This window comes from Magnolia sinica, chromosome 18, assembly GCF_029962835.1.
Source record: "Magnolia sinica isolate HGM2019 chromosome 18, MsV1, whole genome shotgun sequence".
In the NCBI taxonomy this organism is placed as follows: domain Eukaryota; kingdom Viridiplantae; phylum Streptophyta; class Magnoliopsida; order Magnoliales; family Magnoliaceae; genus Magnolia; species Magnolia sinica.
Window position 1 is genome coordinate 27325623 of NC_080590.1, and position 62317 is coordinate 27387939.

Consider the following 62317-nt stretch of genomic DNA (forward strand, 5'->3'; position numbering starts at 1 on the left):
TTGAAGACGTTAGGAATTGATATAGGGTTGCAAAACTCACGGGTCGATTCGTAGAGATCCTGAGCCAAATGAACTTGCATGTTAGGATTACATGCATTTTCTAGCTCAAACCCAAAGATTACCAAAAATGATGGGTGCTTACCTCCCTATTCGGAAAAAAATGGCTTGTAGTTGTGCATATGGGAAAGGAAAGATATTTCTCTAAGGCCCCAAGCTTCCTTGGGCCTTACCTCCTACCACACACCCATTTCCTTTCTTCTTCCTCTCTCTTTCTCCTCCTTTCTCCTCTTCCTCTTCTCCCTTTCTCTCTTTTCTCTCTTCTCTCTTTCCTTTCTCTAGGGCAAATTCGTATGGTGAGAGGGGTGCCCCAAATGAGGCCTTTATATAGTGTCAGGTTTGGTGTAAATGGCCCTAAGGGATGAGTTTTCACTATACTAGATCTATGAGAGGGTCTTTCTAGCCTCTAGGGCCCACTATGGGGTGTACAAGTCAATATACACCGTAGGATAGCTAGTCCTAATGATGATCTACGTATGGATATGATCGGCCCGCCATTTGGATGCGCCGATCGAAAGATATAATAAGAAGTCTGTTCAACGGTCACCGATAGTCGATCAAGGCCGCGACTATATGAATATGAGCAGGGAAATATCCTTACTATATGGGTAAAGTTTGGTCGCAAACTGACGGTCCGAAATCCTCAACTTTGTATAGGAGTGGACGACTCAATTTACTTAAGTTCCAACTCCTTCCTTTAAGGTATTTGCACTTCTCATGCACTCGTCATTCAGCTCAAGTTGACCGGTTCTGGGCAGTACCCAGGTCCGATTCCCGCGATGGACGTCAAGCCCAATGAGACGAACATTATTCTATAGTTTTGGAACTAGTGGTCCACCAACGAGCGGTCTAGAGCTTGTTTAGATAATCGGGGCAGTTCTGGTAGCCCTCTGACCATAAAACTTATAGGATATGTGCTTCATGGCCCGATGAAGGGCCATGCAAAATTTGGGGTCGATCGGATATAGAGTTTGGTTGCACGGGTCCGATTTCCAATCAACGGTTACCGTTCCACGATCGAGTCCCAGAGTTTGTGGACGGTCGTAGAAAAATATATTAGACCCTCATCATAAATTATGAAGAAATTCGACGGTTGAAATGTCTTACATTTCGGTTTTATTTACACGTGCCAAATTTCAATTTTGGCATTGGTGGGGCAAGTGCCAGATTCCATTTCTGGGTGTCCACTGGGTCTGTGGTCCGCGTTGGTCCCTGAGCCCAGTGAGATCTATGTTTCCCTAAATTTTTATAATTTTCTGACCTTCCCATATCGTGGTATAGCCCGCACGGGCTGCTGCCAAGTGTAAATGGCCATTTGGCTTGACGGCCCACACTTGGCCTAATCATAACTCGACTGGTCTACTTTAATGGGCTAATCCTAACTTAATTTAGTTGTGAGACCAAACCATGAATAGTTTAAATGAACGGTCCTACAGCAAATCCTACGTGGACGCCTCAGTACACTGTTCTGGTTGGACGGGACGTTACATGATTAATCGGACTTGTGCGATTCTTCACTGGTACACTCTTGTATAAACTAACATTGAGTGCTAATGGTTATTAAGTAATATTTAAGTTAATTAAATAAAATTAAAAAAATAAAAAAATAAATATTGATGGATTTTTGAAAATCCAAAACAATAATAATCCAGGATGTTACAACAAATAGCAGTGGGAACATGATTCTCACTGTTAAAACATTCGTAGGGCCCACGATAACATATATTTTCCATCCAAACCGTTCACAAGGTCACAAAGAGCTGCACGTAGAGGAAAAAAATATATTATAGTGATCCAAAACATATGTGACCCCAAAAATGGTTTCAATGGTAGATGTTCAAATTCCCGCTACCTTTTGTAGTGTGGTCCACTTAATCTTTGGATATGTATTATTTTTAAGCTGAAGCCTTAAGACGAGCTTAATTACCAAATGGTAGGATAGTTTGGATATAACACATATCTCGTGATGGGATCCACAGAACTTGGTGACCTCAAACACATCAGCCATATTAGTGGTGCGTTGTACACCAGCCAATCCGCTTCCACAAACGTAGGGTTTCAAGTCCAACCGTCCACCTAATGTATACCATTCAATCCTTACCATAGGTTTTTCCTCATCACGTGAAGATTGTTTTGTTCAAAATCAGCCACTTAAACTCAATTGAGTGGACCATACTTGTATTTCGTTGTCTATCAATAATTAGATATTACATTTTATGCTGTGGCCTAGATATTACATTTTATGCTGTGGCCCACCTGATGAGTGAAAGGAGCTGATTTTTGTTAAAGGTGATCTCGTGTGGCCAATCTCTCGGAAGAGTTGGACGGCCGGCGGGCGTACGTGATAGGCTGGACGCAGTTATTCGCTGGGTTAGTCCGTAAGACTTGGGACCTTCTCAAACATATCTATATGAGAGCCATCAAAATCGTGGGTCTCACCATGGATGGGCACAATCGAAAAATTAGACTCGAGGTATGATGAGAAGTATCATCTTATTGGCAATCAATCAAATGGACGGTTAAAATAAAAAGTCTAGATCCAAGCGAACTATATCCCAAAAAGTCTCCCACCGCTAAAATTGATTTCGTGAATATGCTACATATGCAGTGGGGCCCACTACTTTCCAGTGTGAGCTGCGCGGACAGAATTGTAAAGCGGGTGAGTGAATGTATACGGATGTTTGTACTCTACCGGAATCCATGTTCTGTGGTTTGCTAAGGCCACGCGCAAGTCCAAAGCAGCTCATTACACGGACGCGGATTAGATGAGTAGCGAGTCGGCTACTGAAGTGACGTCACCAAGTTTTGTGGGTACCACTATGATGTATGTGTTGTATCCACACCGTCCATCCATTTTGATATATCATTTTAGGTCATTAGCCAAAGAATGAGCTAGATAAAAATCTATAGTGGACCCCACCACAGAATAATGGGGAGAGTGATTCTTACCGTTGAAACTATCCTAAGGCCCACCATAATTTTTATTTGAAATCCAACCTGTTCAAAAGTTAAAAAAGACATAAAATAAGGGAAAATACGAATATCAGCTTGATCTAAAACTTTTATGGCCTTTAGAAGTTTTTAATGGTGAGCCTCACTGTCCCCACTGTTTTCTGTGCTGGGGTCCATTGGAGCTTTGGATTTAACTCATTCTTTGGATATTGCCTTAAAATGATCTCTCCAAATGGATGGAAGGTGTGGATACAAAACATGCATCATGGTGGGGGCCAGGGAACTTGGTGACGTCACTGCCCCATTACACGCCACACATGTGGCCGCATGGCGCATTGGTAGGGATCCAATCCATTCATCAGAGACGTTCATTAGGGATGTAACGTCTGGATTCTCTCGTCCAGAATTAACTCCGACTATTCGTTAGGTGGGCTAAAGTTCCGGCTGAAATTACTCGGCTGATGTTTCTTGCCCGCCTAACTGTTTCTAACATCGTCGCCCACCTGCTGGATGGACCAGATTACTTTTGGAGAAAGTATATGTACGGTTAGAACCAGCTGATGAACCGTTTGGATACTGTACATTTTGGTCATGCTGGCACATACGGTGGCGTGTATATATGATCTGTCCTGTTAACGCGTGTGGGCTCAGCAAAGCACCGGAGCGGATTACGCGCAGTCCCCCGCCTCACCCAAGATGGTGCGGCCCTTAACGTGAGGCTCACCTTGATGTATTTATTCTATATCCACTCTGTCCATCCATTTTTCCGGATCATTTTAGGTTATGGGTACAACAATAAAAAGATAAAAATCTCGGGTGGACCATACTATAAGAAAAAGTGGTGAGTGACCTTTAAAATCTTTGTGTGGGCCGAAATTGTTATGAATCAAGCTGATATTTGTGTTTTCCCATCATCCAGTCATTTTTTATACCTTATCAACAGTTTGGATGGAAAATAAAATTTACAGAAACATTATGGTAGGCACTAGGAAATTTTTAATTGAGGGGAGTTCAATCACCACTATTTCCTACAGAATGGACTAACTGAGATTTAGATATGTTTCGATTTTAGATTACAATCGAAAATGATCTTTAAAAACGGATGGACGGAATAGATTCCGAATAAATAATCAAGGTGGGCCCTACGGTAAGGGCCGCACTATCTTGGGTATGGCCGGGGCCGCACCTAATTCGCTCCCGCAAAGCTCAACTTGTTAGCAGAAGGTGATTCGCGCGACGATCGATTGAAGAGGAAAGCCGCCCCACATGTGCCCACATGAAACACATGTGCGGGATCTAGAGACTCATGGCCCCACGTTGACCATGCCCTGTCTCAAATAGCAGGCTGGACGGCCCATCAAGCTGCTTGAACATGTCCCAAAAAACAAGTATTGCCGGCGAGAAGATGACGCAACATTCACAAAGCGGGGCCCACCTAACCGGTAGCTCCCACACACGTATGTTTAGCTGTAACGTGCACCGCGCACTGTCACTTCAATCTCTCCACGCGCGAATCGCTCTACGATTTTCTCTCTCAAAACATAAACACGCGTAACACGCCGCAGGCCCAGATTTCTCTTTGCCAGCAAAACGCGATGTCTCCTCCTGCGAAGAAAAAACCCCTCCTTTTCTCTCTCGCCTGCGGCTGCCGCGATTCCAAGAGCGTCTCCGTTACGATCCCCGACACCCCCCCTAAACCCCGAAACCCCAAACCCGTTACGCACTTCCCCAGCCTCTCATCGGTCGACACGCCAACAAGCTCTTCCTGGGAAGCCAAAGACGATGACTGCTCCTTCTCTGGCGAGAGCTCCTCCAGTTTCTCCGGCCTCCTCCGTCAGCTCAACGAGCTCGAGCAGAACGTCCTGGCGTGGGGGTGTCAGATTCCGGCGGGTCCCCGACACGCGCGGAGCCGGAGCGAGGGCGGTAAGGTGGGAGAGAGCGTGGCCGTAGTGAAAGACTCGGCCGATCCGTTTGCCGATTTCAGGCGATCAATGCTGCAAATGATCGTGCAGAAAGAGATCGTTGGAGCCGAGGATTTGAAGGAATTACTACGGAGGTTCCTTGCGTTGAATTCGCGGGAGCACCATGACGTCATAATCAGGGCGTTTACGGAGATCTGGAATGATGTGTTCAAAGGTTACCAGAATACCCCTGACTTTTTGGTGAATGCACAAGCGTGAAGGAAGGGGGTCTTCGTATGTGAGATAGAAAATACCAAGGATATTCGCGCGAGTAGAGGCTGAAGAGACGATTCGCGCCGGGCTGTGGTACACGTGTGGAGATTCCTACGATCCTCAGGTGGGCCCCGCCGGGAACATGATCTGGCCCAAATTCTAGCCGGTTACTCATCAGGTGCGGCTGGAATTGTACGTTGAATGTATAACATTGGTCATCGTTTTTTTTTTTTTTTTAACGGCTAGATTTTCTTATACGCGTGTGGCCGACCTGAATGGAGTGACCAGCGTAGACGTGTTCGTGACGATCCTACTTTCTGAATACGCACGTACACCAGTTTACCACGTGTGCTGCATAATATCTTTTCCAACCTCTCCTCGCGCGAAGAAGTTGGCACTTCTAATAAATGGGAATTGAATTTCCACCTTCCGTGTCGGAGAGGGGTAGTTTGGTCTCTCGAAGGCTGCTAGTAACTTCCTCTGGTATGACCACAATACCCTTCTATTTGTAACTATTAATTTCAGGGGTCCAGGTATCATTTCGCCTTTGTAATTTACTTGTGTTGTATTGCTATTTTTCTGCTTCTTCTTCTCACTTTTTTTTTTTTGGTTTGGAATGATAATTAAACCCCCATTTTTTAATACATACACCTTTTCTGTGAGTGATCTAAGGGTATTGTAGTGATTTGAAAATGTTTTTTTCTTTAAATCCAAAACTTTTGTGACCTCAAAAAGGGTTTCAATGGTAGACGTTCAATCCCCACTATACTTTACAGTGTGGTCCACTTGATCTTTGGATCTATCTTATTTTTCGTCTCGAGTGTTACAACGAGCTCGCCAAATGGATAGACGGTTTGGATATAACACATAGCTCATGGTGGGACCCACAGAACTTGGTAACGTCAACACACCAGCAAGATCGATGGTGTGTGGTACACCAGCCAATCCGCTTCCGTTGGTTTGGGGGAGAAAATGGTTAACATCCATTGAGTGAGTGAGTGAGTGGTTATGATTTTTTCGCCAACATACCATGCGTGACTGAGTGGTTAGGATCACCCACGTGATTAGATTTTTTGGCCATGGCTCTTGCGGGGCCGGACCTACCCGGCAAAGAGGTGTGGATATTGTACAAGTTTGCCACGTGTGATCTCAGGAAGTGCGATGAGCTTTCCGTAATTAGGATTGCATGATAACGTTACCATTAGGTAACATTGGTTGGGCACCGCCAGGTGCTGCTGTCGTATATGCGTTCGTCCTACTCGGCCTTCCAACTTTCTAGCATGCATTGCGTGAACCATCTTACAGTGAGACGTGGCTCAATTAAATCCAGATCCTCGGTGGCGCTCAATTAAATCCACATCCTTGGTGGCCCAACGTTGCGTCATTTGATTGAGCCACGTACGTGTCAGAAATGGTCAGGTGGAACACGTAAATGAACTTTGCATGTTGAGACAACGGTTGGGCACCATCGGCTGGCCTGAGCTCAGGCAAGTCTGGATTCAACGTGATGTATGGGTTTTATTTGAAAGGGCAGACTAAAAAATGAGGTAGATTCAAGGCTCAAATGTATTATATTTAAGAAGGTAGCAATTCTACCATTGGGGCCTTTTAGTACTTAAATTGATGTGTATTTGTCATCCAACTTTTGTATGGAACACGAATATCAATCTAATCCAATACTTATATGGCCCTCGAGAAAATTTTAACCACATTTAATCCTCATTTTATGGTCCACTTGAGTTTGGATTTGCCTTTTATTTGTTTTTTTTTCTTTTGGGTTAGCTTGTTAGTACACACCCATGCCAGTACACACACTACCTGAGTTTGGATTTGCCTTTTTTATATATATATATATATAGCTTTTTTTTTTCCTTTTGGAGTTAGCTTGTCAGTACACACACTCCATGTTAGCCACCCCCGCTAGGGATCGATACCAAGACTTCAAGTGTTGAAACGCAGTTATCTTCACTCTGTCAGCCAGTTGAGCTATGGATCTGGGTTTTTTTTTTTTTTTTTTCATATATAGCTTACGGTCTTAAATAATAAGGCAAAACAGATTGATGATGTGGATGAAACCCACACATTATTGTGGTCATCAAAGCCCTAACCTATGCTAGATTTGGTGGATCCAAAGTGGGTGGGACCCATCATGATGCACGTGACTGCATCCATGTTGTCTATCTATATTAAAAGCTCATTTTAGGGCATGATCTCTAAAAAATTAAGTAGATCCAAATTTCATATGGACCATAGTATAGGAAACAATAATGATTGTATCCTCATCATTAAAACTTTATGGATTCCACCAAATATTTATTTTCCATTCAAAAGGTCACAAGGTATATGAAGAGGCCGCACTAATATTGTCTTAATCCAAAGATTTTGTGCTCACAAGAAGCTTTTAATGATCTATTAATTACCATTGTTTCTCGTACTATGGTTCATTTGAAATGTAGATTTATTCCATTTTTGGAATCATGTCCTAAAATGAGCTTTCAATACAATTGAATGGCATGGATGTAGTCACGTACATCACAATAGGCCCCACAAGATCTAGAGATGGAAGAAGATGCACCCCTCCTCAGTGGCATGGCCGTCCTAGCCATTTAAGAGAACTTTGGATCTTAAGTTGCTTAAGATAAGCTACTTATTCTACAAGTAGCCCATCTTAGTTTCTACTTACTGGGATGATAAATTATATTCCGGAAATAATATAGGTTTCAGCTTCTCCTCTCCTTCATCTCTCCTCATGTGGCTCTTCAACAATGGACTAAAAATAAAAACACTAATAAAAATAACTAAAGTAATTAAATACTTTTAAGTAAAAAAATTTATTATAACTGATAATAAACCAAACTTACTTATCTAAAATAAGTCACTTATCTAACGTGGTAAGTATGAAAAGGAACTTACTTGGTGATTTCCAAACCAGCCCTTGGTGAGCTGTCACCACAGACGTCCATGGTAGTTGGGTGACCACGTAATCAGTGCCCTGTTGTGCGAGAGCCACGTGGTAAACAGAGGATAGTCCAAACCGTCCATCAGGTGGAACTCTCTCGGATGTCGTACGTTTCAGAAATGACAGTGACCTGGCGATCAACTACTACCTTTTTCATCTTTATCAGTCCTTTTTCGGACCTCTTATAGGGCTATCTGGATCTTCTGATCTATGTCATATTTTGGATCAGATCTATCTATGGTGGCTTAATCTTATGTACTGCCCATCTCACCCCATCACACACACTCATGCCTATAGTGACTGTAGGCGCTTTTAATAACTGTGCCAGTGTGATGATCCTGACCGTTCATCCCGTGTCCCTACTTTAAATAGGAAATGACTTCAAATTATCCTGACCATCTAGTCAATCCAATAGCATTTATGCCAGCCAAATGGGCCTGCCTGTCTTTTTCTTGTTTCCTTTTCCGGGCCATCAATAGGACAACCAGGACCGTTGGATCAGTGTGAATTTAATACCGTTGTCCACCCACGATGGGGGGACCACCGGACAGATCAACTGCACGTTTGGGAATGAAATATTTTATTACTAATAAAAACAATCGCGTGGTAAAAATTAGTAAATTAAGATTAATTAATTTGAATTATCAAAATAACGGAACCTAATATAAGTAAACAGTTTTAAAAAGCTAAAGAAAAAAGTATATATATATTTTTTAAAGTTCTTTTTAATAAGAAATGCTCAGTGCTCTCAGAGGGCACTATACTTATAGTGCTCCTAGTTGCATTGGAATGCGTGGACAGTACACTCCATTGATCTAGACTGTTAATTAGGTCCAACGCACATTTATTAGACTACCATGTAAAACTAATACTGATTTGTTAAATATTAACCATTTTATTAATGGTCTTTAGTATGGACGGTGAGGATGGTTTACTTAAAAAAGGTCCAATGACAAATTTGATCCATCAATTTTTTTGTGGGCCATCATGGATTGCATATGACTATAAAGAATAATTTTTATCGGGTAACCATAACTATGCCATCCATGGCATGGAAAAAGGACGGGTGTAATAAAAAAAGGCCAAATTAAGGATCTATTGGACCATCTGATCAGTGGAAATTTTGCATCACAGCCATGAAATGTCTTCTTGACTTAATGAACAGTTCAGATTTGTCTTTCGGACCGTCGAAGTGAACGGAACTAGGAGCAATATAATTTACAGTGCTGGGGAGCATTGGACCATTTTATTATCCTCTCGGGGGCAGGACCAGAATGTCAGATATGGACGGGAGCGGATCTGGTATTACACGGGTAACACGTTAGTCGGTGTTTCCCTAACTGTGGGACCCACCCTGTATATCCACGCCGTCCATAAGTTTTTACAGCTCATTTTATGGTAGGATCCCAAAAATTGAAGACATCCAAATATCAAGTGGACCACACAGTAGGGATTGAATGCTCACCATTAAAAACTTCTCGGGGGCCACGAAAGCTTTGAATCAAGCTGATATTTGTGTTTTCCCTTCATCCAGCTCTGTGTGACCTTACCAACAGGTTGGATGGAAAATAAAGGTTTTGGTAGACCGTAGCAAGTTTTTAATGGTGGGCGTTTAATGACCACTTTTTCTTGTGGTGTGGTCCACTTGGGATTTCGATCTCATTCATTTTCGGTACAGATCCCTAAAATGATCTGGAAAAACTGATGGACGGCATGGATACCCAACACATATATCAAGGTGGGGCCCACCGTTAGGGGAACGCCCACTGCCTTGTTACCCGGGTACCTTCCAATCCGCTCCGGATAAGGAGTGGGTAGAGGATGAGATAAGCACACTCAGCCAGCAAAAGGCCCACCAAACATATGGTTAGGATTTTCGATTGAGGAGATAATTTCAAGGCATGAACCTTCTGAATCTCCACCCAAAGGACCAGGGCCCGTTTGGATGACAACCCAAAAAGTTCGATTAGAAAAAGTTAGATTCTCCTTGGAGTGGGCCCCACCCAGTTGCAGCCCTAAATTATTAAAGCTGGTGGACCAGAACATGGACTCAGTTGAGCTGGTGATTCCCCCGTGAATGTCCTTGGCCCTTTTAAACTCCATGCAGATGAGTACCATTTTTCTTACCTAGACAATGATGGTGGCCCGCTATGCAAGGACCATTTGGAAAATTCTACAAATATGGAAGATCAGAGCTATCCAATCTTGGTCCTTCTCTGTTGAATGTGGACCGTTGCTTAGCTTTCAATGTGCAAGTAGTCACCATCAAAGGGTCAGGGTTGTCTTCGCACCGAGATCCCTGCAACATGTTTGCACGCGTATGGGTAAAACTGCTGAGGTCCATGGAGTCCACCATACTGTGTGTGGGAAATCCACTCCGCCCATCAGGTGTATCCATCAATTTTAATACATTAAACGAAAAATCATCTTGATCTGCAACTTAGACAGGCCACACAACAGGGAACAATAGGGAAGTAAAGCTAACATAAGTTTTTGTGGGGCCCAAAATACTGTTTCTATACCATCGAATCCGTTCATCAGGTGAATCTCACTAGAATGAATTCTCACTCCAAAAATCAGGATAATCCAATAGTTAAGCGGGCCACAGCGGATGAAATAAAAAAGTTTTAAGCGTAATTTTACATTGTTTCCTGTGGTATGGATGAGGCTGATTTTTGGCTTCTAAGGTGAATATTAGAATACGAAACTGATGGACGGAGTAGATTTCACCCACGCTGCACAGCGACCACACAGAGCACGGATGCTGTAGCAACTAAGTGCAGCAGGTGTTGGAGAGGGTTCGGGTCCGGGTACGGGTCCCATCTCTTCATGCTTTTGAGGTGTCACATGTCATACTTACGTGGATGGCCCGAACGTTGAACTGTTCCAATAACCTGTGGAGTAGGTGAATAAGATTCATTGGCTCCCGTTACTTTGTCCTGATATATGTTAATGATTGTCCAATGGCCAGTATTTGTCGGCTGGTGGGCCATGCCTGGCTGCCGTTGGATGTAGCCCAACATACGACCGAATTGTACGACCCTGGTGGGTGGAGACACTCCAATATTTATGTCACGGACTTTCATAGCGGTTCATGCGACCTTCCCATTTTAGGGTCGAGAACTGATCACAAACAGACATTTGTACCACAACCTGTGGTACAGTGCCCTCTTTCACGCCAACACTTCACCTGTTTTGGAAATCAGTACCCCCAGAAAAAGATAGATTTCAGTGGGCTTATTTGATTTTCCAATTAGGTGGTAAATGTAGTGTGGATGGGTAGTGAGTATTTCCTTACGTGTTTACCCGCACTCTTCCCTGTATTTGGTTATATTTGATTTGACCGTTAGCTTTTTGAAGGTAGAAATCGAAAAAGTTGCAAAATAATTATGGTCCCACCATATAATGCATGTTGCTTATCCACACCCTTCATTCATTATGTCAGCTGAATTCATAGCAGGAGCCATAAAGCGAGGTATATCCAAAGCTTTAGTGGACCATGACACATGAAAAAGTGAATCAAACACTTATTCTTTAAAGCTTTAGTGGTAAAATAGATGGACGGAGAAGATATGTCATATACCTCACCGTGCGGTCAAAAATTTTAACTGGTACTCTTGAACCAGTTGCCATGGCAGTTCTCGAAATTTTCGAAACGGGTGAAAGTGTCGTGATTACCCATTTAATGGGCATTTACATCCGCATTGAAAAATCAACCAGGCCCTGAAGCTTTTCCCAGGGAGTGGCCTACCTGGCTTCTGAATGGTCATGATTTCAGGACTTTAAAATAACTATCAAGCAGGGGAGGCGGATTAGGTAGTTGAGCCCTCAGCCCCTCAGCCGTTGGTTTAGTGACGTGGTGAGATTTGATTGGTGGGTCATTGGCCGTCAGAGATGACCGGGGCATCTCCGACGGAAACGGATTGGCTACTCCCCCGCCACCAGCCAATGACTGGTGGCCGGTGCTCTGTGGGCCCTACCATGATATATGTGTTTCATCCATGCTGTCCATCAATTTTTATAAATCATTTTATGGTATGAGACTAAAAAGTAGGTGTATCCCAATCTCAAGTCGGCCACATTACAGGAAACAGTTTTGAATGAAGGTCGACCGTTGAAAACTTTTTGGGACTATAAAAGTTTTGGATCAAGCTGATATTTGTTTTTTTTTTTTTTTTTCCTTCATATGACCTAATCAACAGATTGGATGTCAAATAAACAGTACAGTGAGCCTTAGGAGGATTTTAATGGTGGATATCTAATCACTATTGTTTTCCTTTGGTGTGGTCCACCTGAGATTTATATCCCTCTCATTTTTGAGATCAAGCCTAAAATGATCTGTAAGAATGGATGAACAGAATAGATGAAACATATACATCATCGCGGGGGCCATACAGCACCGACCATCAGCCACCAGGCTGGTGGTGGCAGGGGTAGTAGGCAATCCGTTCTCCTATCTATGGCCTCCAAATGGACGTTAAAGAATATTGGTAATGGTGAGCTTTAAAAAGAAGAAGAAGAAGGTAAAAAAAAAAAAGCTTCAGCAATTGCACAGGTGAGGTCATCCAGTCCATGTGAGTTGCAGACAATGGTCCAAAAATGGTGGGACCCTCCCAATGAATGGCATGGATCACAGACAAATGTGCCATGCACCCAATCTGAGTGCAGCTCAGCAAATACAAATATTGGTACATTACAGACAAGATTGAGTTCCTCTTTAAACATAGGTTCTACTCCTAATCTCATGTCCTTGTTTAAAAGAAAATAGAATCTCCATCTTCCGTTGTCCCAGTTGGTTGGCCCATCAGTTAGTGCAGTGGGTCCCACCACACGATGCATGAATTCCAGAAAGCATAGGTGGGCCCCACAATTTATTCCGGTAGGAGGAACCAAGCATGAAATAATTAGGTGGTCCAAAAGACATAGTTATCGAATTTTAACCTAATGTCATTAGAAATTGATATTTTGTATAGCCTAACAAAACTATCATTATCTTTAATAAAAATATTCCACCTGCTCCAACCTAATTTAGGTACTTCATCATTATAGTTTTGAGGTTGCTTCATGTCACCCTCTTGATTCCTTATATCTTTTAATATTACATATTTCAAAGACCATGCACCTAAAATAATAGAAAATCCAGGTACACCAGCTGCTTGAGGCCCACCACATAGCATACTTAGAACCACTCATCTCTAATTACCTGCATCGATCACCACAAATCACATGGGATTTCAATGGGTGCCCAAATTTAGGTATACCGAGCTATCCGACCCCATTTAACTGGATCTGGCTCCAGATTCGCGATCCAATTGTTCGAGTCAACCAAATGCGACTCTTTTAAAATCAGGATGGAGCTAGGAAGTATTCTCAAAACTTGAGAGTGCTTTGGAGAAGCTCAGGGCTAACGGGGAGTTATTTAATACCCTGGCAAAGTATGATGCTTGATACACATGAATTTAGAACTTTTACATGAGAGGAATACCGCCTTAGTTCTAAATGTCTATTTTGGAAACCCCACCATGAATGGGTCGTCATCGAACAATCACAATGTCTAAGCTTTTCTACCTATGATTAGTCAATTGATGTTTGGAGAGACTGACAAATATTTTTCACCTAAAAATGTCCGCTAATTGGCTATTTAAATAATCAAATCAAATTAATATTTTGGTTTATGGTCCTTTAAATCATGGATAACAATTTGAATGGTTCAATATGATTTACATGTAAATTATCCTCCACCAAAACACCTTCAAATGACCTGAATGCCCTTATATTTAGCTTAGAATCCTTTCTATATTCTTAAATAATGCATTGCTTTAGCAATCTTCTTGCCTTTAGCTTGTCTTACATTTTGCATAAGATATATTATTATTTAAAATCCATACAAAGGCATCTTTGTGCGATGGACCCAAATCTAAATTTGGACCAGACTCCAGTTTGAACCCGACAGGGGTGGCTACAGACATGTTCCATATCTAAAGTTCATTCCAAAAATCCCAATTCATGCTCAAAACAAGACCCAAGGGCCTAATCTTATTGAACCTTGATGCAGGGATGGGTGTGATGAGGTCGAGCATCGTCTTCCTTAGGGGACAATTACTCTGAATCCATGGAGCTTCTCTGGACTACTCACAGAGATTACTCGAATCCACGAGGAGAGACAAAAAAATAAAAATAAAAAATTCTAATAAAATCAAAAATAAATTGATTGATGATAAAAATGAATTTCCAATCCTTTAAATGGGGATACCAAACGAGGAGAGATAAAAAAATAGAAATAAATTCTAATAAAATTGAAAATAAAATGATTGATGAAAAAATTGAATTTACAGTTCTTTAAATAGGGATACCAAATCTAGGAATAAGTTTCATAATCAAACTTAAACTCCTTAACATCGTGACTTACTATAAATAGTATAGACAATCATGATTTCCACTAGACATCATGGTTTTTGGCCAAAAATAGTAAGTGTCCATTTGGCTTAGCCACCTTATTCCCCTAATTTTTCTAAAACATTTTTATATTGGGCACGACTCCTAAAATTTAATGGATCAAAAGTTATGATCGAACAAAAACTTATTATAAATATTAAAAATGGAAATAAAATGAATTTTATTTGGCCTGGGAAACCTGGTATAACAGATTGGTTGGCTAAAGTAGCTTCTCCTACCCCAAAATCATATATGGTACGTCGAATAACTTATTCCAATTTACGAGATATGCTTGTTTTAAGGTTCTGACGGTCCAGTCTTGACCATGAAATTATCCACAACCCGCTCTACATCAGACCTTGACAAAAAAATATCCAATACATGAACCCTGTACACCCAAACCCAATTCCCCGTGTTGGTGAGAATACAGGTGGACCAACATCCAACATGGGCTCGTTAACACCCCCCTATAAAACGGCTGTAAATATGTGATCCTATAAATGCAACATCCTTATATGGTTCAGGTGCAGGTGGAAGCATTTGGGAAATATTTTTGGCTTAATGCTGGCAGAAATTCTGCGTATGCATCTTCCACAGAACAACTGCATATGAGAATTGATTCTTAACACATTTTAAAATGGACTTTTAAAAATTAAAATTTGAAAAGCTTATGAATTACGTGTATTGTTTTTTAAGTGATGCTAGATAATGTGACCATCAACTCTGATTACTACCCAGTGCATTGAAATCATGCTCTAAATGCATGTTTCATTAGTGCAATTCCGTATAACGAGGTGAGACAATCTATCAAACAGGTCTTAGATAGTAGTTGGATGGCTGTTTTATTGTCCAACTAGTGCCTAATTGTCAATGTGCCAAGTGCGTACAACATCGAATACAACCCCAAAGTGAAGATTGCGTAGAACGAAAATTAGGACAATCAATTCATCAGGTGGGCCTGATTAGTGGATTTGCTTGATATATGCAATCGGTGCATTTTGTGTGGGGCTAACTTGTTGGATAGTTTGAATGTCACGAGCAACTAACATAGAGAGTTTTAGGTGCTAGTTGGATGTGTGAGACCTTGTTATTGATGTTTTAAATTTGCCATTAATACAGTATGTTGATGCCTTCGACAGATGTTTGATCCCATCTAGAAAATTTAAAAAATTCTTGTTGTATGCTGGACTGCTTTAGAAGTCTACTCGATGGCATCCAAGGAGTTAGATGTGATATACAGGTCTTTGAATGATGTCGATGTCATCGAAGGTTTCATTGAAGATGTGCACATAATTGCATAAGTGTGCAAGTTGTTTCCTATTCCGATTGTGATATTATATATATCAAGTGTAATTGGGATTAAGAGTAGATTAACGTATATTAGGGCTTTCTAAATCATTCCTAAGGGGTTCAAGGGCATAACTAGGGTTTAAAGAAGATTCGATGCCTGTTCGAATCGATAAGAACACTATCTCTTGTAATGCTTTCATCGTGTATCATTCATCACTTTTTGCCATGGTTTTTTTTTTTCCTGAAAGGATTTTCCACGTAAAAATCAGATTGATCTTGTTTTAGTTTGTTTGTGTGATTGCTTGTACTTTGCTTGATTATACTTTATCTGCTTCTGCTGTTCCAACAAGTGGTATCAAAGATAACATTGGGAAGTAGATCAAATCTGAAAGCAAGGTATCGATGGCATTTAACATGAAGTACGATGTAGGAAAATATTCCGATAAAATAAATTTGAATTATGAAAAATTAAGATGAACGGCATCCTAATTCAACAAGGATCGTATGAAAGCTCTCCTACGATGCCATCGAAGACCCTTCAAGGTCTGTTCGATGGGATCGAGTACTACTCGAAAACTGTTGTTTTGGACGAATGCTTTCACAACAGCTTCCTACCTCTTCTAACCTTACTTATCATATTCCAATTAGGTTTCTAAGACTAAGAGATGATCAACAGGATTTACTTATTAAGCTAAGATCATCTAGAGGTTCAAGGGTTGTTTTGGGCCAATGGTTAAGGTCACCAAGGTACCTTATTTACATGTTCTTTGCTCATTGATGCTCTTGTACTCTTATATCTTCGGTCTTCAGCTTCCAAAGGCCCAACCCCAAGAGACTATATGACACAATGACTCATGTGATTGACAAATAAGATGAACAAATCAGTGCACTAACAGATACATGTCTAACCCAGACAAGTAGCACTGAGAGGTAGTGAAATGACTATTTTGATATATTCGAGATACATAAGACTACTGTTCGAGTTGTTGGTATTGCTACAAGTTTCGCAGGCTAGAGATAAAAATATAATATCGTTATCGCCAATAATATCGCCGATAACCGAAAATGCGGGGACAACATGTGAAAACGATATAATTTTTTAATGAAACTTCAAGAGATGCCTAAATACACATATTTATATGTTTAGAAATCAAAAAATTGTAAAAAGAATGCATGCATAATAAATTTCTATTTAATTAGGGCCTAAAAGTATGTGCTGTCATAAGAAATCAGTCCAATAATAGTACAACATTCACTTAAATCTTATTAAACTAATTAACAAGCATAATGCATTCATACATTTTACAACCATGCATAAATAAGCATATATTTTATTTTTTAAAAAAAAAGACATGCACGATGATCCAACCATCCATCCCATCTATCCATCTAACCATCCATCCATCCCATCAAATCATCCAATAATCCAAACATTTATCCATCCATCCCTATCCATCAAACTATCAATCCATCCATCCCATCTATCCAATAATCCAACCATCCAACCCATCAAATCATCTAAACATCCATATATCCATCCCATCTATCCGTCCAACCATCTAACGATCCCATCCAATCATCCAAACATCCATCCATCCATCCATCTCATCTCATCACATCAAATCATCCAATCATCCATCCCATCCAACCATCCATCTCATCTATCCAATCATCCAAACATCCATCTCATCTATCTATCCAAACATCCATCCAACCAACCCATCCATCCCATCCAAACATCCATCCATCTATCCATCCAAACATCCCATCCCATCCATGCATCCAACCATCTAACCATCGGGATTGGATGAGGCGCGACCTCGGCCTCACCTAAGAGGGTGGCCCCCTCCTTCATTTATGTATTCTATATCAATCTATTTTACAAGATCCTTTTAGGGCATGAACCTAAAAATGAAGTGGATCCAATTCTCAAGTGGACCTTATCATAGGAACACAATGGTGATTGACCATAAATGGGCCACAAAAGTTTTGGATCAAGCTGATATTTCCTTTTTCACTTCATCCATGTTTATGTGACCTTAGCAATAGGTTGGATGACAAATAAACATTATGGAAAGATTAAGGTGGGCCCTAGGAAGTTTTTAATGGTATGACATTCGATCACCGTTGTGGTCTAGTCCATAAGATTTGGATCTTCATTTTTGGGCTCATGTCATAAAATGTTTTGGCAAAAGGATGGACAACGTGGATATAGAATACATAGATCATGGTGGGCCCCATATTAATGGCCTCACCATCTTGGGTGAGGCCTAGACTCGAGCACACCTAATTAGTTGCCCTAACTATCCCATTCTACTTTATTTTTTAGTTTTTTTAATTTCATTTTTTTGTTCGTAAAGTGGTTGTGATCCACTTTTATTACATAATGTGAAACTCACACTCTAAAAGTAATTTAAAAGTTATTTAAACTATTAGTTTTATTTCCATTTAAAACAGTAGTGACCCATGCTTTTAAATGGTGAAAAGATTACATTTTAGAAAAACTTAAAAAAGTACCTTGGTTCAAAACCCTAAAAGTCGATGTGCGTTCCCTCCGCAGTAGCCACCGCAATACAGGTATATCTGTTCGATTCTCCTTCCATAGGTATGGTTCTATTTGATTACCTCTATCTAATCTAATAACTCCCGCTTTTCTTTTTTTATTTTTTATTTTTTTGAATTTAAGGCTACATACAAAGACATAATCGTTGGATTGTCGATATTTTTGTTGTCATCAACGTTATCAACGATATATCGCCAATATTTGAAAGAGAAACGATTTTTTAAGTTTTCGTTATCACAAGTCCAACAATATCGAAATTATTGGCAATAATATTGATTTTTCACCGACAATACGAACATTGCGAATGACTACGTTTTACCATTTGAAAAATTAGGAGATACGTTAGTAAGTTACGTGGATTCAGATTATGAGGGCAGTATGGATAATAAAATGTTGAGTTCCGGTTACTCGTTTGTGCTAGTGGGTAGAGTGATCGGTTGGATGTCGAAGTTTCAATATATGATGACTCTTTTCACAATTGAAACCGAGTGTATGACGGTGACAGAAGTGTTCAAAAAAGGTGTTTGGTTAAGAGGAATGATAAATGAGTTGGGCTTCAGCAGGAGACCATGCTGGTCAATTTTGATAGCGAAAGCACGATCATTTTGGTTGAAAACTTTGTTTATCACTCACGTACTAAACATATTGATGTGCGTCATCATTTTATTCAACAGGTACTTGAGGAAGAGGCGTGTGTCTAGAGAAGATCCACACGAGTGTAAATTTGAATGACATGCTTATTAAGGTGGTTCCCATAGAAAAGTTTAAGTTCTGTGTAACTTCTTTATGGACAAGAAACGATGATGAAGCTATAATGGAAGGCGAATTAGAGATGGTGATGGATAAGGAGCTATGAAGAATGAAGATTAAAGACGTAGTAGAGATTATTGTTGATGTCTCAAATCTATCAGTAATAAGGTCCGTTGATGCCATCAACAGATCACTCGATGTCATTGAGTAGATGTCGATGCCATCGACATATGCTCAATCCCATCGAGAAAATTGAAAAAATTCATGTTGCATGTTGGACTGCTTTAGAGGAGCTACTCGATGACATCGAATGAGTTAGATGCATTCAACAAGTCTTCGAGGGATGTTGATGCCATCGAAGGTCCCATTGAAGATGGGTACAGAATTGCATGAGTGCGCAAGTTGTTTCCTATTCCAGTTGTGATACTATATATATCAACTATAATCGAGATTAGGACTAGATCAAGGTGTATTAGGGCTTTCTAAATTGTTCCAAGAGTTCAAGGGCATAACTAGGGTTTGAATGTGATTCAAAGCTTGTTCGAATTGATAAGAACACTCTCTTATAATTTATACTTTCATAGTACATTATTCATCGCTTTGTGCCCTGATTTTTTATTTTTTTGAAAAGGTTTAGGGGTTAGGGGTTTTCCACGTAAAAATCATATTACTCTTGTTTGGGTTTGTTTATGCGATTTTGTGTACTTTACTTGATTATGCTCTATGTGCTTCTGTGGTTTTCACCAGACCTTAAGGCTTATTTAGCACCAGAAAAAGTTCTAAACAACTAGTTTAGGTGAGCCCCGTCAGGTCTTGTGTATTTGTGTTATTTATTTATTTATTTTTAATACACTCACACCACAGTGGGATTTCACCACAATGGGTACTCGAACCCATGACTTCGTGTTGAAATTCTTGTGAGCCAACCATTGAGGCATGAGTAAGGACTTGTGTCATGCTATCTTAGGCTATCGTAATAAGTAAGGATTGTTTAGCACATGTGCATACTGAAATGTAGCACATGATACGTGTGTGGTGCTTGAAACTTTATGATGGCATGTGTGTGACATGCAGAGTATTTGAACAGTACAATTGCACACGTATCACATATGAGGCACTTCATGATCATTAGTGGCATACATGCGCATGCATTGCATGTTCAATTTTATATATGTTGCACATATAGGGCACTTAATAGTGGGGGCATTTGTGATGCTTGAAGGCAAAGGTACATTGGCACATGTGGGATATATAAACACAAAAGAATAGTCAAGCCATATCATAAGGATAAAGTCTCTGCGACATTAAAAAAAAAAGTATATAAAAATAAAAAGCCCTAAGACAACTTGTCTTTATTAGTGTTTTTTTTTCTTCTTGGTAACAATGGAGTCTTGGCCCTATCCTACCAAAACAACCTCTTAAATTAAAAGAATTTAGCATTTTCTCTGCAGATCAGTCTAGAATATCTAACATATACGTCATATGCAGATACGTTCTTTAGTTAGCTGGGCCAAAGAGATAATGTGAGCTCATTTAGACTCTAAAGGCTCATTTGGGTACCACCAAATAAGTTACTTTTTAACTTATGTTAAGTAATTAAGTTACATTTTTTACTTAAGTTAATTTAGTAAGCATAATGTTAAAATTAACTAATGTGCCAAAAGCTACTTATTTTAATGGGCATTATTTTTAGCTTTTGAACTTATGACTTTTCAACTTCTCATAGAGTCCATGTCATGGGAGGCTCTCTTTCACAGTCTATGTCAAAAGAGGCCCCATGTGGTGGACTGTCCACATTGAAGGTGGATTGTCCACATTGAAGGTGGATCTCCCATGGTGGATGGTCCACATAAAAGGTTGTCCCCATATGATGGATGACCCCATATTAATGTGGGCCCACATATGGATGGTCCACATCAGAAGTCACCTATAATGATAAAAAGCCCACATCCAAAGAGGGTTGGTATGGTGGATGATCACTTCAAAGGTGGGGCCTACATGATGGACAGTCCACATCAAAGGTGGGCTCCACATGACAGGCAGTGGACATTGAAGTTGGGCCCCACATGATGGATGACCCGTATTGAAGTGGCCCCAAATGATGGACGGTCCACATTAAAGGTTAGCCCCTAATGATGAATGACTCACATTCAAGGCAAGCCCTGCATGATGGGCAACTCACATTGAAGGTGGGGCCCACATGATGGACAATTCACATCAAAAGTGGGCTCCACATGATGGGCAATTAATAATGGTGGGCCATACATGATGTACGGTCCATATCAAGGTAGGCCCCACACAATGGATAGTCCACATCAAAGGTCAGCCCTAATGATGAGTGGCTCGTATCTAAGGCGAGGCCATGCATGATGGGCGACCCACATCAAAGGTGGGGCCCATATGATGGGCCATCCACATTAAAGGTGGGCTCCACATGATGAGCAATGGATATTGAAGGCAGACCCTACATGATAGACAATAACATTGACGGTGGGCCCCACTTGATGGATAACTAACATCAACGGTGGGCCCTACATAGTGAATGGTGCACATTAATGGTTGGGCCATATTGATGAATGACCCACATCCAAGGTGGGCCCTGCGTGATAGACGACTCACATCAAAAGTAGGCCCACATAATGAATGGTCCACATCAAAGGCTGGCCCACATGATGGATGGTGGATATGAGGGGGACCAAATAAACTTCAAGGATAATTACTTATGATGTTGGAAACCAAATATGCTTTTTTACTTTTTGGTTAATTAGTATGTTGGTTAACAAACATACTTATTGACCGAATAAATAGAAACTAATATAAGGTACCCCCTCCCCCCCGCCCCCCCGTTTATGCTTATTTAGCTGATAAATATATATTTGATAAACAATATTTGCCCCCGATGCATTTCGTGCTGGTGCTAACCTATTGGATAATTCCAATGTCACAAGCAATAAACATGGGGGACATCTAGGTGCTAGTTGGATCATAGCATTGTTGGCAACCAAGTGGCTTGTGAGACCTTAGAACTCATTTAGCAATAACAAAAGTTTAGTCCCAAGCAACCAGTTTAGGTGAGCTTTGTCCGGCCTTGTCTATTTGTGTCATACAATCCTAGACTATTGTTCTCATGTTCTTCGTCACTTGTAATAAGCAAGGATTGTTTAGCACATATGCATATTGAAAACTTGCAAATGGTGCATACGTGGTACTTGAAACTATACAATATCATGTGTGGCACACGTAGGGTATTCGAAAATGTACGGTTGTACATATCGCACATGGGAGACACTTGATAACGTTTAATGGCATACATGGTGCATGTAGCCTTGCACATGTGGCACATGTAAGGGCAGTTGAAGGTGGGTGCATTTGTAATGCTTGAAGGCAGATAATGACATATTGACACATTGGCACAATAGAATAGTCCATCAATATCATAATAGAATAAATGTCTCAACTTTATTTTTATTATCATGTGTTTTTTTCCTCAGAATTGTGTACAAGAGTCTTCACTATGCTACCAAACAACCCCTTAAGACTAAGAAGATAATACATATTCTCTATGTTAGTCTAGGATATCTAACACGTATATCAGGTGTAGATGCATTCTTTAGTTAGCTGGGCCAAAGAGATCTTACCATGTTTAAAGCCCTACTTTTTTCTTCTTAGGTCTTGTTTGGATCAAGTTTCATAGGACAAAGTCTTCTTTATTTATTATATCCTCGTTTAAAAAAATTTAATTATGGATAAGATTGATGATTGTTTTTTAAATTTCTCTACCCTGCAGTTATGACTGTCATGTAAGAGAACTTAGTGTTTTTTTTTTTGTTCTCTTTGAATTCCAAGCACATAAACCTGCCGAGCAGAATCCACACCCAACAAAATCTAACCACTAGATGAGTTGATGAGTTGATGCGCCAACCCATTGTTATGGTCCGGATATTTCTGCCTCACTATGGTGAGGCTTTGAGCACACCAGATGTGCTAACTGATGGCATAGGACTCAGCTTTCAGGCCTGATTAGTTGCCGAAGTGGGCCTAAGCCTATCTCTACGACCACGTAACAGCCTACCGCAACATTTAAACATTTTGGGCGATTATGTGTTACGAGGCTAGGCCCATGTTAACAAATGGAAGTGGATTGCCCGGTGATGCTGCCACAAAAGCAGATTCGGTGTGACCCAACACCACCTATATCCCTAGTGACTGGACTCTGTAGGGCCCACCCTGATGTATGAGTTTTATTTACACTGTTCATTTGTTTTGCCAACTCATTTAGGGCATGAGCCTAAAGTTGAAGCATATCCAAAGCTCAAGTGGATCACACCACAAGAAACAGCGGGGATAGTGACCTCCACTGTTGAGACCTTCCTAGTGCTGAGAGTGATGTTTATTTGCCATCCAACCTGCTCATGAGATCACATGGACCTCGACGTAGGTAAAATATAAATATTTGATTGATCCCCATTGTTTCCCACGGTGTGGTCCACTTGAGCTTCGGACATGATTCAATTTTGAGCTCATGACTTAAAATGAGCTGGCAAAATGGATAGATAAAATATATACATCTCAGTGGGCCCCACAGATTCCATTCACCATGGATGTTGGTGGCATTGTGGTCACCACACAATTTATTTCCCTTGCTACTGGGATATCCCCCGTGGCAAAACATGGATTGCGAGCGACTCTGATTGGAGGAAGGTCTTTTGATCGGAAGCTAGGTTGGGCCCACCATAGTGTTTGTGAGAATTCCACCCCAATTCATCCATTTTTCCTCCGTATTTTAGGGCATGAGCTAAAAAATAAGATAGATCCAAAACTCAATTGTTAGGAAACAGTGGGGACTGGACGTCCAAGGATGAATCATCTATGAGGCCACAAAATTTTTGAATTAGGATGATGTTTTTGCGTTTCAACTCTTCACACTGTAAATGACATTTACAAGGGTTGGGACGGCATATATATATATATATATATATATATATATATATATATATATATATATATATATTCTATATATATATATATATAGGGAAAAGGTACCGTGCGCTCGACCTCACGATTAGCTCCCGTGAGGTCGAGCTGTGTGGCCCCCACCGTGATGCGTGTCGACCATCTATCCCATCAGTCAGATGCACCATTCCATCGTGGGCTTAGGTCTCAAAAATCAAGTCAATCCGTGACTTGTGTGGGCCACACCACATGCAGAAGTGGAGAGGGGCCGTGCACCATTAAATATTCATAACTATTTTTTGGGCCCACCGAGATGATGTTTGCAAATCTAGCCCATCCATTATGTGTGTCCCACTTGGATGAGGGTTCAGACCAAGTTTCAGACGCATGCAAAATTCAGGTGGGCCCCACCAAGTGCTTTTATATGTTTTAACGGTGTCTTCACATGATTTTAGATGTTATGGCCCACCTGAGTTCCGTATACGACTGATTTTTGGGATATCCCATAATTTAAAGGGGACCCATCAAATGCACGGTGTTGATGGTCGACACGCATCACGGTGGAGCCCACACAGCTCGACCTCACGGGAGCTTATCGTGAGGTCAAGCGCATAGAACCTTTTCCCTCTATATATTGTTTATCTGAAGATTTTCATATGTAATTTTTTTTTTAATTTTTTTATTTTGACCCACTTCAGTTTTGGATTAGACTCACATGACTTAAGACGAACTAGTAAAATAGATGAACATAGTGAATTTCTCAAAACATCATGATGGCCCTGCTTTGCTTCCTACGGTTTAACCGTAGGAAAGCTCTGCTACAGTAGCAGGAGTTGTGAGGACCAACCGTTATGTGTTTCACAGGGCCTCATGAATAGGCTGAATGGCATATAAACATTATGGTAAGTGGTAGGAAGATTTTATCCGTGGATGTCACTATTCCTGCTGTTTCGTGTGGTGTGGTCCACTTGGGCTTTAAATCTTTATTTTTGTGCTCATGCCTTAAAATGAACTGGCCAAATAGATGATGGTGCGGCCTCACTGTGAGTACACTTTGATTGTATGTGTAGTGCGGTCAGTTTATATTTTCATATCATTTTAGGACATGGACTACAAAAAAAGAAGATCCAAATGTCAAGTGGACTATACTACAGAAATCAGCGGTGAATGAATATAAAAGTTTTGTATCAAGTTGTTATTTTATTTTTGTTTTTCTTCTACCAGTCCCCTGTGACCTTATCAATATGAGCCCATAGCCAGGACGGCACCCGTGGTTGATGGATGAGGCCGAAGCGCAACTAATCCGCTCCCTTCAACAACATGGTGAGATGAGATGGGGATGCAGATTAAGTGCTACTAGGGGTGTACCGGAACTGAGCTAGCTCGGTTAGCTCATTCGACTCAACTGGAAAAAGCTTGATTTGGCTCAATTTGAAGCTGAGTTCAAGCCAAGTTGAGCTGATTTTTTGAGCTCGAAAATGAGCTAGAGTCAAGTTCGAGCTGGCCCAGCTCGACTCGACTCAGATCCTCAACCCAACTCGAACTAAACCCAACTTGAATTGCACTCAGATCGAACCAGTTTGGTGACTCGGTTACCTTGTTATTGATGTTGCTCACCAAGTGTTTAATGAAATGACTCAACGAAGTGTGACAGATGGAAAGGAAAGTATGAGTATGAAACAAATATCCTTTTTTTCTTAATTTTTATGTTGCTTAGCAGTTGTTTGATAAAATACTGGTAAAACCATGACTGCTTTTTATTTTTATACATATAGTACGGTATTGAAGGTACAATCCATATATTTGTGAAAATACTGCACGGAAGAACTCGGCTCAAACCCAGCTCAAACTGGCCCAAGCTGTTGAGTGAATCAACCTGAGTTGGCCGGTCAGACTTCAGGACTAAGCCGAGTAGAGTTCGAGCTGGGGTCAATTAGCGGCCGAGGCGAGGTCCTACCCCAGCCTGTCCAGCGAGATAGGAACAGGTGAGGGATCTAAGTAGCCCACCGTGATTGGGTTTATCAACACCGTTCAACCACTTTTTCAAAGCAATGATAGCTGCGTCAGTGGATTGGTGCAAGATCCATGGGATTGCTATATCCGGTCTACTCGGCAGCCCCGGCCAATCCCGGATTAAACGTCCCAGTCCCTTTCGTTCCCTCGAACCAAACACGTCCCGGCAATTTTGAACAGATTAGGGTAGATTGGATGGGATTTAAAGGTAATGATGGTGAAGTCAGTGGATTGTCTTAAGATCCATGGGATTGCTATATCCTGGGATCACAATCCGGTGTCTATTTGGCACGCCTGGCCAATCTTAGGATCTATCTTCCAATCCCTTCCAATCCCATCCAATCTGCCCGGCCAAACAGGCCTTATAACAATCTGATTGGGTTTATCAACACTGTTCAACCACTTTTTCATGATAAAATTCCAAAAATGAGGTAGATCCAAAACTTCTACGCTCCCAAGAAGTTTTCAATGGCGGTGTTTAATCCCCACTGTGTGGTCCACTTGAGCCTTGAATCGGACTCATTTTTGGGCTTGTATCCTAAAAATAGATGGAAAATGGATGGACAGTGTTGATAAACCCATACTCCGTGGGATGGGCTCTTACCATCCTAATCAACGGTCAGGATTTCCTATACACGTGCCACAAAGCCTCCGCGTCAGCATTAATCTATCCGTCTCCATCCTGCTCTCCCGCTAAGATGAGACCACAACAGCAATGGCGGCAGTAGCAGCAGCACTTTCGTTTCCTCTCTCCTTTTGTATTTCCCAGGCTCACGTCTTCAGCTCAAAAAGAGCACGCCTTTACCTTCCAAGGAATAGTCCATCCATCTCCTTGCGACGAACTGAAGCATGGAAAAGACGCGACTCACCATCTGTTACTTACCCGAGAACTCTCCATGTCGATGGTTCCCTCACCACCCCAAAAGAAGAGGAGGAATTCTCCGTCTTAACGTCCATCAAGAGCTCCCATAACGATATAGTCATTATCGACACTCCCAAATCCCGTTTTCTGCTCCTCGATTCTACCCGTAACGATTCCTTCTCTCACTCTCTCTTTTAATTTTTTAGAGAAATATTTCATTTGGGTTTTTCCCGGAAATGAAAGGGTAGTTCTCTGATATTGTATGTCTACTTTGAATTGCTTCATGATAGAAGGAATTTAAAAATAAAAAATAAAAATGAAAAGAGTCGAAAATATCTTCAAAAGAATCAGAGAAAAACCCATAATTTTATTTTGCTTGATGTTTGTTTAAACATCTCAGCCAATCGTAGTAGCTGAATAAAGTGTGATAATGTTGAAATCAGGAATACAAAACCCCAATTTAAAGAAATGCAGATGAATTTTGAATATAACACGGATGCTTGGGTGAAGGTTCGAGTTTTTTATTCAGACAAGTGGGGCCAATTGTTTAGTGAGATCCAAACCGTTGATATTATGGCCACCACTGTGGATTTCCATCTGCTAAAAACTCCCCACAGAGATAAGAAAGAAAATACAAAGCACCGATTCACGTTCAATGGAAGAAATGCCAATAGGATCATCCAATCTGGGATTTTTGGTGTATGGGTCATCCACAATTAGGACCATGTTATCAAAGGTCTGGACCCAGTTATACAAACTGAGTAGATGAGAGTTTATATGGGCAGAACAGAGATGTGCATTTGCTTCTGAGTCTAACCCCACTTGTTAGGGAAAAACAATCTACCTTCCTATTGCTTGACCAGAAGTGTGTGCATTCTCATGCGTTCCCCCTCCCGTAACTAGTGAATCAAGTATTAATGTAATTGAATCGTATCTGTCATTTTCACTGTGCTCTGTGTGTTCTTTGACCTGAGTGAATTGAACTGATTTGCCATTTTGCTTGAATTCAATTTGAGAATAATTCAATTAAATTTTGTTTGAATTTGTGCCAAATTCACCGTTTGATTTGCCTGAATTTGAGCCTGAAAATTTTCCGAAGAGTTTGAGCTGTGGTTTTGAATATTTGTATTGGAGGATGAACTGGTTGTGCGCAAACACAATATAATACAGGGGGCATCGGACTGTATTGGCCGAGTATTGGTAAAGAAAAAAGGAAAATTTCAAAGAGAGAGGAAAAAAGAAGAAGAAGAAGAAGAAGAAGAAGAAGAAGAGAGGAGAAACAGAAGTATTATTTATTTGCCTTTGACATGTATTTGATAGTTTATCAGACCATTCATTGGTAAGAATGCTATCTATCGGCTTGGTCTGCTGAAACATGAGTTTATAACCTCTGAATTTGGTATTAAAACATTTGGGAATTCGAAATTCTTTGGTTGATCATTAGTTCTTATTGTAATGGGTTTTGTAATATATTTGAGGTTTTTAACCAAACATCATGGGAATCACCACAAATTATCCCAAGTTAAAATATCTGCAATTACAATCACAAATATCATGAATGCAGTAAATGAACAACATGCTGTTGCAAGTAATTACCAAATTGATGTCACAAGCTGAACAAACTGTTGGCAGACCAAAATGAGTGGATTCAATAAATTGGGAATCCCATGCAATCATGAACTGCAAGCCAAACCGAAAAGAAACTGCAAACTTGGCAACCATGAGTTAGAATTCTCCTTCAGCAAAGAGCACTAATGTACAAGTTTCGGCACAGTGATTGGAGGAAACTAATTTAAATAGAAAAGCAAGAAACAGTTATTGTTGTGAGGTTGAGTGTGAGACTGATCATGGGCTTGTCTGCTTATGCCATGCTAGGAAATCTTGTTATCTTTATACTTAATATTTTCCCTATTTTTCCTATCATTTTAGGCTGTCTTTGGTTGCACCAAATATCATGAAATTTCATTATTAACCAGTAATTTTGTGCAAAATATCATGAAATTTCATGATAGCTGGTGCAACAAAATGCAACCTTAATTAAAGATCTAAAAGTAGTTTGTAGCTTACGCCACATGCTATGTAGCTCATACTTCATGCTTTAGAGGGGTGAATGCTACTCTACATGCTATTCACTATTGAGAACACTGCTTAAAAGCAAGCTGTACTATATTCTTTTGATTGCAAGTACCGTAGTAGTTACAGATGTAGGGCTATTCTCCTCCTCTTGAAAATTGAACACTTGCCAGGCCTAACTTTCTCTTTCACTGCATTACTGCTTCTAATTCAACATATTTGGGTGCAGATAATATTCATAGCATTTATAACAAGGGACCAAAATGGACTGGTGCATATTGGGTATGGGAAGTTTCTTTTATCCCAGTCTCCCTTTCTATCTTTTTGAGGATTGCATACAGATTTGAAGTGGCACAATGTCAGTCTCTCTCTGAAATCTAGTCTCAGACATAACACAGTAAGATGAATTCTTGAAAATGGACCTTCTGGTTTGACTTGAATGGCATTAGGCATGGAAATTATTAGTTAGGACCACCTTGTGGTATTTGCTTGTCTAGACTCTGCCAGGACTGGTGACTTACCATAGCTAAATGAGTGATTGGCAAAGCATTTAGTCTATGGTTAAAAGACTGGGAGACGAGTCGCAACTCTTCCAAGTCGGGGCTGAATTGGCCCAACTCACCTGAGTCAGGGGTGACTTGTCGTATCAAACCTGACTGAGTCTGAGTCTACTTGGATGAGTCGCTCCAGACTCGTTTTAAAACCTTGATCTTGTCCTTTCTCATTCTTTCCTTCTTTTAGTTTTAGGGCTTTGTGTGTTTGATTAGTCTGAATTCAACTTGTGCTGGTACATGGCAACTCCTGAGCTGAATCCCACTGTGTTCTCTCAGTCTCATTTCAGTCTGTTTACATTGCATGTTTTTGACAAGAGTTCCTTTGTTGGCATGCCATTCACTTCAAATTCTATAATGTTGTTAACTTCATTAGTTTTCTGTAAGCAGATTTGCTGTCTTTCATAAGAATTATACGGAATTCAATCTAAGCTGAGCAGTCCTTTTTCTCATTCCATGCAGCCATGCTTCTTTATCACCCGCCCGGGGTTTGGGCTAACGGCTAGCATTGTGGGTTTGCTCCCCTCAGACATGAGTTCGATTCCCCTCCCCATACTTTACCCGATGCACGTGGTTTGCTGTTGATTGCATGCATCTGCAGGGATTAGTCTCGCCTTAAAAAAGGGGTGGGGACACCCTGTTGTCATCAAAAAATAAATAAATTTGCTTCTTGTTTATCAGTAAGGTCTATCAAAAGATTGATAGCCTCTGCAGCTCCTAAACTCATTCAAGATTATTTCTCTGCTTTCACTGTTTCCTTGAGTAACTGACAACTGCAGATGATTTCCCAGTAAAATGCTCATTAGATATTCACAGTAGCAGATTCTCAACTCTCTCCCTTTACATTCTCTCTATACTGGACGAGATTCTTAGATTCACAGCTACTGAATTGTTTTACCACTCTAGAATGGTTCTCTGCCCCTCATCGTTACTAGATTAGTTAGTTAACATCGATGAAGCTAGACAATGCGATGAAAGAAAATCTGTGTTGATTTGGTTGTTCATATATTCTGCTATCAGTGTTCTTCTGCCAAAATATTTCAACAGATTTATATTTTACATTTTAGATCAGTATGCTACTTAACAATCAACATTCCCATAGTGATGGTTTTGTCACTGATGTATTTTCTACAAATCTTTTCTCCTAGTACAGTGCTAGGATTCGTTAGCAGATATGTTTCAGGTTATTACCATGCTTGCCTGTGATTTTATCTAATCTCTTCCCCTTTCATTCTCGAAACTAACGATTCTTCCACAAAATTTGATCTTGTTTACCTGACACCTTTTACAGGACGAGTTTGCAAGTCTTCCTGCTATAGTTCCACAAGGTCCCATCGCCATCTTGGGTTTGGTAATTCAATCATATGGATTTTTGTGGGGATGTTTCTCTTGTCAAAATATACTAGAGTAGAGAAATGAGTTCTCATGGATTAAAGGCCATTAAATGCATGTTTGTGCAGGGTGGTGGTACTGCAGCTCATTTGATGCTTGATTTATGGCCTTCACTGAAACTTGAAGGCTGGGAGATTGATGAAATAGTAAGTGGAACTTCTGCTTCATATCTTTTAATAGAATCTCTTGTTCTTTATACACTTTCAGGAATTTGTTACCCAATTACTTAGTTTGGTTTTCTTGTATTCTATATAGTATGCAACATCTTTATTGTTAACTTGAATTTTCAATTAATTGCAAAGATGGTCCTTTTACGTTGGTTGCTATAAGAGATTGAATTGAGCTAGTAGAAGCATGTACCAATTCATGATTTATGTGCTGCTTTGCGACCATTTGAAAGTAATTAAAGACCCTTCCTTGTAAAGTGAGAAAGATTGAGAAATTTATACACCCCCAATGTCAAAAGTTTCTGCTGTTGAAATTTAGTTTGAATTTATCTTAAAATAATTGAATTGTTAGAGTGATTGATCCTTGTGGAAACTAATATAGCTGTTGCCTAAGTTTCACTGCCCAATGTGGGGTTTCAAAGCATTTTCACCTATCCAACATACTAATTGATTTCAGACATTTCAAGAGCTACCATTTTCAAGTATATCTTCTAATGCGTACGTTTTTCCATGGAAAAGTTCCTACTCAGAAGTATTATAGTGCTTGTAATGGTTCTGGACAAAAGGTAACTTCCCATGGGGTTGGAAACTTCCGATAATATGTGCTAATTATTTTTGAACCCTTAATGAAAAAAAAATGTATGAGAAGCTTCATGACAGCATGCTTCCTATGATATTTCTTTCATATTTAAAATTTGACTATGAAAAACCATGTGCTTAACTTCTACACAAAAGCTCAATGATGGGGGTGATGGAACTCAGTGTGACATTGCTGAGATATTTGGAAATCTTGTGATATTATCGTGAATTGTCTTGATAATGTAGCGAGACTTTCATAATATAGGGAGTTTTTTGCAAAATTACCCCTATATTGACGTAACAATATTTAAAGTTTTAACTAATTCATTATATAATTACATATTATTTTTTTGAAATTATGTAATAAATATTTTTAACTTTTTACTGTTCAATTTTTATTTATTTAACTTTTTATTTTTAATGAGATTTTGCAGATGCTGTCCCAAGAAAAACCTCAAATTTTAAAGTCTCCCGAGAAATTAAAATATATTGTCTAGCAGCCAAAACTTTGAATTCTGAGTTAATCACAAGTTCGCTACAACACTGTTAAGTTTCCTCGAAGCTGTAGTTGAAGACCCCTTTCTTCTGAAAGCTGTTTTCATTTCCCTCTTGTCTTTTAATTGGAAAGTTACATTCGAGTATTCTATGACATACATTTTCAATGCAAAATTGCTTAGCTTCCTATATAGGTACCTTTATCCTTACTGTGTGATGATTCCATCACGCTACTTGGCAGCTGCTTGATAAAGCAAGAGAATATCTTGGCCTATCCGAGCTAGAGAAGGTTAATCAAGCTGGTGGTGTTCTTAATGTTCATGTGGGGGATGCCTTTTCTCCGTCTGCTGTTGTTCCTGGAGGATTTGCTGGTATGTCTTTTTGGGGACTAGGGTCCTAGAGACATGCACTTCCTTTTGTTTTTTATGCATGTTTTCTTCATTTCCCATTAGCGTTCTGATGGTTAGTTGTAACTGGTAACAAATGTTGAGCAGCATAGTTGGTAGCAGTGTTTTTCTTGCAAATATTATCTGTTTTTGGCATGCATTTGATTTGTGCAAGTGTCTTTCAATGAACTGGCCTCTACTGTAGTTGTATTTTTTAGTGACGCGTGTCAATCGTCCAGGCATCGTGGTGGACTTGTTTTCTGATGGAAAGGTCTTACCGCAGTTGCAAGAGGTATGCCTTGCAATGTCACCAGATTTAGTTTAAAGGGCTTCTGTGCTATTGATGAACTAGTAGATGTCCATATCCATTCCTTATGGTAGCCATATATCTAAATATCATCGGCTGGCAGTACTGCAGTATGCTCTATATGTTTTCCAGCTTCCCCGGTTCTTGACCTTTCCCTTATACTTTTCAGTCTGCCATTCATCTGTTCTCTCATTTTGATGCATTCATTTATCCTCGTTCACTTTTATTGTCCATGTTTTTGTTTTCTTTTCTCATCAATTCCATTTGTTTTTTCATATATTGATGCATCTTTTTTTTTTTTGATTATTCAGTTAGGCTGTGTTTGGTAGACGCCTAAAAATGAGTTTATCTCATTCTAGTTGGTAGTAATTATGTATCAGAAATCTTGATCTCTAATTCATAATTATTGTTAACATGAACACATTTCATATTAGAAATCAACATCTCTAATACATAATTACTGTTAACTAAAATGAGATGAACTCATTTTTATGTTGGTTGTGACGCTATTTATCTTGCTTGGCTATATTTACTGAATTATTAGTTTGGCTTCTATTGGAAGCTGCAATTTAAATGCTTTTCTTTCCTTTTTCTTTATCTTTCTTTCTTTCCTTCTTTTTCCCGGTGTCACAGGTCACGACATGGTTGGAACTCAATAAAAGGCTGATGCCCCATGGCCGTATCATGGTGAACTGTGCTGGGGCTCATTCAGAAACAGCCAATATTAGTGATGGTGCCTGGGTACAGAATTCTACTATTAAAGCATTATGCAAAGCATTTCCTGGAAATGTATGTCACTGCTTGCCTTTCTTCTATTTAATTCAGAACCAATATTGTATTTTTGTTCAACCTCAACCATGGCATAGGTGGGCTTGGCTTTCAGTAATCAAGGGCATTGTTCTAGTGGGCCCTGCCACGAAACGGGTGTCCAATATCTCCCCTATCAGATGTAAAGTTGCATCCAACGGGACACCTTTAGGGCCCATTTAGAATAATGGGAGTCCACGGTAAAGTAAAGCAAAATCACAATAATCGTGAATACATTTCCGTCTCCCATAAATTACTAAAAAGGAATTGTAATTGCCTTGTTTGGAAAGGAGATTGAAACACCGATTTTACCAAGTAATGCATTTTCCCCAGGTTGGATCATACAAAGTCATCGTTCATGAGTAAAAAAATGACGTGGTGCACTGTGGCTCCCTACTGCTGCTATCCTATTCTCATTTTTGGATTGCGAGGTGAATGTATAGAATACCACTTACGATAATGAACACTCTGCCCACATAAGCCACAGAACAGACGATTTCCACTAGTTGGAGCAAACAGACATTTGAAAGCAGTACTCATTTGTGCACTTCTTAGTTGATCTGATTAACCAAACACAGATCAGTAAGTCCTTTGCTTCAGTGACACATGAACCTCACCTGATTGAACAGTAGCAACCCAAAATACCATTTCATGAAACAACAACACACAAGCATCCACAAAGAAACATTCAGTTCCATCATTTGAAAAACAAGAACTGAACATAACAGTGTATGAAACACTAACGCACAAGCTGACTGATAACCATCCAAAAGATGCAGACAAAACAAACTTAGGGGCCACGTCACTCCTCTTCAAGTAGCTGTGGGGTTGCATGTCAGGCCTTTGATTTAACATGTGTTTTGGAGAGGATAAACCAAGTGCAAAAGCAGAACCATATCACTGAAGGGGAGAGAGACATCTCTGTCATGAAGAGAGGAAATCAGGAGAAAACCCCATTCTGGTTAGGGTATGCTAACCTTTGTGTTAGGTAGATTCAAATGGTAAGGGTTGAAGGAGGGCTGTGGTGCATGGAATGAGGTAGACATACATTTTATGTGAGGAGACGTATGGTCGACTCATGCAGGAGAGGATGAAATTGGATTCGATGGAATGTCCAAGCCTTTTCAACTGGCAACACAGCAGTCGAAGGTGGCGCAGGATTACAGCGTTTACAGCTGCAATCCAACCGACGGTGTCATCCATTTATGATGCTTTTACTTTAATTTACTGTGGAATCCGAGTGTCCAAACAGGCCCTTAGGATCATGAGATGGGAAAGATTTTTTGGAATATCTCCTACTGACCATGAGACCACCGTATGAACATTATAGATCACAGAAGAAGTGGGCCCCATATGTACAGGTTTTGGGTTGAACAATTTCTTTGATCAAACAATGTATATTTTCTCTATTTTGTACCTCAATAATGACAGCTTCATGAATATCATTTGTGTCATCACCATAGTTCACAAACCCAGACTAGGACTCGGTCTGTCAACAGGTTGGGTGAGTTGTGGTGACTAGGTGGGTTTGAAAAACTAATTTTTTAAATTATATAATATATAAATAATCATATTCTTCTCCTTCTTCCTTTTCCTCCTTATCCGGCTGAGTTGATTTGCTTGAGTCCTGAGTTGACTCGCTAAGTTAGCCTTGAGTCAGGTGAGTCAAAACCAAGTCAGATGCAACCGGTTGCATCTCAACCCTGTCAACCGGTTAGTGACCGTCCAAGTAGACTTGCCCGAGTACCAGTTGGCTCCTCGGGTTGGCAAATTAGATAATCACCTATAAGAACTCGTACTGTTTCAAGGACATTGCCAGCAATTTACCTTCAGCTCCAACTGTTTTCTCTTGCTCATTCATGCAGTGACACGAGATTGGGTGCAGCCAAGCTAATAGTTAAGAGTTGCAAATGGTCTTCCTGTGTCACTCTTGAATTGGTGTCGGAAGTCCATGTTGAAACATTTTCGATAAGCTATTTTTTTCATCTCATATTACAAGAGGAAATCCGTTCCTCAATGGATCCCCATCTTGAATGGGTGTCTTTGAACCTTTTCTTCTCTATTAACAGGTATTTTTTTATCCCTCAATTGATATCATCTGTGAAAGAGAAAACAAAAGTGATCTATATTAAAAGAAGGGTCGGGACGCTCTTACTACATTAAAGCTCCCAGGTTCAGAAGGCGCTACATTAGCGTACACATGCCACTCTAGACTAGATGACTTGAAACCCTTTATATAGATAGGAGTTGCAACCCACTTCCGCACAAGTCTCCGTTGTGGAACTAAACTCCCAAGACAATAAACATAAAGAAGGTTGAATTTGTATTCTAAACACTCCCCCTTAAACTCATTATGGTCGGGTTCAAGATCTTCAGTTTCAGTTAGTCTTTAGGTTGAGCTTTCAACTTCCATTAGATCTTTTCTTGAAATAGTAGGCCATAACCCAACTCGGCCACCTTAACAAGCAAACTCCTTTTGAAGACACAAGTGCAATCCTACACTACAGCATAGTTGAAAAACTTGAAAGTTCTACCTGACTCTAATGTAGCCGGATTGGGTTGACTCGAAGACTCAGACGATTCTTTACTGGACTCGACTCGTAATCAAATTGATATTATTTATAAATATTTTAAACAGTGATATATAGATAAACTTTATAAATAATGGAAGAAGAAGCATGTAGCGCTTGGCTTGTTGGTTAGGGATGTCGCCCTCTCTGCTATAGGTCTCAGATTCAAAATCACTCATTACCTTGTTATATAAAGCTCAGTTCAAGCAAGTGGCTCACTTCTAGTTGAGTCGAGTTGACTCAATGATCATGCCAAGTCATGCTCAAAGGCGATTTTCAGGGTATCTCAGCTTGAAATCTCATTGAGTTGAATCGACCCAGCTGATTTTAGAGTCGAGTCACAGAGTTCTAGAACTATGCATGACAAGTGAGTGAACTGCACTAACAAAAGCTGAGAGGGGTCCTACACCCACAGCAGCATGTAAAGAAATGAGCTATACTGCACGGTAACCTTGAAGTTAATGTTCATGTTCTGAAATATGGTTGATTGCAGTTAAGCTGGAAGAGAATGACCGAAGGAGAAGGTGAAAACTTTCTTGCACTCACAGGACCGACACCAGATTTGAATGCGTGGTCGATGGCCGTCCCTGGCCCATTAAGCTCGAATGTAACACATTGGAGACCTTGCCAACTTGCAGGATAGATTGTGCCCATGGTCAGAAAAGTTTAGTTTAAGACAATTCACCGTCAGGTTGCTCTTTTTAACTCTGGTTTTCTGTGAATTATTATTTTTTTTCATTATGGAACCATCACTGCTAAACAATTTTACAATGTCCAGTGGCACAAGTCCGGATGCATGTGAATGTTGGGTCCCACCATTATGACGTCTGAAATTTGAGCTGCAACGAATGACTTCATTCTCCAAAGTGAGTTTATGAATGTTCGAACTTATTATTTTCTGATAGAGCTTGTATCTGACTCAGTTAGCAGGCACTATTTTTTACTATACATGTGGTACACATGTATGAGATCAAGGGAGTTTGTCCGCTGGGCCCCAGCAGATGGTCCATTTCACAAAGAAAGCACAGCGTTCTCACGATTGTAGCCACCAAAGAGGGCTTCTTTTGAATATGGTTAGCCGACATTGAAGGGGCCGGCAATGGGCGGGGTAGCTAACCTGACTCAACAAGCCTGGCTTTGGCGTTGCATGCATGAGGGTTGTGCTTGGACTCGAAGGTCATTTTAGCTCGACCGGGCCAGGTCCCGCCTAGCCTGACCTGACTTTATGTTTGCATGTGTTTTCCTACAAATATGCTATTCCAATCCTTGGTTAGGCAGCACATCCATCTTGAATGCAAATTGTTAGTTTCATTCTTGTAAAATGTCTATTTCTTTGTGCATGCATGGCCCACTTGATCAATGGATGGGGTAGGAACATTCAAGTAGGAAATAGGGATTTTATCACTTTTCAGTCCAGTCCAGGCCAGGCCCCACCATTTTTTAGGCTTGGACTTGGGCCTGCTGTGAGTGTTTTGGCACCCACCCCATTACCACCCCTAGGAAAAATTCTAATCAGTGTCTAGGATTACGTGAATCGTGTGCTTTCTGTGGTAAAGCTCATCCATGTCAATGCCTAGCAGATGAACGGTCCGGATCTCGTACATGTATGTCAAGTGTGCAGATATAGGGTGATTGATATCTGACTTGGAAATAAGCATTTACCACCTTCCACTCTCTCTCTCTCTCTCTCTCTCTCTCTCTCTCTCTCTCTGTTGAACTGATTTTCTCGTTTCTTTCTGTTTGTTGAGCAGCTGGTGGCGTATCTGTAATCTGGGGATCCTAACTTCCAAGCATTGGCCTCTCTTTGTAGCCGTCGGATTTATGGTCACCTGATCAAAATGGTTCCTCGGAGACACGTAACTAAGAAAATGGAGTCGTTGGAATGGACTATTCATATCGATTATTGGACACTTGATCCAAAGTGTTCATTTTTGCATGATTTTGATTGGATGCTAGAACTCCTTCCACGTGTGAATTTCTCATGGTGGCTCAAGAAAAGTAGGGCGAACCTAGTGGACGGTACAGATTGATGATTCGACCCTCCACATGTCCGAAAGCAGTGGGCACTTTAGATCATGGTTTGTTTTTATGCGTTTCACATCTTCCAAGATAATTTTTTTTTAAAAAAATAATAATAATAAATCCAAGATAATTTGATTAACACGTGGATCATCAACTCAAAGCCAACCATCCAGATTGTGGGACCCACTGGTGTAGGTCATCATCCAAAAGTCAGATTGAGTGAACTATCCTGACCTTTAATTGATGGCCATTTGTTATTTTTAATTCTGTTTGATGAATATTTCCCATTTAAACTAATGAGCTGGCTACAAAAACAAGCGGGTGCATGAAATCATCTAAGCCAGTGTAAGTTTTCAGTTTGCATGCCATCTAAATCAGGACAGATAGTTTGAACAGCTTACCTGTATGGAAGCCAGGCTTACCACCAGAAGTCTCGATTCATTATAAAATGTGAGTTGATTGGAAAGCGGTGATATAAACGAAATTGCTGTAAGACTGCAATGGGAAAGTGATAGATTTATGAGAAATCATTTTGAATTTCCTTTATGTAATCCACAAATGCCGGTAATCACACAAGTAGGACGCTGCTCTCCCACCTTTCATGGGCGGTGTTTGGTCCCTCCACATTCAAAATTGGCTTTGAAAACATAGAATATGAAAACCCAGCTTTTATAGTTGCTATGCTAACTTCCATTAATGGACCATGTGTCTAGTTTTAAGAGAAAACTGAGGTGGAGGGAATAAAATAAAATTTAAAAATATTTTATTTAAAAGGAAATGTTCACCTTCCGACCATTTTAATTTTTAGGTGAGAACCTCTGAGTAACTTTTGTACACGTCATGGGCACAAAATTCGAATAGGCCACGTGATGTGGCACCTCGTGAAACCTTTGGGAACAAACTTTTAGCTTTAACCAAAACGCTGGTGGGCCATAGTAAAGAGAGGCAAATCAAGGGTTGCTATGGCCCGTCGGAGCACCCCTAGACACCTTTGTATACGTGTAATGGACACAAAATCCAAGTGGTCCATGTGATGTGGCATCTCATGAAACTCTTAGGGCCCAACTTTCAGCTAGATCCAAAATTCTGATGGGCCATAGCAAAGAGATGCAAATCAAGGGAGAAAATTGTTTTCTTTTGCCATGGTTCACTAGAGTTTTGGATCAAGTTGAAAGTTAGGCCTTAGGGGTTTGATCGGGTGCCACATCACATGAACCGTTCGGATTTTGTGTCCATGACATGTATGCAAAAGTGTGGCACGGGTGCTCACGTAAAAAGATGTGCCGGTGATCATCTCTATATATAATATATTTAAAGCTACACAACTGGTACATAAAAATAAAAAGTCAACTTGGCTTTAAAAAGTAAAATAACAAAATAATAATAATTTAAGTCGTAGTAAGACTTAGATCAAGTTTACCTGAACTTTTTCACAAAAAAGCATTAAAAAAAAAAAAATCTGAAATGGTCGTAACCATTGATGACCAACAACAAAGAAAATTGGGGCAATGGAGGTGTCAGGCGTGGGTTCTGAATTATGTTATAAACGGGCATAGAACTCAGCACAGACTGAACATTGCTCAATGTTGCTTTAGATGAGACCTGATTATACAATGGGCTCATGTCTGGCTGTGACCATGTTTTGACCATTCATACGAGTCCTATCTTATCTGACTCACTTGGGTCTACTCAGTTTTGGATTTGTACATGTGTGGCTATGACCATGTTTGATTACTCATACAAGTCCTTTATATGACTCACTTGGGTCGACTCAGTTTCAGTTATGAATGGGTTAAGTCAGTACCATGGCCAAAATGCCCTCAGCCTCAGACAATACATGGAACCTCGGTGGGTTGCAGCGTTTCTAACATGGTTAGCCCAAGGGACACAGACAATAGCCCGATAGACTTTCGAATGCTTTACATAAGAGGGTTAGTGGGTGAACGGTCTAGATCATGCTTACATGAGGTCTTCAATCATATTAACCTATTCAAGTTCCCATTTAAATTGATTTCCGGTATCTAACCGCTCAACAACTCTTCTAATTAACAAATGTGGTCATTGCTTACATATTGGATGCATTACTTTCATACACATGTCAGCAATCAACATCCCCCATCCGGTGGAGCCATTTGGATGGATGACAGTCCAAATACACAAACGTTGGATAATCCTAGAAATTGATGGACTTCTGTAAATGTATACCATTTTCCATTTTTAACTGTTGGTTCACGGCTCTCCCTTTCGATGGTTAGAATCATCCAATCAGGATGAGTTTTGAACCATTTATCCATCCTCGCTAAGCCCTAATAGATGGACGAATTAGATCATCTGACAGCACGTTGCATAATGTATAGTGGCAACAAGGATCAGTATAAGACCCATCCCAGTTCCCAACTCATGGGACCCGGTTCGACCTCAACAATCACATAAACTAATCAAACCACAAACAATGCCCCATCCAACGCATGCAGAACAGTAGGAAAGAGGTAGTGGAAGAGTTTTTAAATTCAAGGTATTCATTTCGTACCAGTGGGCCCGTTGTTCATTGATCTACTTTTGAACGGCTCCAACAACGTCGCCCATCTAGCCGACCATGAGACTACAAGACAGCTCTTGTACAAAACCCATAAAAGAAGGTGAGAGCCAAAGTCAAGTCAATAACACACCAGTCAGATCACCTATCATAGCTTCCCAATCTCAACAATAACATGGTAAAACACACAAACATCAAATAAACAAGCAATCCCATTCTCAGAAGGAATCTATAAATACTGACAATTTGCATTCACCCCAAACAAGAAAAAGAAAAAACCAGCACTAGCTCAAACACAAGCTATAGAAGCAAGTGCTGTATTTGAATCTATACTTTCCAAAGTTCATTTGCTGGAATGAAGATGGGCAAGGCCTGGGCCTGGTTTTCATTGTTAGCCATGGTCATCATGGTTTGTGGGTCTCAGGCTCAAGACACATCCTGCCTGACACAGCTTGTTCCTTGCTTGAGCTACCTCAATTCAACGTCAACCACCCCACCGAGCAGCTGCTGCAACCCGCTGAAATCAGTGATCCAATCCAACCCACAATGCCTTTGCAGCATGATTACCAGCAATGCGGGGGGCACGCTGGGCGGTGCCATCAATATGACCCAGGCTCTACTCCTGCCAGCTCGGTGCGGAGAGAGTGTAAATGCTTCGTCTTGTAACACAGGTAAGCATATCTTGATTTCTATTTTCTTAGTCACTGCTGGGCAATCCTAAGCATGGTTCAAAACCAAGAAACTCAAGTAGAAACTCCATCTGGTTGAGTTGAGCTGAAGAGAACTCACCTTGATTCCAAAGTAAATACTCAATAATTGCTAATATTTCTGAATAAAAAGTGTAGTTTGGCAGACTGGAAAATTACACTGATGGAAATGGTAAAAAGTGTAGTTTGGCAACCAGATCACGCCGGTAAACAATGGTAAAAGCACAATAATTATGAGAGGTGAAATTCATAAACCAATTTCTAAGCCAAAACTCTGTGGGGCCCTCCATTATATATTTGTTATATCTAAACTGTCCATTCATTTTGTTCCGATCATTTTACGGCATGAACCCGAAAATTAGGCAGATCCAAAGCTCAACTGGACCACACCATAGAAAACAGTGGTTTCTATGGTGTGCTCCAGTTGAGCTTTGGATCTGCTTAATTTTTGGGCTCATGCCCTAAAATGATCTGGCAAGTTGAATGGATGGCCTCGGTAAACACAGATCATGGTGAAGTCCACACAATTTTGCCACCTGTCAACATCATATCATAGGAAAATTAAAAAGTAATAGTTATCACTTATTTACCCCAAATTCCATGTAATTACCACAAATCAAACAGGCCCTAAAGTGGGCGGTGCCATCAATACCAGTTTTCTTCTTCTTCTTTTTTTTTAAAAAAAAAATTCTTTGAGAATAAAGAAACATATACCAGTTGGAATCCACTTCTAGCTAAAAGCCTATTTTTGGATTCCTAGCCAGGGGGTGGCTTGCAAAGTCCAAGGAAATGAAATGGCTTGCAAAGTCCAAGGAAATGAATTTCCTCCCAATGGTTTTATTCATTCATTTATTTATTTATTTATTATTATTATTTTACAAATAAATAGACCTGCGCATAGTTTCTCAATTCCATAGAATTACATTCCTAGTACCAAAACATGACTGGTAGAATTTGTTTCAGGAAGCAAATTCTTAAGTAACTTGTAAATTCCAGGTCGCCAAATGACCCCTTCGAGAAAACCTAGATTACTCAGAAAAACTCAACTCAACTCAAATCGCGCAAGCTTGTCTCAGAAAATTGGGGGCTAATGCACAGCTTTTCCTAAATTGGTAAATAAATAAATGATGTGATGTGTATGTCTCCTGCAGGTTCTCCCGGATCTCCCACTGGATCTCCCACCAACGGTTTCCTCGGATCTCCCACTACTGTGCCAAGTTCCGCAAGCAGGTTTTCGTTTGTGAACATGCTGCTCGCTGCTGGCTTACCATTGATCATACAAATCATATGGGCATGAAACATATTTCTTGTGTTAATTGCCTGATAGTTTTGTGATCCCTATTAGGGACTTGGATTTTTTTTCTTTGTTCGATGTGTCATGCCTGTAGAGCCTCTATTATTGCTGAATAAAGGTTGATCCTAGTTTTGATTTTTAAGAGACTTGCTAGATGTTTTTTTTTAATGCCATAGTAGAAGAGAAGCCTCTGAATCTGTTCATCTGATTGAGTAAATTAAGTCATAGCCTAGTATGATGCAGGCACTAGGCAACAAGCTGTCCATGTGTGTCCCATGTCAAGGAGGGTCAAAGTTTGTATGGTGGACCCACGGTTGATGGTTGATTGGGTAGTGAGGGAAGGTGGTTCCCACCTGTATCATCGATGGGTTGTGCAAAAAAATGGTTTTTCTCTTATGAAAGCCGTACATATGGATCAGGGTACGAGAGAGTTAATAAAAGCCTGCTTGAGGCCTCGATGTGAGGCCTAGAGGGCAGCCTTACCAACCTTCCACAAGGAGAATTCCCTCATCTCCAAGCGGAAACCCCCAACCTCGCCTCTAGAGCACACCAACCAATTACTCAAGCGTGGTTGGAGTAACCACATGGTCCCCTGCGGGCGTGTATTGTCAACACATTCTGTGAGCAAGAGAACCTCTCTCAAAATTAAACGAGTAAGAGATACTCATTGAACATCTCTAAGCATTATTTAATACCTCCTCTATCATACCGTCTCCTGAAACGACATAAAAAGCAGTAAACACCACACATAAGACAAACATCAGAAAGTACTAGTACATCCACAAACAAGAAGTGCATGTACAATGCAAGGGTTAAAAAAAAAATAAAAATAAAATAAAAACTCAGCTTACAGAATAACAGAAGTTACAGAGGTCCACACAGACTCTTACATCTCTTTATCCCGTTAACATTTATGTGCAAAACGTTGCCGATGTCCTAGCGAGAGACCTCAAAACGTGACCAGGATTAGATCCTATCTTGCAGATAGGCTTGAGATAAACACAGCCAATGCACAAACAGAAAGACCCAGTAAAGGCCCTGCAGGAATTAATTTACGAGTCGCTGCCAAGCGTATACCTGAAAGAGGCAACAAATGAGCAAAAGGTGGGATGTGGATTTTATTAGATCCTTAGAATTGCTAAGGGTGAGTTTGGATGCACCCTAAATTGCAGGTGGGTTCGATATTTTGGCGGAACAGATAAACGTATGTATCACTTAGTGTTTGTGGCAGCTGGTAAAACCAGAGCCATAGCATGTGGGATGAAGTTTCTTCAACTTCTCTGCCTCAAATCAATACCAGTTGCATTTCAGGCCCTACCTGATATACAAGGGCTACAAATTTGGGCAGAAAAGCATCACATACACTGCCTTTCTAGAATCGCCAAATGCACTTCCAAGATATCTAATGTGGAATCAACTTGCATTCTCATGAATACGTTTATGGCATTAGAAATGGTGAGTGTCCAGATGAACAATAAAAGCATACCGAATACAGAAGAAAAGATGAAGGCAGATCCAAATCCAAGGGCATCACCAAGGTCTTTTGTCTCAGGCACTTGCATAAGAAAATAAGCCGACACAAGCACACAAAATTTCCATTAAAACAGTGAATTTATAGCCAAGCAGCCTTTGTCCAAAAGGGAGGTAGAAAATACTTCCTATCTTACGAAAGAACCAGTCGGGAGTTAGCACAAATACTACTTCCAAGCAAGTGAAAGGGAGACACATTTCAACTTCAATGCTTTCCGACAACCAAATATCACAACAAAAACGGGACGCAAAATCCAAACATTTGTAGAACAAATTGGAATGAATACCGTTGGATGTAAATATTGAGTCAAAAGTTTTCATTTAGGTTCGAGTTTCTCAATCATGGTTTTGGTTCCTTAACCAGAACTTGCCCATCAAAGGATGTAAAAATAAATACAAAGTGCCTTGATGGAATTTCCACCAAATACGGATGAAAGCATGTGTACCCCGTGCAGAGTTGGATGGGATCAGGGTATAATGATGGCCGTAACAGTCACCTGATCAAAATGGTTCCTCGGAGACACGTTACTAAGAAAATGGAGTCTTTGGAATGGACTATTCATATCGACTATTGGACACTTGATCCAAAGTGAACATTATTGCATGATTTTGATTGGATGCTAGAACTCCTTCCACGTGTGAATTTCTCATGGTGGCCCAAGAAAAGTAGGGCGAACCTAGTGGACGGTACAGATTGATGATTTGACCCTCCACATGTCCGAAAGCAGTGGGCACTTTAGATCATGTTTTGTTTTTATGCGTTTCACATTATCCAAGATAATTTTTTTTAAAAATAATCCAAGATAATTTGATTAACACGTGGATCAACAACTCAAATTCAACCATCCAGATTGTGGGATCCACTGGTGTAGGTCATCATTCAAAAGTCAGATTGAGTGAACTATCCTGACCTTTGATTGATGGCCATTTGTTATTTTTAATTCTGATTGATGAATATTTCCCATTTGGACTAACGAACTGGCTACAAAAACAAGCAGGTGTATGAAATCATCTAAACCAGTGTAAGTTCTCAGTTTGCATGCCATCTAAATCAGGACAGATAGTTTGAACAGCTTACCTATATGGAAGCCAGGCTTACCACCAAAAGTCTCAATTCATTAGCTGAGCCATCATCCACAGCCGAGCTTTTTCCCTTTGTTCTTCCACGAGATCAAGTCCGAGAGCCAAAAGTTCTTCGTTATCTTCTTCATTAAACGAGTTAACTTGGGTTGAAGGCAATCTGATCTCAACCGGGGTGACGGCTTCCGATCCATACGCAAGGGAGAAGGGGGTTTCCCCTATGGTGGTGTGAGTGGTGGTTCGATATGCCTATAGTATTTTAGGAAGTTCTTCTGCCCATGCTCCTTTAGCTCGGTCGAGTTTGGTTCGGAGATGATGTTTGATAATCTTGTTGACTTCCTCGACTTGTCCATTCGTCTGAAGATGATGGGGGGAGGAGTAGACGTTTATGATTCCGAGATTATCGCACATCTCCCGGTACTGCTTATTATCGAACTGCTTCCCGTTGTCGGTGATAATGGTCCGATGTATCCCAAATTGACAAATAATGTTTTTCCAAACAAAGTTTGTGATTTTCTGTTCGGTTATCCTAGCCAACGGCTTGGATTCAGCCCATTTTGTAAAGTAATCTACTGCAACAATGACGAACTTGGTCTAGCCTTTCCCTAATAGGAGCGGTCTGATGTCGATTCCCCATTGCGCGAAGGGTCAAAGACCGGCCATAGGGGTCAGCTCTTCGGGAGGTTGCCTTGGAACGGCTGCGAATCGTTGGCATTTGTCGTATCTTTGGACGAGTTTACGAGCATCATGCTGAATGGTCGACCAGTAATATCCTTGATGTAACACCTTATGGGCGAGTGACCGTCCTCCCGAGTGATTTTCACAAATCCCTTCATGGATCTTCTGTAGCACATAATCGGCTTCGTCGGGATTTAGGCATTGTAGCAAATGAGCAAAGAATCATTTCTTTTACAATACCCCGTTCAGTATAGTGTAAGAGAGGCTTGGATTTTCAATCGTCGAGCCTCGGCACGATCCTCTGACAACTCTTTACTGTCGAGATACTGAACGATCGGGTTAAGCCAAGTAGGTTCCGAATCAATTGCATGTACGACGAGCTAACCGGGTCATCGATACTTGGCTTAGCGACGTACTCGATTAGAATGGACATGGGTAAGTTATCTTCGTCAGCAGAGGCAAGTTTCGCTAGTAGATCAGCCTTAGCATTTTCTATATGAGGGATCGACTCATAATACATAGTTGAAAACCATCGATCAACTCTTTGGCTTTCTTCATGTATGCTTTCAGTTGCTCTTTTCGTATTTGATACACACTGGTAACCTGATTGACGACCAACTGCGAGTCGCTGAATATGTTGAGATGAGTAACACCCACACTGGCTGCTAGTCGGAGGTCGAGCAACAAGGCGTCGTATTTTGTTGTATTGTTCGAGGCTTGAAATTCAAGTCTTAAGGCATATTGCATGTAAGTTTGATCAGGAATTTTCAAGACGACTCCTGCCCCGCTTGCCTTAGAGTTGGATGAGCCATCAACATAAAGCTTCCAAGGGATGGGGTCGGGTGATGACTTGAGAGAAACAGTCGTCGATTGTTCGATTCTAAGCCTGGTAAGTGGATCGACTTGTGGTGTAACTTTAGCTATGAATGTCGAATTCACTGAGCTCGATTGCCCACTTCGTTAGTCGGCCGGATGCTTCTGGTTTCTGAAGGATCTGACGCAGTGGGAGGTCGGTCATGACGACGATAGTGTGAGCTTGAAAATATAGCCGAAGTCATCGCGAGGAGATGACTAAGACTAGGGCCACCTTTTCTAGAGGTGGATATCTTGTTTCTGCCGACAATAATGCTTTGCTGACGTAATACACCGGCAGTTGTTTTCCTTCATGCTCGTGTATCAAGGCCGAGCTTACGGCTGCGTCAGAAACTGCTAGGTACAATAGTAGAGCTTCCCCAAGCTTGAGTTTCGATAAGACATGTGGAGATCCGAGGTATGACTTCAACTGCTAGAATGCTGCTTTACACTCTTCCGTCCACTCTACCATTTGCCGACCCTTAAGTTGTTTGAAGAACGGGAGGCACTTATTGGTAGCTCGGGAGAGGAAGCGGTTGAGTACGGCTACTCATCCAGTCAACCTTTGTATATCCTTGATCATTTTTGGAGATTCCATGTCGAGTAATGCTTTAATTTTCTCTGAGTTTGCCTCGATTCCTCGCTGACTGACCAGAAATATAAGAAATTTACTCGAGCCGACCCTAAAGGCACACTTGCTCGGGTTTAACTTCATCTGATATTTGCGAAGAGTGAAAAACATCTCCTCTAGGTTGGCAATATGATCGTCTGCATGTATAAACATGTCATCAATGTATACCTCCATGGTTCGGCCGATCTGCCGAGCGAACATCTTATTTATCAACCGTTGATATGTCGCTCCTGCATTCTTTAAACCAAATGGCATCACATGGTAACAGTAAAGTCCTTTGTCGGTGACAAAGGTAGTCTTAGATTTATCTGATTGATGCATTACAATTTGATTGTACCCAGAATAAACATCAATAAAACTAAGAAGTTCGTGTCCTGCCGTGCTATCCACCAACTGATCGATCCTTTGAAGAGGGAAGCTATCCTTTAGGCAGGCTTTATTTAGGTCAATATAGTCAATAGAAACTCGCCACTTCCCATTGGCTTTCCTCACAAGGACGACGTTGGCTACCCATTCCGGATAGTAGATCTCCTCGATGAATTTAGCCTTGAGGAACTTGCTGACCTTTTCTTTAATGACGGTGTACCTTTCAAGGCCGAACAGATGTCGTTTCTGTCAAATCGGTCCATAGGTCGGATCGATGTTGAGTCGGTAAGTCATCACCGAGGGATCGATCTTGGGCATATCTTCATGACTCCATGCAAATACATTAGCGTATCATCGGAGTAGTGATATCAGCTTGTCTTTCAGAGACGATTGCAGAGACGAGGCAATCTATACTATTTTTTATTCGTCTGTCCCGAACAAGGGTACTGGAAAAAGATCTTCTACTGGCTGGCCTCGATCGTATGTCTCGGCTCGAGGGTCCAACGATTCAATCGTGGTTACCTCGGCCGGAGCTTTCACAGCTGTTGCATAGCAGCGTCGTGAATCCTGTTGATCGCCTTTTACGACTCCTACTCCCGACTCAGTCAAAAATTTCATAGAGAAATGGTACGTTGATACCACAGCTTGGAGAAGGCTCAGAGAAGGTTGGCCAAGTATAGCATTGTAAACCAATGATTGGTCGACTATCAAAAAGTCGACCATTACTATCACCTGGTGCGGAGAGTTACCAGCATAGTAAGTGGTAATAAGATGACTCCTTCAGGAAGTGTTCGTCCCCGAGAGAAACCAATCAAGGGAGTGTGAACCGGCCGTAATGTTGATCGTTTAGCACCCATTTTATCAAACGCCTGAGTGAATAGTACATCGGCGGATGACCTTGTATCAACGAGAACGCGGAATACCTTACAGTTCGCTATAGTGAGGGTGACGACCAATGCATCATCGTGCGGATTATAAATACCTCAAGCGTCTTCATCGGCGAACGATTTACAGTATTTTTCATTTTTCTTTTCTTTCGAAGGCCGAGTTAGTATCAGGATTTTGGATTCGGGCTGATTGATACTCCTGGCGTGATTTTTTCGAGCATTGTTGAGTCGCCTTTGCCTTAGGGACCACCGACAATAGTTTGAATTTCCTCCATGGGTCGGTTGTCACCCAGCGTTCTTCCGTTGTCCCGGTTCTTTCAACGTGCTCTCTGAGACGGCCTTCTCGGATGAGTAGCTTGCTTTCTTCTTTCAAGTGATAGCAATCACTTGTGTTATGCCCATGATCGCGATGGTAATGACAATACTTATTTTTGCTCCGTCGGTTTGGATTCCTTCGGAGCCTATCTGGCCAATTGATGAATCATTTGCCCTTAATCTCCATCAAAACCTGCTCTTGCGGCTTGTTGAGCGGGGTATACGTTAAAAACTTATGGTCTGGCCGTTTACCCGACTTACGATCACCACGCGTTCGATCATCTTTACGCTTCTTTCCACCGGCCGAATCAACTTCTTTCTTTACTGACTCTTTGGCCGAGACTTTTACATTTTGGGCGGCTTTGCGCATGATCTGGGTTTCCTTAACATCCGTGTACTTATCTAACCGGGCCATAAACTCGGCCAGAGTAGTAGGCGGGTTCTTATCCAAGGATGCCAAAAATGGTTTGTCTCTGACACTTTGTATGATTAAGTTAAGTATTGTCTCGTCCGAATGTTTCCGAACTTAGAGTGACTCGAAGTTGAAGCACTTAATGTAGTCTTTTAGCAACTCTCCCTCTTTTTGCACTATGTTGTTCAGGTACGCAGGTGGCTTCAGCTTTTTCTTTCCACTAATGAAATTGGTGAGGAATGCATTACTGAGCTCTGTGAATGAGCTAATAGACTTTGGTTTCAACTGCTTGAATAAAAGTCAGGCTACGTCGGCTAAAGTGAGGGAGAAGGCTCAGCACATCACAGCGTCCGAAGCATCATGTAGTTTTATATATGTTCGAAAGGATTCGATGTGCTTGGTAGGATCGGTCTTGCCGGTGAAGGGCGTAATCTGTGGAAGACGGAATCGTTCTGGTAACCGAGCTTGCATTATCTCTTCTATGAATGGAGACGCTTTTGCCTCGGGCCTCGTTTGATGTGCATCACGACCCTATTTCATATCTGCAATCTCTTCCTGTACTTCTCTCCTGAAGTCCTGAAGGTCGGCTTTTCAGGGTTTGTCACTATCTGCCGTACCTTCAACCGGAGGCCTGCTGCGCCTTATCTGACAGTGTTGTTATGTGCGATCGCATATGCGAATATGCAATCACATATGTGCATATTGGTGGGGCGATTGCATATGCGGCAGTGGCTATGCGATCCTTGCACATATGAGATCACATATGCCACATGTGCCAGCATATGCGATTGCATATGCGATGTATGCGATCGCATACTGCATATGCGATCGCATAATGGACAATGGTTAGATTTCTAACCGTTTTTTTTTAATCCAAATTTTTCTCTATAAATATGCATTTTAAGCATTCCTACATGTAAAAAAAAGCTCAAACACTCTCTCAATTCTCTATTTCTCTTACTACATCCTCTCTTACATATTTCTAATTCCAACTTCTAAGCACTCTACAATACAATCCACATTCTACATCCACTCCTCTCCATCCATATTTCATTTTCATATTTCTTTTCTTTTCTTTCAACTTTCAAGAATCAAGAATCAAGAAAGGGTAAAAGAATCAAAAATTAAGAATCCAAGATACATCATACATCATACCATCCATATTCTATATTCAAGAATTAAGATTCAAGAGTCAAGAGACTCCTCATTCCTCTCCAATCTCCATCCACTAAGTTTTCTAAGTTCTAATTCTAAGTTTCTAATTCTAAAAACTTCTTTCTATCATTTTTTTTGTTTGTTAATTGATTTGTTACTTTGTTAGTTGTTAGTTGTTACAACTTACAAGTTTGAAGTTACAACTTACAAGTGATAAGTTACAACTTACAAGTTATAACTTACAAGTTACAAGTACAAGTTACAACAAGAATTCAAGAATCAAGATCAATACTCAAGTGAAGGGGGCAAAGGTGAAGAGAAGACAAATAGACAACTTAGACAAGAATTTAGAAGTTGAAAGTTGAAAGTTGGGAACCTATTTTAGATTTGTAATTTTAATTTTATTTGTATGTAAATCTCTCTCTCTCTCTCTCTCTCTCTCTCTCTCTCTTTCTACAAGTGTAACTCAATTCTCTCTCTTTCTCATTTTCTTTTCCATCTTCTTCTCCCTTTCTACAAGTGTAAGTGTATAACTCAACTATCTCTCTCTCTCTCTCTCTCTCTCTCTCCTTCTCCATTTCTAATTTCTACAAGTGTAAGTGTGTAAGTGTGTGTGTGTGTGACTCTCTCTCTCTCCCAAGTCCCATCTCTTTAAGCTCTTTAGTCTTTACTCTTACTTGCTCTCTTAGATCTACTTCTTTCTTACTTCTTAGTTCTTCTTCTCAGTCTCTTACTTTACTTTAGTTTTCTTTTTATTTGTAGTTTACTTTCTAGTTTCTAGTTAGTAGCTAGCTAGTTACTGTTTAGTACTAATACACACACCACCATCCACCATCATAATGTCTTCTTTCCAGTATTCTTCTTTGAAGCCCAAGTCGAATGACCTAGGATGGAAGTATGGGCACTACCGTAGTGCTACCGAAAAGACTCACATAGTATGTGAATTATGTGGGTATGTGAGTTCTGGTGGTATTACAAGGCACAAGTAATACCTTGCACATTTACCAAGGTCAAATGCAAAAGCATGCAATAAAATTACTCTAGAAATTTGAAGGAAGATCGTGGAGTATATGAAAAAATAATCAAGAAAGAAATGCGATAGTGCCCTACGTTAGGAGGAATATGTGAAACAAGATGCATACAAAGATATAAATGTAGTTAATGTAGATGAAGTTAGTCCCACTCCCCCTACTTCGACAGGTCGGTCTAGACCACAAGTACAACCATCGAAAAGAGCCCGAGGGCATAAAGATATAATATCGTTATCGCCGATAACCAGAAATGCAGGGAAAAAGGGGAAAACATGGAGAAAATGGTGGAATTTTTCAGTGAAACTTTAGGACATGCCTAAATACATATATTTACATATTCAGGAATGAAAATTTTGCAAAAAGAATGCATTAAATTAGAAGTTTCCATTTAATGGGGGCCAAAAAGTATGCGTTTTCATAAGAAATCACTCAAATAGTAACTAAATTGAGTTTATATAATAGAAATGCAAGCTTACAACAATTAGGACATGCAAAAGTAAATGAATTAAAAAAAATTACACATTTTTTGTCATGTTTCATCCCCACATAGAGTGACGAGGTGGCTCGTAATCATTGTCCGGATCCCGTGGCAGTTGAGAGTAGTACTGTTGCCCAACATATTGGCAGTATTGTTCCCAGGTCATTCTCTGCTTGTACCAATTGAGGAACTCTCTTATGTACCTCTGATAGTCATCCTCCCCAAACTGTACGAGAACACCTAAACATGGGAATTGCGTGACATACATCGACGGCATTTTCTGAGCAGGATACTAAGGGAACAGATCAAGTTCAACCCCGACCCCTTGATAGTATTGCTGACAGTCATATGGGTACCCCGAATATCCTCCTGTTAAAGGGTCATGACTCGAAGAACTATCTTCCGGCTGCCTATACCCATGGGTAGATGAGCGTGACTGAATGTCACAACTGTCATGGTCATACCCGTGATATCCCTCATAAGCATAAGGTAGGACAGAGGTGGAGCTCCCCTGATCTGAACTTATGTCCATAGATGACAAGCTGCGTGTGAGAGCATCAGCCGCGGCGCGTCCGGCTTTCTTCTTCGAACGACGCTCGAACATATATCTGGGCTCTGATGCTCTCGCCCTGGATGGTGGACGAGATCCATGATCCCCGTCCTGAGTGGCATGGTCAAAGCTCTACTCCTCAGTGAACTGGCCAACGGATCGTTGGCTCTGAGCCGTCGTGTACCCCCCACTACTGCCACCCCCACCCCTACTAGTACCACCTATACTAGTGTCGGTGCCTCCGTCCCCTCCTTCATCACCATCATTATCGTCGTCATCGTCGTCGTCGTCCCCAGGACCAGTGTCAACTGGGGGTTGAGTCTCATCATCATCATCACTCACTACAACTTGATGATGAGGAGGGGACCGTGAAGATGCTTCCTTACCCTTATTAGAACGTGCCGAACTCCTCACCAAAGGATCAAAGGAGTCCATGTTCGCCTTCTGTTCCTCTACTACTCGATCGACATCGATACCCAGAGCCGCTCCTCCCTCGGCTACCTGTGGAGCAGGGCCTCCCTCCACATCATCTAAATCAGTTGATTTGACCCACTCATAAAGTGGGTCCTCATCATCATCACCTATCTGTGCCATGTTACCTATAGACAACAGGTCTAACGGGTCTTGATTTTCCTCCATGTCTCGGTCTACCCGCAACTGCCTCTCTCTTAACTTCATATTGTAATGGCAGTAAACGAGCTTTTGCAGCTTCTCATATGCTAGTCTGTTCCTCTTGCTAGTGTGTATGAGTGACCATGTGCTCCAGTTCCTCACACACGGTGATGAGGATACAGTCTGTGCGAGAACACGGACTGCTAATAACTGCAGTGCGAGCGTGTCAACTCCATACATCGCCCACCACTCACCTATATATCCATGAGGAGCTTGTTTTAGTTTGAAGTTTAAATAAAAAATGTAATTACATAATTATGTTACCATACTCACATGGCATCATCGTTTCAGTCGATGCTTTTGCTAGTGCGGATGAGAACGTACCCCTCGCATCCCTAAACCGTAGCAACTGTAAACACGGATTCACATGTCATTATTTTTAATCACCTATATTTCTAGAGGTTATAAGGAAGAAATTATATTGTATTACCTGGTTAAGGAAATCTGCTTGCACTGTTGATTCTGGGAACAATCGTTCGAACGCCTCGTGGACGGCCATCGTCAAATCTTTATTCTCATGGAGCCGACGTTTATAATGAAATTTGAGATTCAGGTAGTATGTTGAAATCCAAATATTAGTTATTCAGTTGTATTAACATGCAAACAGAAGTGATGCTTAAAGTGCAAGTGCAAGTGATAAAAAAGATAGGTAAAGTGGATGCTCGAGAGTCCCAGTCCATCGACGATCGATGATATCAATCACCTATTGATACGAAGTGGGGATTACAATCATTATCCCCTGTCTCATAATTCTCATAAGCTCATACATTGACCCCATCGAAGGCCACATCTCATTATCTACGGCTCGTAGGACCTTGTACAACGGATGCAAGAAGGAAACAACGTTGTGAACTTTATCCCAGAAGGCATCGAAAAGCACTATATTTGAACATGTCTTTGCACCCTCAGTCTTCTTCTGATTCCACTCCATGTATCTCTTGGATCTGAACAAATTTCTGAGACCCACGCGGTGTCTGTATAAGCTGTCAAGTACAATGAAGTTCGTGGCGAATCGTGTCGCGCCTGGTCTAACGATGTCCCCTCCACAACACTCACGCATTGCAGCCAACAACTATGAGTGATTGTATATAAAGTTTGTCACTTTCCTCGCATCCTGGATGGTTTTCCTGACAGAATCCCTCTGGCCAATCTCCTCGGCATTAAATCAATGCAGTGTGTCGCACACGGGGTCCAATAGAGATTGAACTTCTGCATCAATTTCTTCCCCACCTTAACGATCGCACTGCCATTGTCCGTCACAACTTGGACAATATTCTGGGACTCAACATCTCTAATCACTCCTTTCAGGAGAGCATATATGTATTCGTGATCTTTTATTCTGGCCGATGCATCAATGGATTCGAGAAAAATCGGTTGTCCTCTACAGTACACCATGAAATTGATAATGGACAATTTCGTGGGTCCTGTCCACCCATCACACATGATTGTTACCCCATACTGCTTCCAGTTCGGCTTGAGTCCACGTACTCAAGCCTGCATCTCCTCATGCTCCCGATCGAGGTAGACACCAAGAATCTCTTGTGGCGTGGGAGGCTTCACGTCGGGCTCGGCACGCTGCACTCCTCAATCATATTTTTGAAGTGAGGACTGGCTGCTGCATTTGCTGGTACATGACTCGAGATGAACCACCTACTTTCTCCCTAAGCCCCTTGCTCCACATATTTATGCGATGCTCTGGTCAAGAGTTGTGGGCCAGCGTTCGGTGCGAGGAAACGCCGCGCGTGCGAATCCCGAGAGAATCTCTACGAGGTGTCACATCAATCAATCAATCCCATCAATCCCATCATGTCAAGTACACATCAACTTTCACCCTTTTCCAAGCAAGCCCCAAAGTCAAAAAAATTTCTTACAACCCATAACTCCTCTTACACATTTTGCCAAAAAAGTCATAAAGTTCTTACACCCCCATCCCTCTCTCCCATCCATCACTCCATCACCCATCATTCTCTCTCTCTCTCCCTTATAAGTCTCTCTTTCATTCAAACTCTCCCATAGCAAAATTCATACGTATGGTCCTCCCATGGTGAGAAAATTTCATTTGTGAGGCCCACCTTTCCTACCCCTTCATCTCTCATCTCAACCATCCATTTTTCATCTTCCTCCATCAAAGAGGAGCACAAGGAGCTAAGGAAGCCAAGGGAGCAAGAAGATCAAGCGGTGGGTGTTTTTATAGGGTAGATTTTAATGTTTTTAAGATGGGCCAAGTGAGGCCAACCGATCAATGGTTTGGATCTCACTTTGGACCCTAAGGTGTGGCCAATGGCCCACTTGGAATCATCATGATCGTTCCATGATGGGGCCATTCTCCATGGACCCCATCATGATGTTTATTTTCTTGTATGCTTAGGGTCATCTAGACCATCTATTTTAGTGGAGAAAGGATCTCCACCGTTGGATTTCAGTTCCATGGACCCCACATGTAATGGGACCAACTTGATGTATGATTTAGTGCAAGGGAGGGCCCATAGTGCCGGGGTCCCTCCAACACACGGTCTCACTCTCTATCCCTCTCCCTTTTTATTTTATTTTTATTTTTTGTGGTGATGATAATGAAGTTGTGTGGCCCACTTGAATGGACCCCACCATGAAGTAAGTATTTTACCCAAATTATTTATAAGTGGGGAACAACCTTATATATGTAGTACCATGCCATCCATCACTTGGTGGCCCACCTAAGCAAGGCCCACCTCCAACCAATATACAAAGTCCAGCGTCCAGGGATGCTGGACGTTGCTGGAAAGACACTAATATCAGTTTGTTTCCAAGGCTATGGGGGTGGTCCGTTTGTGTAGGCCCCACCTTGATGTATGTATTAAATCCATGCCGTCCATTCCTTTTTCAAGATTATTTTAGGCGTTGAGCCAGAAGATGGGACCAATCAGACTTCCAGGCGGGCCATAACATGGCAAACAATGTGCTCACCATTGAAACATCCCCTATTGCTTCTAGACATTGAAATATGCCCAATATTGGGCTTGTTTTGCTTGTCTGGAAGCATGGAGAGCCATTGGACGGAGTGGATTATCGGACGTGGGCCCCTGTGTCAGACAGCAGCAGGGACGCTGCTTGCGCACCAGCGCTCGGGCGAGCGGGCGAGCGTCAGCCACCCACGGCTGTAGCCGTGGGCCCCACCTTGATGTTTACATGTCATCTAACCCGTTCATCGGGTGGGCCACTCTCTAAAGTGGGCCCACCCCAAAAAAATCAACATGATCTAAAGCTCAGACGGCCCACACCGTAAGAAATAGGGGGATTGAACATTTACCTTTGAAACCCTTTTTGGGTCCACAGAAGTTTTGGATCAAGGTGAAAAATTTTGTCGCCCTTCATCTAGGTCTGCTTGACCTTATCAATGGTTTGGATGGAATATAAACATTATGGTGGGCCCCACATGGAGTCCACAATGATGTATGTGTTTCACCGTCCGCTGGACAGTGGACGTGGAGCCCACTGTGATATGTGGAGCCCACTGTTCCCCTCCGTCCAGGGACGGTGGGCCTCTTGTGTGCGTGCGTGTGTGGTGTGTGCGTGTGTGTATATTTATATATATATATATATAATATTATATTATATATAATATCATATGTATTATATATATATATATATATATATTATATTATATCATATTTAACATAATATTGGTGGGAGGCCCACCTCAATTACTTGTGGCCCGTGATTGAGGCCCACCTTGATATAGGTAAGGCCCACCTCAGTTGCCTGTGGCCCATGATTGAGGCCCACTTTGATGAATATGTAAGGTCCATGGGTCGAGGCTCATTTAATGTATTAGGAGCCCATGGGTCGAGGCCCATTAAGTTGTAATGGGGCTAATGGGTTGAGGCCCATTTGATGCACGTATGGGGCCCAACTGGCGAGGCCCATTTGATACATATAAGGCCCATAAGATTAGGCCCATTTGATGCACTCTAAGGCCCACGGGTTATAGCCCATTGCAATGAACATAAGGCCCATTGGTGCGGCCCATTGATGTGGCCCACTTAATGAATATAAGGCCCATGTGATTTGGCCCATTTGATGTATTTAAAGCCCAATGGGATGTACCTAAGGTTCATTGCAATGTGTAGTCCCAACATGTTTTATGTAATGATGTTTACGTCAGGGCTATGCCTTGGGAGCAATGGTGGTTTGACGTCCACATTGCAGGTATAGTGTGGTTAAATGTCCGCATTATGACTTTCCCTAAGGCCCATTGTTAGGCTCGTGTGTCTGATGTGTAGGCCGTCTAGGCCCATCTTTGTTATGATTATCATCCATCCTATATAACATGTTTAGTTCCATGATTCATGATCATATGCATCATACGTATGCTTGATATGAGAAATGACTGATCATAGCATATGCCTTCGGGCAGATCGTCTAGGGACTCCCGTACAGGGGGTGTTGCCCTACACGAGCGCATGATACGCACAGGATTGTTGTATGACTGGATAGTGTGATTCATGCATTCGCATTATGTGATATGGTTACTATACGCCCTAGCTACATCAGGGCCGTAGCCTCCACAGACGTATCGTGGTTGGCAGGATTGGATACCGAAAATACTGTTCTACATGGGGTGCGATAGATATCCCTGGGTGAAAGTCCCTAAACCCTTATGGTACCAGGAGGTTGCTCCAACGTCTAGACCGAGTGGATGCATGAGCGCTGAGTGCCGATTACCAGACGGTTGCGCTTTCCACTGTGTCGTGGTCGGTTGGAAGGGGGTGCGGCCTTACCCGCCCGAGAGTAGGGGGCAATGCTAGGCTGAGTCTGACCAGCTCGAGGAATGAGTCCGCTATTGACGAGCCGAGCCCGATATTGGCAGGCGGATAGTGAGGTCTTTTCCACTCACCTTATTGCGCGCGATGGGGCGGCAATCTGGCTTGGAGTGTACTAGACCCCGGTGATATTCCAGATTTGAGCCGTATTGACATGTGGACTTAGATGAGGATTTGTATGCTTGACTTGCATTTTGCATTGCATGGCCTTGGTATGGCCGACATCATTCTTTGCACCGCATGGCCTTGGTACGGCTAATGGAATTCTTGGCATTCATCAGCATGTTCCGCATTACTCTGATACCGCATAACTACATTATCACCTTGAGCATACACTTTCACCACCCTCTAAGCTTTCTATAAGCTTATGCACGACCGTTGCGTGCAGGTGACGTTGGATCGCAGCAGCGCTGAGGCTTGGACGCGTGGCTGATCTTTAGGAGCTTTTTTTGTCTATCATCATTGTATTTCCCTTATGCTCATTGTACTTGTAAAGTTTATATTATATTTGAAATGTGATGGAGTTTTTGGTTGTTGTTTGTGGGTTATGCCTTTGGTTATGCTCGTTACGAATCAAACTGATGTTGAAAATCCTCCTTGTAGCATCCCAGGATCGGAACCTGGCGAATGGGCGCTGGGAGCCGAAAATGAGGTTCTACGGAGGCTCGGCGCCGGATTCGGGGATCGGGAATTTTGTGAGCCCGGTTTAGAGTTTCGAGGTAGACACCAAGAATCTCTTGTGGCGTGGGAGGCTTCACGTCGGGCTCGGCACGCTGCACTCCTCAATCATATTTTTGAAGTGAGGACTGGCTGCTGCATTTGCTGGTACATGACTCGAGATGAACCACCTAGATATAGCGCCACCCACTTTCTCCCTAAGCCCCTTGCTCCACATATTTTTTAATCTTTTTTTATTAACGCCTGCGATGGGTGTATCTGGGACACGAACGCTTTGTGTGCGTTGTAGGCCATGCTTGTTGCCTCCCTCAAATCGTCTGCTGCTCTCACCAGCCTCATGTCGAGACATCTCAAACGATGGCCTACTCTCATCAATCCGTCTTCTTTGCTCCCCCTCCCACTCTAAAGCCCGAGACTCACGAATCACTTGTCTAAAATCACTCCTTTCTCGAGTCGTAACACAGTTATCGGGGTACACGATCCCCTCATCGTCGTCGTCATCGTGCTCGTCGATAGCACCTAGGCCCCGTCCAGTGCCTCGTAGCTCCTCCCTCATATCCCTCTTCCAATCCCTTTGCTGCAGCTTGCGTGACTTTACTTCAGTTAACATTCTTCTCATCTCCTCTCTCACTGGCCTTGTTACACTTGGACAGTCTTTCATATTCTTGTATCCCCCTGCTAAATGTTCCTTTAGCCTAGACACTCCCCCACTCCGTATCACTTGGCCACAATAGTTGCATATAGCTCCATATTTATTCCCCTCCACTGACCGTCCATGTTTCCACCCAATGTCTCGTGCTCCTCCTTTTCCCGATCCAAACGACATTTTGCTCCCTAGTAGTATACAAATTTGCAATAATCGACAAAAAAGGTGCATCGGCTTGTATTCATTGTAATAAGCCCAAATCATTTCAAGGGTTAAGATGTTAGATCAAATCAAAATTTCATATAAATTACAATTGAGGAAAGAGTTTACAGATTACATACTAAGTAAACTTTATGGGGCCTATTGTGATTTATACATACAACATGATGAGTATTGGAAAAAAATGAAACAGATATAGTCTGAGGTGGACAATGCAAAAGGAAACGGTTGTGATTGTACAGTCCACCATTAAACACTTATTACAACCCACCATAATGTGTCCATAATGTTTATTTTCCATCCAACCCGTTGAAAAGGTTACATAAATCTAGATGAAGTGAAAAAATAAATATCAGCTTTATACAAAACTTTTGTGGCCCATAATAAAGTTCAAGTGGACCCCACCATAGAAAATAGGGACTGTGATTGCATATCCACCATTAAAATCCTCCTAAAGATGGCTGTACTGTTTACTTGACATCCAATCTGTTGATTAGGTCATACAGATCCAGATGAAGGGAAAAAACAAAGATAAGCTTGATTCAAAACTTTTATGGCCCTCAAAAAGTTTTTAATGGTTGAAGTTTATTCAACGCTTTTTCCAATAATGTGGTCCACTTGAGACTGTTATATACCTAAGTTTTGGTCTCATTCTATCAAATGATGTAGGAAAATAGTTGGACGGCATAGATGAAACACATTCATCATGGTGGGGCCCACAAAGCGTAGCCAATCCTTTGGCTACAGTTTTTAGCTACAGCTTTAATCTGTAGCCAATGCGCCTGAAATTGGATTGCTTACTATGCTAACTCTTATTGTACTGAGTAAACTCAGTTGGGCCCACTGTGAATTTATGTGGTTTATCCACACCTTCCATACGTTTTTCCGTCTCATTTTAGGCGTTGAGCCCAAAATTGAAGCTTATATAAATCTCAAGTGGACCATACCACAGGAAACAGTGGAAATAATGATTTCCACCGTTGAAACCTTTCTATGCCCCACAGTGATGTTTATTTTTCATCCAAACTGTTCATGAGATCAAAAAAACATGGATGAAAGGAAAAAACAAATATAATCTTGTTCCAAAACTTCTGTGGCCCCCAAGAAATTTTCAACGGTATAACTTCAATTCACATTGTTTCCTATGGTGTGGTCCATTTTAGCCTTGTATATCCTTCTGTTTTGATAGAAGGCCCTAAAATTATCTTGTAAAATGGATAGACAGACTGGATAAAATACATAAATCACGGTGGACCCCACAGAGTTTACTCAGTACGGTTAGCATGCTGTACGTAGTATGCAAACAGCCATCCCCTTTCAACAGCAGCGCAGGACTCGGTTTTCCTTCCTGCGCTGCAAGCTTAGGTGAGGCCCACTGTGATATTTGTGATAAATCCTCCTCGTCCATCAGTTTTGTGAGTTTATTTCAGGACATGATGCAAAAAACTAACCGTATCTAAATCTCAAGTAAGCCTAAAACGTGATAATTAAACGTCCATAGTTGAAATATTCGTAGGGCCACATAAGTTTTGATTCAGCTAATATTTTTTTTTTGAGTTCATCCCAATAGTAATGACATTATTAACGGTACCGATGGCATCTAAACATCACTGTTGAACCCCAGGAAGGTTTCAACGGTAGGAATTTTCCTAGCCACATTTTTCCTATAGTACGGCTCATTTGAGCTTTGGAAACGGATTGGCTACTCCCCTGCCATGCTCTGTGGGCCCCACCACAAGGTATGTGTTTCATCCATTCCGTCCATCTATTTTTATAGATAATTTTATTGTATAGAAAAAAAAAACAGGTATATCCCAATGTCAATTGGACCACATTACAAGAAATAATGTTGGATGAACTTTGACCATTCAAAACTTTTTGAGGGCCATGAAGGTTTTGGAACAACCTGATCTTTTTTCCCCTTAATCTGGGTCTATATGACCTAATTAACAGATTGGATGTCAAATAAACAATATCGTGGGCCTTAGGAGGATTTAAGTGATGAATATCCAATTACTATTATTTTCCTGTGGTGTGGTCCACCTGATACTTTTATCCATCTCGTTTTTGGGATAAAGCCCTACAATGATCTGCAAAAATTGATGAACGGAGTGGATAATACACATACATCATGGTGAGGCCCACATACATCATGGCTGGACCACACCGTAGGAAATAGTTGAATTGTACATCTACCGTTGCAAAATTCTTGGGCACAGAAGTTTTGGATATGCTTAAATTTTTGGGCTCAACCCCTTGAATTAGATGGAAAAATGGATGGATGGCTTAGATAAACCACACATGCATCCAACGTGGGCCCAACTGAGTTTAGTCAGTACGATAGGAGCGTACTTGCACAGTGGCCGTCGAATTTACCTCCTAGGCAGAGGTATTTCATTTTCACCTTCGTAGGGCGCGAACTCCTCACCGCGAGAGGGATTTTC

General features: G+C 41.2%; 3 protein-coding genes and 1 long non-coding RNA gene across 9 annotated transcripts; 3 read left to right on the top strand and 1 right to left on the bottom strand.

The window, feature by feature from the left end:
- The first annotated feature begins 4571 nt into the window (after positions 1–4571).
- On the top strand, positions 4572–5827 carry LOC131233443 (transcription repressor OFP8-like). The gene has a single exon (XM_058230152.1). It carries the CDS (start codon positions 4605–4607, stop codon positions 5187–5189), a length of 585 nt encoding a protein of 194 aa, XP_058086135.1. The 5' UTR covers positions 4572–4604; the 3' UTR covers positions 5190–5827.
- Positions 5828–26779: 20952 nt separating this feature from the next.
- Positions 26780–38452, top strand: LOC131232589 (uncharacterized). Of its 5 annotated transcripts, none has more exons than XR_009164891.1 (9): positions 26780–27174; positions 29311–29363; positions 30924–30983; positions 31093–31170; positions 32507–32636; positions 32891–32943; positions 33592–33699; positions 33825–34347; positions 36829–36968. XR_009164891.1 is itself a non-coding variant. In XM_058228928.1 (9 exons), the coding sequence occupies exons 1-8, from the start codon at positions 26862–26864 to the stop codon at positions 36976–36978; spliced, it is 945 nt and encodes a 314-aa protein (XP_058084911.1). In that variant the 5' UTR covers positions 26791–26861; the 3' UTR covers positions 36979–37026; positions 37114–38452. The 5 variants fall into 5 exon arrangements, 4 of the variants coding, with proteins under 4 accessions (XP_058084911.1, XP_058084912.1, XP_058084910.1 ...); XM_058228928.1 differs by lacking the exon at positions 33825–34347 and adding an exon at positions 37114–38452 and having other exon boundaries at positions 26791–27174; positions 36829–37026; XM_058228927.1 differs by lacking the exon at positions 33825–34347 and adding an exon at positions 37114–38452 and having other exon boundaries at positions 26816–27174; positions 33592–33747; positions 36829–37026.
- A 2629-nt stretch (positions 38453–41081) lies between these two features.
- Positions 41082–43112, top strand: LOC131232591 (non-specific lipid transfer protein GPI-anchored 30-like). The gene is made up of 3 exons (XM_058228932.1): positions 41082–41564; positions 41798–41813; positions 42807–43112. Exons 1-3 carry the CDS (start codon positions 41249–41251, stop codon positions 42895–42897), a joined length of 423 nt encoding a protein of 140 aa, XP_058084915.1. The 5' UTR covers positions 41082–41248; the 3' UTR covers positions 42898–43112.
- A 436-nt stretch (positions 43113–43548) lies between these two features.
- Positions 43549–44909, bottom strand: LOC131232592 (uncharacterized). Of its 2 annotated transcripts, XR_009164893.1 has the most exons (3): positions 44381–44829; positions 43746–43971; positions 43549–43609 (listed from the first exon to the last, which is right to left on the bottom strand). It is a non-coding gene; the product is annotated as an uncharacterized LOC131232592 (long non-coding RNA). The 2 variants fall into 2 exon arrangements; XR_009164892.1 differs by lacking the exon at positions 43549–43609 and having other exon boundaries at positions 43623–43971; positions 44381–44909.
- Positions 44910–62317: the final 17408 nt, after the last annotated feature.

Coding starts and splice junctions, on each gene's coding strand:
- LOC131232591 (XM_058228932.1), top strand. CDS start 41,249: ATGAAGATGGGCAAGGCCTGGGCCTGGTTTTCATTGTTAGCCATGGTC.
- LOC131233443 (XM_058230152.1), top strand. CDS start 4,605: ATGTCTCCTCCTGCGAAGAAAAAACCCCTCCTTTTCTCTCTCGCCTGC.
- LOC131232589 (XM_058228927.1), top strand. CDS start 26,862: ATGGCGGCAGTAGCAGCAGCACTTTCGTTTCCTCTCTCCTTTTGTATT. Junction 30,984..31,092: donor CCATCGCCATCTTGGGTTTG/GTAATTCAATCA, acceptor ATGTTTGTGCAG/GGTGGTGGTACTGCAGCTCA. Junction 33,748..36,828: donor GCAAAGCATTTCCTGGAAAT/GTATGTCACTGC, acceptor GGTTGATTGCAG/TTAAGCTGGAAGAGAATGAC.